Source organism: Strix aluco, chromosome 3, assembly GCF_031877795.1.
Source record: "Strix aluco isolate bStrAlu1 chromosome 3, bStrAlu1.hap1, whole genome shotgun sequence".
Taxonomy (NCBI): Eukaryota; Metazoa; Chordata; class Aves; order Strigiformes; family Strigidae; genus Strix; species Strix aluco.
The window spans coordinates 13,466,622-13,536,394 of NC_133933.1; positions in this window are offsets into that span (position 1 = coordinate 13,466,622).

Consider the following 69,773-nt stretch of genomic DNA (forward strand, 5'->3'; position numbering starts at 1 on the left):
CTGTGCCTGGGAAACAGAAGTGTTCTCATTGCTTCGCAAGAATCGCTTTTGTGCAGAAAACAGTAACACTTGTTCAGAACGAAAGAAAGCACAGAGCCCCAGATTTTATGTTGTCCTGGAGAGCTTGCAGAGCACTGGGGAAAGGCAGGCAGAGAATTCCCTGCTAGCACCTTCTCTGTGCCTGGGAAGCAGAAGTGTTCCCATTGCTTCGCAGAATCGCTTTTGTGCAGAAAACAGTAACACTTGTTCAGAACGAAAGAAAGCACAGAGCCCCAGATTTACTGTTGTCCTGGAGAGCTTGCAGAGCACTGGGGAAATGCAGGTAGAGAATTCCCTGCTAGCACCTTCTCTGTGCCTGGGAAGCAGAAGTGTTCCCATTGCTTCGCAGAATCGCTTTTGTGCAGAAAACAATAACACTTGTTCAGAACGAAAGAAAGCACAGAGCCCCACATTTTATGTTGTCCTGCAGAGCTTGCAGAGCACTGGGGAAATGCAGGTAGAGAATTCCCTGCTAGCACCTTCTCTGTGCCGGGGAAGCAGAAGTGTTCCCATTGCGTCGCAGAATCGCTTTTGTGCAGAAAACAGTAACACTTGTTCAGAACGAAAGAAAGCACAGAGCCCCACATTTTATGTTGTCCTGGAGAGCTTGCAGAGCACTGGGGAAATGCAGGTAGAGAATTCCCTGCTAGCACCTTCTCTGTGCCTGGGAAGCAGAAGTGTTCTCATTGCTTCGCAGAATCGCTTTTGTGCAGAAAACAGTAACACTTGTTCAGAACGAAAGAAAGCACAGAGCCCCACATTTTATGTTGTCCTGGAGAGCTTGCAGAGCACTGGGAAAAGGCAGGCAGAGAATTCCTCCTAGCACCTTCTCTGTGCCTGGGAAACAGAAGTGTTCCCATTGCTTCGCAGAATCGCTTTTGTGCAGAAAACAGTAACACTTGTTCAGAACGAAAGAAAGCACAGAGCCCCAGATTTGCTGTTTTCCTGGAGAGCTTGCAGAGCACTGGGGAAAGGCAGGCAGAGATTTCCTCCTAGCACCTTCTCTGTGCCTGGGAAGCAGAAGTGTTCCCATTGCTTCGCAGAATCGCTTTTGTGCAGAAAACTGTAACACTTGTTCAGAACGAAAGAAAGCACAGAGCCCCACATTTTATGTTGTCCTGGAGAGCTTGCAGAGCACTGGGGAAAGGCAGGCAGAGAATTCCTCCTAGCACCTTCTCTGTGCCTGGGAAACAGAAGTGTTCCCATTGCTTCGCAGAATCGCTTTTGTGCAGAAAACAGTAACACTTGTTCAGAACGAAAGAAAGCACAGAGCCCCAGATTTGCTGTTGTCCTGGAGAGCTTGCAGAGCACTGGGGAAAGGCAGGCAGAGAATTCCCTGCTATCACCTTCTCTGTGCCTGGGAAGCAGAAGTGTTCTCACACTGCTTCGCAGAATCGCTTTTGTGCAGAAAACAGTAATATTTGTCAGAACGAAAGAAAGCACAGAGCCCCACATTTTATGTTGTCCTGGAGAGCTTGCAGAGCACTGGGGAAAGGCTGGCAGAGAGTTCCCTGCTAGCACCTTCTCTGTGCCTGGGAAGCAGAAGTGTTATCATTGCTTCGCAGAATCGCTTTTGTGCAGAAAACTGTAACACTTGTTCAGAACGAAAGAAAGCACAGAGCCCCACATTTTATGTTGTCCTGGAGAGCTTGCAGAGCACTGTGAAAAGGCAGGCAGAGAATTCCTCCTAGCACCTTCTCTGTGCCTGGGAAACAGAAGTGTTGCCATTGCTTCGCAGAATCGCTTTTGTGCAGAAAACAGTAACACTTGTTCAGAACGAAAGAAAGCACAGAGCCCCACATTTTATGTTGTCCTGGAGAGCTTGCAGAGCACTGGGGAAATGCAGGTAGAGAATTCCCTGCTAGCACCTTCTCTGTGCCTGGGAAACAGAAGTGTTCCCATTGCTTCGCAGAATCGCTTTTGTGCAGAAAACAGTAACACTTGTTCAGAACGAAAGAAAGCACAGAGCCCCACATTTTATGTTGTCCTGGAGAGCTTGCAGAGCACTGGCGAAAGGTAGGCAGAGAATTCCCTGCTAGCACCTTCTCTGTGCCTGGGAAGCAGAAGTGTTCCCATTGCTTCGCAGAATCGCTTTTGTGCAGAAAACAGTAACACTTGTTCAGAACGAAAGAAAGCACAGAGCCCCACATTTTATGCTGTCCTGGAGAGCTTGCAGAGCACTGGGGAAATGCAGGTAGAGATTTCCCTGCTAGCACCTTCTCTGTGCCTGGGAAGCAGAAGTGTTCCCATTGCTTCGCAGAACCGCTTTTGTGCAGAAAACTGTAACACTTGTTCAGAACGAAAGAAAGCACAGAGCCCCAGATTTTATGTTGTCCTGGAGAGCTTGCAGAGCACTGGGGAAATGCAGGTAGAGATTTCCCTGCTAGCACCTTCTCTGTGCCTGGGAAGCAGAAGTGTTCCCATTGCTTCGCAGAATCGCTTTTGTGCAGAAAACAGTAACACTTGTTCAGAACGAAAGAAAGCACAGAGCCCCACATTTTATGTTGTCCTGGAGAGCTTGCGGAGCACTTGGGAAAGGCAGGCAGAGAATTCCCTGCTAGCACCTTCTCTGTGCCTGGGAAACAGAAGTGTTCCCATTGCTTCGCAGAATCGCTTTTGTGCAGAAAACAGTAACACTTGTTCAGAACGAAAGAAAGCACAGAGCCCCAGATTTGCTGTTGTCCTGGAGAGCTTGCAGAGCACTGGGGAAAGGCAGGTAGAGAATTCCCTGCTAGCACCTTCTCTGTGCCTGGGAAACAGAAGTGTTCCCATTGCTTCGCAGAACCGCTTTTGTGCAGAAAACTCTAACACTTGTTCAGAACGAAAGAAAGCACAGAGCCCCAGATTTTATGTTGTCCTGGAGAGCTTGCAGAGCACTGGGGAAATGCAGGTAGAGAATTCCCTGCTAGCACCTTCTCTGTGCCTGGGAAGCAGAAGTGTTCCCATTGCTTCGCAGAATCGCTTTTGTGCAGAAAACAGTAACACTTGTTCAGAACGAAAGAAAGCACAGAGCCCCACATTTTATGTTGTCCTGGAGAGCTTGCAGAGCACTGGGGAAAGGCAGGCAGAGAATTCCCTGCTAGCACCTTCTCTGTGCCTGGGAAACAGAAGTGTTCCAATTGCTTCGCAGAATCGCTTTTGTGCAGAAAACAGTAACACTTGTTCAGAACGAAAGAAAGCACAGAGCCCCAGATTTGCTCTTGTCCTGGAGAGCTTGCAGAGCACTGGGGAAAGGCAGGTAGAGAATTCCCTGCTAGCACCTTCTCTGTGCCTGGGAAACAGAAGTGTTCCCATTGCTTCGCAGAATCGCTTTTGTGCAGAAAACAGTAACACTTGTTCAGAACGAAAGAAAGCACAGAGCCCCACATTTTATGTTGTCCTGGAGAGCTTGCAGAGCACTGGCGAAAGGCAGGTAGAGAGTTCCCTGCTAGCACCTTCTCTGTGCCTGGGAAACAGAAGTGTTCTCATTGCTTCGCAGAATCGCTTTTGTGCAGAAAACAGTAACACTTGTTCAGAACGAAAGAAAGCACAGAGCCCCAGATTTTATGTTGTCCTGGAGAGCTTGCAGAGCACTGGGGAAATGCAGGTAGAGAATTCCCTGCTAGCACCTTCTCTGTGCCTGGGAAACAGAAGTGTTCCCATTGCTTCGCAGAATCGCTTTTGTACAGAAAACAGTAATATTTGTCAGAACGAAAGAAAGCACAGAGCCCCACATTTTATGTTGTCCTGGAGAGCTTGCAGAGCACTGGGGAAAGGCAGGCAGAGAGTTCCCTGCTAGCACCTTCTCTGTGCCTGGGAAGCAGAAGTGTTCTCATTGCTTCGCAGAATCGCTTTTGTGCAGAAAACTGTAACACTTGTTCAGAACGAAAGAAAGCACAGAGCCCCACATTTTATGTTGTCCTGGAGAGCTTGCAGAGCACTGGGAAAAGGCAGGCAGAGAATTCCTCCTAGCACCTTCTCTGTGCCTGGGAAACAGAAGTGTTGCCATTGCTTCGCAGAATCGCTTTTGTGCAGAAAACAGTAACACTTGTTCAGAACGAAAGAAAGCACAGAGCCCCACATTTTATGTTGTCCTGGAGAGCTTGCAGAGCACTGGGGAAATGCAGGTAGAGAATTCCCTGCTAGCACCTTCTCTGTGCCTGGGAAGCAGAAGTGTTCCCATTGCTTCGCAGAATCGCTTTTGTGCAGAAAACAGTAACACTTGTTCAGAACGAAAGAAAGCACAGAGCCCCACATTTTATGTTGTCCTGGAGAGCTTGCAGAGCACTGGGGAAAGGCAGGCAGAGAATTCCCTGCTACCACCTTCTCTGTGCCTGGGAAACAGAAGTGTTCCCATTGCTTCGCAGAATCGCTTTTGTGCAGAAAACAGTAACACTTGTTCAGAACGAAAGAAAGCACAGAGCCCCACATTTTATGTTGTCCTGGAGAGCTTGCAGAGCACTGGGGAAAGGCAGGCAGAGAATTCCCTGCTAGCACCTTCTCTGTGCCTGGGAAACAGAAGTGTTCCCATTGCTTCGCAGAATCGCTTTTGTGCAGAAAACAGTAACACTTGTTCAGAACGAAATAAAGCACAGAGCCCCACATTTTATGTTGTCCTGGAGAGCTTGCAGAGCACTGGGGAAAGGCAGGCAGAGAGTTCCCTGCTAGCACCTTCTCTGTGCCTGGGAAGCAGAAGTGTTCCCATTGCTTCGCAGAACCGCTTTTGTGCAGAAAACTGTAACACTTGTTCAGAACGAAAGAAAGCACAGAGCCCCACATTTTATGTTGTCCTGGAGAGCTTGCGGAGCACTTGGGAAAGGCAGGCAGAGAATTCCCTGCTAGCACCTTCTCTGTGCCTGGGAAACAGAAGTGTTCCCATTGCTTCGCAGAATCGCTTTTGTGCAGAAAACAGTAACACTTGTTCAGAACGAAAGAAAGCACAGAGCCCCAAATTTGCTGTTGTCCTGGAGAGCTTGCAGAGCACTGGGGAAATGCAGGTAGAGAATTCCCTGCTAGCACCTTCTCTGTGCCTGGGAAACAGAAGTGTTCCAATTGCTTCGCAGAATCGCTTTTGTGCAGAAAACAGTAACACTTGTTCAGAACGAAAGAAAGCACAGAGCCCCAGATTTGCTCTTGTCCTGGAGAGCTTGCAGAGCACTGGGGAAAGGCAGGTAGAGAATTCCCTGCTAGCACCTTCTCTGTGCCTGGGAAACAGAAGTGTTCCCATTGCTTCGCAGAATCGCTTTTGTGCAGAAAACAGTAACACTTGTTCAGAACGAAAGAAAGCACAGAGCCCCACATTTTATGTTGTCCTGGAGAGCTTGCAGAGCAGTGGCGAAAGGCAGGTAGAGAATTCCCTGCTAGCACCTTCTCTGTGCCTGGGAAACAGAAGTGTTCCCATTGCTTCGCAGAATCGCTTTTGTGCAGAAAACAGTAATATTTGTCAGAACGAAAGAAAGCACAGAGCCCCAGATTTGCTGTTGTCCTGGAGAGCTTGCAGAGCACTGGGGAAAGGCAGGCAGAGAGTTCCCTGCTAGCACCTTCTCTGTGCCTGGGAAGCAGAAGTGTTCTCATTGCTTCGCAGAATCGCTTTTGTGCAGAAAACTGTAACACTTGTTCAGAACGAAAGAAAGCACAGAGCCCCACATTTTATGTTGTCCTGGAGAGCTTGCAGAGCACTGGGAAAAGGCAGGCAGAGAATTCCTCCTAGCACCTTCTCTGTGCCTGGGAAACAGAAGTGTTGCCATTGCTTCGCAGAATCGCTTTTGTGCAGAAAACAGTAACACTTGTTCAGAACGAAAGAAAGCACAGAGCCCCACATTTTATGTTGTCCTGGAGAGCTTGCAGAGCACTGGGGAAATGCAGGTAGAGAATTCCCTGCTAGCACCTTCTCTGTGCCTGGGAAGCAGAAGTGTTCCCATTGCTTCGCAGAATCGCTTTTGTGCAGAAAACAGTAACACTTGTTCAGAACGAAAGAAAGCACAGAGCCCCACATTTTATGTTGTCCTGGAGAGCTTGCAGAGCACTGGGGAAAGGCAGGCAGAGAATTCCCTGCTAGCACCTTCTCTGTGCCTGGGAAACAGAAGTGTTCCCATTGCTTCGCAGAATCGCTTTTGTGCAGAAAACAGTAACACTTGTTCAGAACGAAATAAAGCACAGAGCCCCACATTTTATGTTGTCCTGGAGAGCTTGCAGAGCACTGGGGAAAGTCAGGCAGAGAATTCCCTGCTAGCACCTTCTCTGTGCCTGGGAAACAGAAGTGTTCCCATTGCTTCGCAGAATCGCTTTTGTGCAGAAAACAGTAACACTTGTTCAGAACGAAAGAAAGCACAGAGCCCCAGATTTTATGTTGTCCTGGAGAGCTTGCAGAGCACTGGGGAAAGGCAGGCAGAGAGTTCCCTGCTAGCACCTTCTCTGTGCCTGGGAAGCAGAAGTGTTCCCATTGCTTCGCAGAACCGCTTTTGTGCAGAAAACTGTAACACTTGTTCAGAACGAAAGAAAGCACAGAGCCCCAGATTTTATGTTGTCCTCAAGAGCTTGCAGAGCACTGGGGAAAGGCAGGTAGAGAATTCCCTGCTAGCACCTTCTCTGTGCCTGGGAAGCAGAAGTGTTCCCATTGCTTCGCAGAATCGCTTTTGTGCAGAAAACAGTAACACTTGTTCAGAACGAAAGAAAGCACAGAGCCCCACATTTTATGTTGTCCTGGAGAGCTTGCGGAGCACTTGGGAAAGGCAGGCAGAGAATTCCCTGCTAGCACCTTCTCTGTGCCTGGGAAACAGAAGTGTTCCCATTGCTTCGCAGAATTGCTTTTGTGCAGAAAACAGTAACACTTGTTCAGAACGAAAGAAAGTACAGAGCCCCAGATTTGCTGTTGTCCTGGAGAGCTTGCAGAACACTGGGGAAAGGCAGGTAGAGAATTCCCTGCTATCACCTACTCTGTGCCTGGGAAACAGAAGTGTTCCCATTGCTTCGCAGAATCGCTTTTGTGCAGAAAACAGTAACACTTGTTCAGAACGAAAGAAAGCACAGAGCCCCACATTTTATGTTGTCCTGGAGAGCTTGCAGAGCACTGGCGAAATGCAGGTAGAGAATTCCCTGCTAGCACCTTCTCTGTGCCTGGGAAACAGAAGTGTTCTCATTGCTTCGCAAGAATCGCTTTTGTGCAGAAAACAGTAACACTTGTTCAGAACGAAAGAAAGCACAGAGCCCCAGATTTTATGTTGTCCTGGAGAGCTTGCAGAGCACTGGGGAAAGGCAGGCAGAGAATTCCCTGCTAGCACCTTCTCTGTGCCTGGGAAGCAGAAGTGTTCCCACTGCTTCGCAGAATCGCTTTTGTGCAGAAAACAGTAACACTTGTTCAGAACGAAAGAAAGCACAGAGCCCCAGATTTACTGTTGTCCTGGAGAGCTTGCAGAGCACTGGGGAAATGCAGGTAGAGAATTCCCTGCTAGCACCTTCTCTGTGCCTGGGAAGCAGAAGTGTTCCCATTGCTTCGCAGAATCGCTTTTGTGCAGAAAACAGTAACACTTGTTCAGAACGAAAGAAAGCACAGAGCCCCACATTTTATGTTGTCCTGGAGAGCTTGCAGAGCACTGGGGAAATGCAGGTAGAGAATTCCCTGCTAGCACCTTCTCTGTGCCTGGGAAGCAGAAGTGTTCCCATTGCTTCGCAGAACCGCTTTTGTGCAGAAAACTGTAACACTTGTTCAGAACGAAAGAAAGCACAGAGCCCCACATTTTATGTTGTCCTGGAGAGCTTGCAGAGCACTGGGGAAATGCAGGTAGAGAATTCCCTGCTAGCACCTTCTCTGTGCCTGGGAAACAGAAGTGTTCCCATTGCTTCGCAGAATCGCTTTTGTGCAGAAAACAGTAATATTTGTCAGAACGAAAGAAAGCACAGAGCCCCACATTTTATGTTGTCCTGGAGAGCTTGCAGAGCACTGGGGAAAGGCAGGCAGAGAGTTCCCTGCTAGCACCTTCTCTGTGCCTGGGAAGCAGAAGTGTTCTCATTGCTTCGCAGAATCGCTTTTGTGCAGAAAACAGTAACACTTGTTCAGAACGAAAGAAAGCACAGAGCCCCACATTTTATGTTGTCCTGGAGAGCTTGCAGAGCACTGGGAAAAGGCAGGCAGAGAATTCCTCCTAGCACCTTCTCTGTGCCTGGGAAACAGAAGTGTTCCCATTGCTTCGCAGAATCGCTTTTGTGCAGAAAACAGTAACACTTGTTCAGAACGAAAGAAAGCACAGAGCCCCAGATTTGCTGTTTTCCTGGAGAGCTTGCAGAGCACTGGGGAAAGGCAGGCAGAGATTTCCTCCTAGCACCTTCTCTGTGCCTGGGAAGCAGAAGTGTTCCCATTCCTTCGCAGAATCGCTTTTGTGCAGAAAACTGTAACACTTGTTCAGAACGAAAGAAAGCACAGAGCCCCACATTTTATGTTGTCCTGGAGAGCTTGCAGAGCACTGGGGAAAGGCAGGCAGAGAATTCCTCCTAGCACCTTCTCTGTGCCTGGGAAACAGAAGTGTTCACACTGCTTCGCAGAATCGCTTTTGTGCAGAAAACAGTAACACTTGTTCAGAACGAAAGAAAGCACAGAGCCCCACAATTTATGTTGTCCTGGAGAGCTTGCAGAGCACTGGGGAAAGGCAGGCAGAGAGTTCCCTGCTAGCACCTTCTCTGTGCCTGGGAAGCAGAAGTGTTCCCATTGCTTCGCAGAACCGCTTTTGTGCAGAAAACTGTAACACTTGTTCAGAACGAAAGAAAGCACAGAGCCCCACATTTTATGTTGTCCTGGAGAGCTTGCAGAGCACTGGGGAAATGCAGGTAGAGAATTCCCTGCTAGCACCTTCTCTGTGCCTGGGAAGCAGAAGTGTTCCCATTGCTTCGCAGAATCGCTTTTGTGCAGAAAACAGTAACACTTGTTCAGAACGAAAGAAAGCACAGAGCCCCACATTTTATGTTGTCCTGGAGAGCTTGCGGAGCACTTGGGAAAGGCAGGCAGAGAATTCCTCCTAGCACCTTCTCTGTGCCTAGGAAGCAGAAGTGTTGCCATTGCTTCGCAGAATCGCTTTTGTGCAGAAAACAGTAACACTTGTTCAGAACGAAAGAAAGCACAGAGCCCCACATTTTATGTTGTCCTGGAGAGCTTGCAGAGCACTGGGGAAAGGCAGGTAGAGAATTCCCTGCTAGCACCTTCTCTGTGCCTGGGAAACAGAAGTGTTCCCATTGCTTCGCAGAATCGCTTTTGTGCAGAAAACAGTAACACTTGTTCAGAACGAAAGAAAGCACAGAGCCCCACATTTTATGTTGTCCTGGAGAGCTTGCAGAGCACTGGCGAAATGCAGGTAGAGAATTCCCTGCTAGCACCTTCTCTGTGCCTGGGAAACAGAAGTGTTCTCATTGCTTCGCAAGAATCGCTTTTGTGCAGAAAACAGTAACACTTGTTCAGAACGAAAGAAAGCACAGAGCCCCAGATTTTATGTTGTCCTGGAGAGCTTGCAGAGCACTGGGGAAAGGCAGGCAGAGAATTCCCTGCTAGCACCTTCTCTGTGCCTGGGAAGCAGAAGTGTTCCCATTGCTTCGCAGAATCGCTTTTGTGCAGAAAACAGTAACACTTGTTCAGAACGAAAGAAAGCACAGAGCCCCAGATTTACTGTTGTCCTGGAGAGCTTGCAGAGCACTGCGGAAATGCAGGTAGAGAATTCCCTGCTAGCACCTTCTCTGTGCCTGGGAAGCAGAAGTGTTCCCATTGCTTCGCAGAATCGCTTTTGTGCAGAAAACAGTAACACTTGTTCAGAACGAAAGAAAGCACAGAGCCCCACATTTTATGTTGTCCTGCAGAGCTTGCAGAGCACTGGGGAAATGCAGGTAGAGAATTCCCTGCTAGCACCTTCTCTGTGCCTGGGAAGCAGAAGTGTTCCCATTGCTTCGCAGAATCGCTTTTGTGCAGAAAACAGTAACACTTGTTCAGAACGAAAGAAAGCACAGAGCCCCACATTTTATGTTGTCCTGGAGAGCTTGCAGAGCACTGGGGAAATGCAGGTAGAGAATTCCCTGCTAGCACCTTCTCTGTGCCTGGGAAACAGAAGTATTCCCATTGCTTCGCAGAATCGCTTTTGTGCAGAAAACAGTAATATTTGTCAGAACAAAAGAAAGCACAGAGCCCCACATTTTATGTTGTCCTGGAGAGCTTGCAGAGCACTGGGGAAAGGCAGGCAGAGAGTTCCCTGCTAGCACCTTCTCTGTGCCTGGGAAGCAGAAGTGTTCTCATTGCTTCGCAGAATCGCTTTTGTGCAGAAAACAGTAACACTTGTTCAGAACGAAAGAAAGCACAGAGCCCCACATTTTATGTTGTCCTGGAGAGCTTGCAGAGCACTGGGAAAAGGCAGGCAGAGAATTCCTCCTAGCACCTTCTCTGTGCCTGGGAAACAGAAGTGTTCCCATTGCTTCGCAGAATCGCTTTTGTGCAGAAAACAGTAACACTTGTTCAGAACGAAAGAAAGCACAGAGCCCCAGATTTGCTGTTGTCCTGGAGAGCTTGCAGAGCACTGGGGAAAGGCAGGTAGAGAATTCCCTGCTAGCACCTTCTCTGTGCCTGGGAAACAGAAGTGTTCCCATTGCTTCGCAGAACCGCTTTTGTGCAGAAAACTCTAACACTTGTTCAGAACGAAAGAAAGCACAGAGCCCCAGATTTTATGTTGTCCTGGAGAGCTTGCAGAGCACTGGGGAAATGCAGGTAGAGAATTCCCTGCTAGCACCTTCTCTGTGCCTGGGAAGCAGAAGTGTTCCCATTGCTTCGCAGAATCGCTTTTGTGCAGAAAACAGTAACACTTGTTCAGAACGAAAGAAAGCACAGAGCCCCACATTTTATGTTGTCCTGGAGAGCTTGCAGAGCACTGGGGAAAGGCAGGCAGAGAATTCCCTGCTAGCACCTTCTCTGTGCCTGGGAAACAGAAGTGTTCCAATTGCTTCGCAGAATCGCTTTTGTGCAGAAAACAGTAACACTTGTTCAGAACGAAAGAAAGCACAGAGCCCCAGATTTGCTCTTGTCCTGGAGAGCTTGCAGAGCACTGGGGAAAGGCAGGTAGAGAATTCCCTGCTAGCACCTTCTCTGTGCCTGGGAAACAGAAGTGTTCCCATTGCTTCGCAGAATCGCTTTTGTGCAGAAAACAGTAACACTTGTTCAGAACGAAAGAAAGCACAGAGCCCCACATTTTATGTTGTCCTGGAGAGCTTGCAGAGCACTGGCGAAAGGCAGGTAGAGAATTCCCTGCTAGCACCTTCTCTGTGCCTGGGAAACAGAAGTGTTCTCATTGCTTCGCAGAATCGCTTTTGTGCAGAAAACAGTAACACTTGTTCAGAACGAAAGAAAGCACAGAGCCCCAGATTTTATGTTGTCCTGGAGAGCTTGCAGAGCACTGGGGAAATGCAGGTAGAGAATTCCCTGCTAGCACCTTCTCTGTGCCTGGGAAACAGAAGTGTTCCCATTGCTTCGCAGAATCGCTTTTGTACAGAAAACAGTAATATTTGTCAGAACGAAAGAAAGCACAGAGCCCCACATTTTATGTTGTCCTGGAGAGCTTGCAGAGCACTGGGGAAAGGCAGGCAGAGAGTTCCCTGCTAGCACCTTCTCTGTGCCTGGGAAGCAGAAGTGTTCTCATTGCTTCGCAGAATCGCTTTTGTGCAGAAAACTGTAACACTTGTTCAGAACGAAAGAAAGCACAGAGCCCCACATTTTATGTTGTCCTGGAGAGCTTGCAGAGCACTGGGAAAAGGCAGGCAGAGAATTCCTCCTAGCACCTTCTCTGTGCCTGGGAAACAGAAGTGTTGCCATTGCTTCGCAGAATCGCTTTTGTGCAGAAAACAGTAACACTTGTTCAGAACGAAAGAAAGCACAGAGCCCCACATTTTATGTTGTCCTGGAGAGCTTGCAGAGCACTGGGGAAATGCAGGTAGAGAATTCCCTGCTAGCACCTTCTCTGTGCCTGGGAAGCAGAAGTGTTCCCATTGCTTCGCAGAATCGCTTTTGTGCAGAAAACAGTAACACTTGTTCAGAACGAAAGAAAGCACAGAGCCCCACATTTTATGTTGTCCTGGAGAGCTTGCAGAGCACTGGGGAAAGGCAGGCAGAGAATTCCCTGCTACCACCTTCTCTGTGCCTGGGAAACAGAAGTGTTCCCATTGCTTCGCAGAATCGCTTTTGTGCAGAAAACAGTAACACTTGTTCAGAACGAAAGAAAGCACAGAGCCCCACATTTTATGTTGTCCTGGAGAGCTTGCAGAGCACTGGGGAAAGGCAGGCAGAGAATTCCCTGCTAGCACCTTCTCTGTGCCTGGGAAACAGAAGTGTTCCCATTGCTTCGCAGAATCGCTTTTGTGCAGAAAACAGTAACACTTGTTCAGAACGAAATAAAGCACAGAGCCCCACATTTTATGTTGTCCTGGAGAGCTTGCAGAGCACTGGGGAAAGGCAGGCAGAGAGTTCCCTGCTAGCACCTTCTCTGTGCCTGGGAAGCAGAAGTGTTCCCATTGCTTCGCAGAACCGCTTTTGTGCAGAAAACTGTAACACTTGTTCAGAACGAAAGAAAGCACAGAGCCCCACATTTTATGTTGTCCTGGAGAGCTTGCGGAGCACTTGGGAAAGGCAGGCAGAGAATTCCCTGCTAGCACCTTCTCTGTGCCTGGGAAACAGAAGTGTTCCCATTGCTTCGCAGAATCGCTTTTGTGCAGAAAACAGTAACACTTGTTCAGAACGAAAGAAAGCACAGAGCCCCAAATTTGCTGTTGTCCTGGAGAGCTTGCAGAGCACTGGGGAAATGCAGGTAGAGAATTCCCTGCTAGCACCTTCTCTGTGCCTGGGAAACAGAAGTGTTCCAATTGCTTCGCAGAATCGCTTTTGTGCAGAAAACAGTAACACTTGTTCAGAACGAAAGAAAGCACAGAGCCCCAGATTTGCTCTTGTCCTGGAGAGCTTGCAGAGCACTGGGGAAAGGCAGGTAGAGAATTCCCTGCTAGCACCTTCTCTGTGCCTGGGAAACAGAAGTGTTCCCATTGCTTCGCAGAATCGCTTTTGTGCAGAAAACAGTAACACTTGTTCAGAACGAAAGAAAGCACAGAGCCCCACATTTTATGTTGTCCTGGAGAGCTTGCAGAGCAGTGGCGAAAGGCAGGTAGAGAATTCCCTGCTAGCACCTTCTCTGTGCCTGGGAAACAGAAGTGTTCCCATTGCTTCGCAGAATCGCTTTTGTGCAGAAAACAGTAATATTTGTCAGAACGAAAGAAAGCACAGAGCCCCAGATTTTATGTTGTCCTGGAGAGCTTGCAGAGCACTGGGGAAAGGCAGGCAGAGAGTTCCCTGCTAGCACCTTCTCTGTGCCTGGGAAGCAGAAGTGTTCTCATTGCTTCGCAGAATCGCTTTTGTGCAGAAAACAGTAACACTTGTTCAGAACGAAAGAAAGCACAGAGCCCCACATTTTATGTTGTCCTGGAGAGCTTGCAGAGCACTGGGGAAATGCAGGTAGAGAATTCCCTGCTAGCACCTTCTCTGTGCCTGGGAAGCAGAAGTGTTCCCATTGCTTCGCAGAATCGCTTTTGTGCAGAAAACAGTAACACTTGTTCAGAACGAAAGAAAGCACAGAGCCCCACATTTTATGTTGTCCTGGAGAGCTTGCAGAGCACTGGGGAAAGGCAGGCAGAGAATTCCCTGCTAGCACCTTCTCTGTGCCTGGGAAACAGAAGTGTTCCCATTGCTTCGCAGAATCGCTTTTGTGCAGAAAACAGTAACACTTGTTCAGAACGAAATAAAGCACAGAGCCCCACATTTTATGTTGTCCTGGAGAGCTTGCAGAGCACTGGGGAAAGTCAGGCAGAGAATTCCCTGCTAGCACCTTCTCTGTGCCTGGGAAACAGAAGTGTTCCCATTGCTTCGCAGAATCGCTTTTGTGCAGAAAACAGTAACACTTGTTCAGAACGAAAGAAAGCACAGAGCCCCACATTTTATGTTGTCCTGGAGAGCTTGCAGAGCACTGGGGAAAGGCAGGCAGAGAGTTCCCTGCTAGCACCTTCTCTGTGCCTGGGAAGCAGAAGTGTTCCCATTGCTTCGCAGAACCGCTTTTGTGCAGAAAACTGTAACACTTGTTCAGAACAAAAGAAAGCACAGAGCCCCAGATTTTATGTTGTCCTCAAGAGCTTGCAGAGCACTGGGGAAAGGCAGGTAGAGAATTCCCTGCTAGCACCTTCTCTGTGCCTGGGAAGCAGAAGTGTTCCCATTGCTTCGCAGAATCGCTTTTGTGCAGAAAACAGTAACACTTGTTCAGAACGAAAGAAAGCACAGAGCCCCACATTTTATGTTGTCCTGGAGAGCTTGCGGAGCACTTGGGAAAGGCAGGCAGAGAATTCCCTGCTAGCACCTTCTCTGTGCCTGGGAAACAGAAGTGTTCCCATTGCTTCGCAGAATCGCTTTTGTGCAGAAAACAGTAACACTTGTTCAGAACGAAAGAAAGTACAGAGCCCCAGATTTGCTGTTGTCCTGGAGAGCTTGCAGAGCACTGGGGAAAGGCAGGTAGAGAATTCCCTGCTAGCACCTTCTCTGTGCCTGGGAAACAGAAGTGTTCCCATTGCTTCGCAGAATCGCTTTTGTGCAGAAAACAGTAACACTTGTTCAGAACGAAAGAAAGCACAGAGCCCCACATTTTATGTTGTCCTGGAGAGCTTGCAGAGCACTGGCGAAATGCAGGTAGAGAATTCCCTGCTAGCACCTTCTCTGTGCCTGGGAAACAGAAGTGTTCTCATTGCTTCGCAAGAATCGCTTTTGTGCAGAAAACAGTAACACTTGTTCAGAACGAAAGAAAGCACAGAGCCCCAGATTTTATGTTGTCCTGGAGAGCTTGCAGAGCACTGGGGAAAGGCAGGCAGAGAATTCCCTGCTAGCACCTTCTCTGTGCCTGGGAAGCAGAAGTGTTCCCACTGCTTCGCAGAATCGCTTTTGTGCAGAAAACAGTAACACTTGTTCAGAACGAAAGAAAGCACAGAGCCCCAGATTTACTGTTGTCCTGGAGAGCTTGCAGAGCACTGGGGAAATGCAGGTAGAGAATTCCCTGCTAGCACCTTCTCTGTGCCTGGGAAGCAGAAGTGTTCCCATTGCTTCGCAGAATCGCTTTTGTGCAGAAAACAGTAACACTTGTTCAGAACGAAAGAAAGCACAGAGCCCCACATTTTATGTTGTCCTGGAGAGCTTGCAGAGCACTGGGGAAATGCAGGTAGAGAATTCCCTGCTAGCACCTTCTCTGTGCCTGGGAAGCAGAAGTGTTCCCATTGCTTCGCAGAACCGCTTTTGTGCAGAAAACTGTAACACTTGTTCAGAACGAAAGAAAGCACAGAGCCCCACATTTTATGTTGTCCTGGAGAGCTTGCAGAGCACTGGGGAAATGCAGGTAGAGAATTCCCTGCTAGCACCTTCTCTGTGCCTGGGAAACAGAAGTGTTCCCATTGCTTCGCAGAATCGCTTTTGTGCAGAAAACAGTAATATTTGTCAGAACGAAAGAAAGCACAGAGCCCCACATTTTATGTTGTCCTGGAGAGCTTGCAGAGCACTGGGGAAAGGCAGGCAGAGAGTTCCCTGCTAGCACCTTCTCTGTGCCTGGGAAGCAGAAGTGTTCTCATTGCTTCGCAGAATCGCTTTTGTGCAGAAAACAGTAACACTTGTTCAGAACGAAAGAAAGCACAGAGCCCCACATTTTATGTTGTCCTGGAGAGCTTGCAGAGCACTGGGAAAAGGCAGGCAGAGAATTCCTCCTAGCACCTTCTCTGTGCCTGGGAAACAGAAGTGTTCCCATTGCTTCGCAGAATCGCTTTTGTGCAGAAAACAGTAACACTTGTTCAGAACGAAAGAAAGCACAGAGCCCCAGATTTGCTGTTTTCCTGGAGAGCTTGCAGAGCACTGGGGAAAGGCAGGCAGAGATTTCCTCCTAGCACCTTCTCTGTGCCTGGGAAGCAGAAGTGTTCCCATTCCTTCGCAGAATCGCTTTTGTGCAGAAAACTGTAACACTTGTTCAGAACGAAAGAAAGCACAGAGCCCCACATTTTATGTTGTCCTGGAGAGCTTGCAGAGCACTGGGGAAAGGCAGGCAGAGAATTCCTCCTAGCACCTTCTCTGTGCCTGGGAAACAGAAGTGTTCCCATTGCTTCGCAGAATCGCTTTTGTGCAGAAAACAGTAACACTTGTTCAGAACGAAAGAAAGCACAGAGCCCCAGATTTGCTGTTGTCCTGGAGAGCTTGCAGAGCACTGGGGAAAGGCAGGCAGAGCATTCCCTGCTATCACCTTCTCTGTGCCTGGGAAGCAGAAGTGTTCACACTGCTTCGCAGAATCGCTTTTGTGCAGAAAACAGTAACACTTGTTCAGAACGAAAGAAAGCACAGAGCCCCACAATTTATGTTGTCCTGGAGAGCTTGCAGAGCACTGGGGAAAGGCAGGCAGAGAGTTCCCTGCTAGCACCTTCTCTGTGCCTGGGAAGCAGAAGTGTTCCCATTGCTTCGCAGAACCGCTTTTGTGCAGAAAACTGTAACACTTGTTCAGAACGAAAGAAAGCACAGAGCCCCACATTTTATGTTGTCCTGGAGAGCTTGCAGAGCACTGGGGAAATGCAGGTAGAGAATTCCCTGCTAGCACCTTCTCTGTGCCTGGGAAGCAGAAGTGTTCCCATTGCTTCGCAGAATCGCTTTTGTGCAGAAAACAGTAACACTTGTTCAGAACGAAAGAAAGCACAGAGCCCCACATTTTATGTTGTCCTGGAGAGCTTGCGGAGCACTTGGGAAAGGCAGGCAGAGAATTCCTCCTAGCACCTTCTCTGTGCCTAGGAAGCAGAAGTGTTGCCATTGCTTCGCAGAATCGCTTTTGTGCAGAAAACAGTAACACTTGTTCAGAACGAAAGAAAGCACAGAGCCCCACATTTTATGTTGTCCTGGAGAGCTTGCAGAGCACTGGGGAAAGGCAGGTAGAGAATTCCCTGCTAGCACCTTCTCTGTGCCTGGGAAACAGAAGTGTTCCCATTGCTTCGCAGAATCGCTTTTGTGCAGAAAACAGTAACACTTGTTCAGAACGAAAGAAAGCACAGAGCCCCACATTTTATGTTGTCCTGGAGAGCTTGCAGAGCACTGGCGAAATGCAGGTAGAGAATTCCCTGCTAGCACCTTCTCTGTGCCTGGGAAACAGAAGTGTTCTCATTGCTTCGCAAGAATCGCTTTTGTGCAGAAAACAGTAACACTTGTTCAGAACGAAAGAAAGCACAGAGCCCCAGATTTTATGTTGTCCTGGAGAGCTTGCAGAGCACTGGGGAAAGGCAGGCAGAGAATTCCCTGCTAGCACCTTCTCTGTGCCTGGGAAGCAGAAGTGTTCCCATTGCTTCGCAGAATCGCTTTTGTGCAGAAAACAGTAACACTTGTTCAGAACGAAAGAAAGCACAGAGCCCCAGATTTACTGTTGTCCTGGAGAGCTTGCAGAGCACTGCGGAAATGCAGGTAGAGAATTCCCTGCTAGCACCTTCTCTGTGCCTGGGAAACAGAAGTATTCCCATTGCTTCGCAGAATCGCTTTTGTGCAGAAAACAGTAATATTTGTCAGAACGAAAGAAAGCACAGAGCCCCACATTTTATGTTGTCCTGGAGAGCTTGCAGAGCACTGGGGAAAGGCAGGCAGAGAGTTCCCTGCTAGCACCTTCTCTGTGCCTGGGAAGCAGAAGTGTTCTCATTGCTTCGCAGAATCGCTTTTGTGCAGAAAACAGTAACACTTGTTCAGAACGAAAGAAAGCACAGAGCCCCACATTTTATGTTGTCCTGGAGAGCTTGCAGAGCACTGGGAAAAGGCAGGCAGAGAATTCCTCCTAGCACCTTCTCTGTGCCTGGGAAACAGAAGTGTTCCCATTGCTTCGCAGAATCGCTTTTGTGCAGAAAACAGTAACACTTGTTCAGAACGAAAGAAAGCACAGAGCCCCAGATTTGCTGTTTTCCTGGAGAGCTTGCAGAGCACTGGGGAAAGGCAGGCAGAGATTTCCTCCTAGCACCTTCTCTGTGCCTGGGAAGCAGAAGTGTTCCCATTCCTTCGCAGAATCGCTTTTGTGCAGAAAACTGTAACACTTGTTCAGAACGAAAGAAAGCACAGAGCCCCACATTTTATGTTGTCCTGGAGAGCTTGCAGAGCACTGGGGAAAGGCAGGCAGAGAATTCCTCCTAGCACCTTCTCTGTGCCTGGGAAACAGAAGTGTTCCCATTGCTTCGCAGAATCGCTTTTGTGCAGAAAACAGTAACACTTGTTCAGAACGAAAGAAAGCACAGAGCCCCAGATTTGCTGTTGTCCTGGAGAGCTTGCAGAGCACTGGGGAAAGGCAGGCAGAGCATTCCCTGCTATCACCTTCTCTGTGCCTGGGAAGCAGAAGTGTTCACACTGCTTCGCAGAATCGCTTTTGTGCAGAAAACAGTAACACTTGTTCAGAACGAAAGAAAGCACAGAGCCCCACAATTTATGTTGTCCTGGAGAGCTTGCAGAGCACTGGGGAAAGGCAGGCAGAGAGTTCCCTGCTAGCACCTTCTCTGTGCCTGGGAAGCAGAAGTGTTCCCATTGCTTCGCAGAACCGCTTTTGTGCAGAAAACTGTAACACTTGTTCAGAACGAAAGAAAGCACAGAGCCCCAGATTTTATGTTGTCCTGGAGAGCTTGCAGAGCACTGGGGAAATGCAGGTAGAGAATTCCCTGCTAGCACCTTCTCTGTGCCTGGGAAACAGAAGTGTTCCCATTGCTTCGCAGAATCGCTTTTGTGCAGAAAACAGTAACACTTGTTCAGAACGAAAGAAAGCACAGAGCCCCACATTTTATGTTGTCCTGGAGAGCTTGCGGAGCACTTGGGAAAGGCAGGCAGAGAATTCCTCCTAGCACCTTCTCTGTGCCTAGGAAGCAGAAGTGTTGCCATTGCTTCGCAGAATCGCTTTTGTGCAGAAAACAGTAACACTTGTTCAGAACGAAAGAAAGCACAGAGCCCCACATTTTATGTTGTCCTGGAGAGCTTGCAGAGCACTGGGGAAAGGCAGGTAGAGAATTCCCTGCTAGCACCTTCTCTGTGCCTGGGAAACAGAAGTGTTCCCATTGCTTCGCAGAATCGCTTTTGTGCAGAAAACAGTAACACTTGTTCAGAACGAAAGAAAGCACAGAGCCCCACATTTTATGTTGTCCTGGAGAGCTTGCAGAGCACTGGCGAAATGCAGGTAGAGAATTCCCTGCTAGCACCTTCTCTGTGCCTGGGAAACAGAAGTGTTCTCATTGCTTCGCAAGAATCGCTTTTGTGCAGAAAACAGTAACACTTGTTCAGAACGAAAGAAAGCACAGAGCCCCAGATTTTATGTTGTCCTGGAGAGCTTGCAGAGCACTGGGGAAAGGCAGGCAGAGAATTCCCTGCTAGCACCTTCTCTGTGCCTGGGAAGCAGAAGTGTTCCCATTGCTTCGCAGAATCGCTTTTGTGCAGAAAACAGTAACACTTGTTCAGAACGAAAGAAAGCACAGAGCCCCAGATTTACTGTTGTCCTGGAGAGCTTGCAGAGCACTGGGGAAATGCAGGTAGAGAATTCCCTGCTAGCACCTTCTCTGTGCCTGGGAAGCAGAAGTGTTCCCATTGCTTCGCAGAATCGCTTTTGTGCAGAAAACAGTAACACTTGTTCAGAACGAAAGAAAGCACAGAGCCCCACATTTTATGTTGTCCTGCAGAGCTTGCAGAGCACTGGGGAAATGCAGGTAGAGAATTCCCTGCTAGCACCTTCTCTGTGCCTGGGAAGCAGAAGTGTTCCCATTGCGTCGCAGAATCGCTTTTGTGCAGAAAACAGTAACACTTGTTCAGAACGAAAGAAAGCACAGAGCCCCACATTTTATGTTGTCCTGGAGAGCTTGCAGAGCACTGGGGAAATGCAGGTAGAGAATTCCCTGCTAGCACCTTCTCTGTGCCTGGGAAACAGAAGTATTCCCATTGCTTCGCAGAATCGCTTTTGTGCAGAAAACAGTAATATTTGTCAGAACGAAAGAAAGCACAGAGCCCCACATTTTATGTTGTCCTGGAGAGCTTGCAGAGCACTGGGGAAAGGCAGGCAGAGAGTTCCCTGCTAGCACCTTCTCTGTGCCTGGGAAGCAGAAGTGTTCTCATTGCTTCGCAGAATCGCTTTTGTGCAGAAAACAGTAACACTTGTTCAGAACGAAAGAAAGCACAGAGCCCCACATTTTATGTTGTCCTGGAGAGCTTGCAGAGCACTGGGAAAAGGCAGGCAGAGAATTCCTCCTAGCACCTTCTCTGTGCCTGGGAAACAGAAGTGTTCCCATTGCTTCGCAGAATCGCTTTTGTGCAGAAAACAGTAACACTTGTTCAGAACGAAGAAAGCACAGAGCCCCAGATTTGCTGTTTTCCTGGAGAGCTTGCAGAGCACTGGGGAAAGGCAGGCAGAGATTTCCTCCTAGCACCTTCTCTGTGCCTGGGAAGCAGAAGTGTTCCCATTCCTTCGCAGAATCGCTTTTGTGCAGAAAACTGTAACACTTGTTCAGAACGAAAGAAAGCACAGAGCCCCACATTTTATGTTGTCCTGGAGAGCTTGCAGAGCACTGGGGAAAGGCAGGCAGAGAATTCCTCCTAGCACCTTCTCTGTGCCTGGGAAACAGAAGTGTTCCCATTGCTTCGCAGAATCGCTTTTGTGCAGAAAACAGTAACACTTGTTCAGAACGAAAGAAAGCACAGAGCCCCAGATTTGCTGTTGTCCTGGAGAGCTTGCAGAGCACTGGGGAAAGGCAGGCAGAGCATTCCCTGCTATCACCTTCTCTGTGCCTGGGAAGCAGAAGTGTTCACACTGCTTCGCAGAATCGCTTTTGTGCAGAAAACAGTAACACTTGTTCAGAACGAAAGAAAGCACAGAGCCCCACAATTTATGTTGTCCTGGAGAGCTTGCAGAGCACTGGGGAAAGGCAGGCAGAGAGTTCCCTGCTAGCACCTTCTCTGTGCCTGGGAAGCAGAAGTGTTCCCATTGCTTCGCAGAACCGCTTTTGTGCAGAAAACTGTAACACTTGTTCAGAACGAAAGAAAGCACAGAGCCCCACATTTTATGTTGTCCTGGAGAGCTTGCAGAGCACTGGGGAAATGCAGGTAGAGAATTCCCTGCTAGCACCTTCTCTGTGCCTGGGAAGCAGAAGTGTTCCCATTGCTTCGCAGAATCGCTTTTGTGCAGAAAACAGTAACACTTGTTCAGAACGAAAGAAAGCACAGAGCCCCACATTTTATGTTGTCCTGGAGAGCTTGCGGAGCACTTGGGAAAGGCAGGCAGAGAATTCCTCCTAGCACCTTCTCTGTGCCTAGGAAGCAGAAGTGTTGCCATTGCTTCGCAGAATCGCTTTTGTGCAGAAAACAGTAACACTTGTTCAGAACGAAAGAAAGCACAGAGCCCCACATTTTATGTTGTCCTGGAGAGCTTGCAGAGCACTGGGGAAAGGCAGGTAGAGAATTCCCTGCTAGCACCTTCTCTGTGCCTGGGAAACAGAAGTGTTCCCATTGCTTCGCAGAATCGCTTTTGTGCAGAAAACAGTAACACTTGTTCAGAACGAAAGAAAGCACAGAGCCCCACATTTTATGTTGTCCTGGAGAGCTTGCAGAGCACTGGCGAAATGCAGGTAGAGAATTCCCTGCTAGCACCTTCTCTGTGCCTGGGAAACAGAAGTGTTCTCATTGCTTCGCAAGAATCGCTTTTGTGCAGAAAACAGTAACACTTGTTCAGAACGAAAGAAAGCACAGAGCCCCAGATTTTATGTTGTCCTGGAGAGCTTGCAGAGCACTGGGGAAAGGCAGGTAGAGAATTCCCTGCTAGCACCTTCTCTGTGCCTGGGAAGCAGAAGTGTTCCCATTGCTTCGCAGAATCGCTTTTGTGCAGAAAACAGTAACACTTGTTCAGAACGAAAGAAAGCACAGAGCCCCAGATTTACTGTTGTCCTGGAGAGCTTGCAGAGCACTGGGGAAATGCAGGTAGAGAATTCCCTGCTAGCACCTTCTCTGTGCCTGGGAAGCAGAAGTGTTCCCATTGCTTCGCAGAATCGCTTTTGTGCAGAAAACAGTAACACTTGTTCAGAACGAAAGAAAGCACAGAGCCCCACATTTTATGTTGTCCTGCAGAGCTTGCAGAGCACTGGGGAAATGCAGGTAGAGAATTCCCTGCTAGCACCTTCTCTGTGCCTGGGAAGCAGAAGTGTTCCCATTGCTTCGCAGAATCGCTTTTGTGCAGAAAACAGTAACACTTGTTCAGAACGAAAGAAAGCACAGAGCCCCACATTTTATGTTGTCCTGGAGAGCTTGCAGAGCACTGGGGAAATGCAGGTAGAGAATTCCCTGCTAGCACCTTCTCTGTGCCTGGGAAACAGAAGTGTTCCCATTGCTTCGCAGAATCGCTTTTGTGCAGAAAACAGTAATATTTGTCAGAACGAAAGAAAGCACAGAGCCCCACATTTTATGTTGTCCTGGAGAGCTTGCAGAGCACTGGGGAAAGGCAGGCAGAGAGTTCCCTGCTAGCACCTTCTCTGTGCCTGGGAAGCAGAAGTGTTCCCATTGCTTCGCAGAACCGCTTTTGTGCAGAAAACAGTAACACTTGTTCAGAACGAAAGAAAGCACAGAGCCCCAGATTTGCTGTTGTCCTGGAGAGCTTGCAGAGCACTGGGGAAATGCAGGTAGAGAATTCCCTGCTAGCACCTTCTCTGTGCCTGGGAAACAGAAGTGTTCCAATTGCTTCGCAGAATCGCTTTTGTGCAGAAAACAGTAACACTTGTTCAGAACGAAAGAAAGCACAGAGCCCCAGATTTGCTCTTGTCCTGGAGAGCTTGCAGAGCACTGGGGAAAGGCAGGTAGAGAATTCCCTGCTAGCACCTTCTCTGTGCCTGGGAAACAGAAGTGTTCCCATTGCTTCGCAGAATCGCTTTTGTGCAGAAAACAGTAACACTTGTTCAGAACGAAAGAAAGCACAGAGCCGCACATTTTATGTTGTCCTGGAGAGCTTGCAGAGCAGTGGCGAAAGGCAGGTAGAGAATTCCCTGCTAGCACCTTCTCTGTGCCTGGGAAACAGAAGTGTTCCCATTGCTTCGCAGAATCGCTTTTGTGCAGAAAACAGTAATATTTGTCAGAACGAAAGAAAGCACAGAGCCCCAGATTTGCTGTTGTCCTGGAGAGCTTGCAGAGCACTGGGGAAAGGCAGGCAGAGAGTTCCCTGCTAGCACCTTCTCTGTGCCTGGGAAGCAGAAGTGTTCTCATTGCTTCGCAGAATCGCTTTTGTGCAGAAAACTGTAACACTTGTTCAGAACGAAAGAAAGCACAGAGCCCCACATTTTATGTTGTCCTGGAGAGCTTGCAGAGCACTGGGAAAAGGCAGGCAGAGAATTCCTCCTAGCACCTTCTCTGTGCCTGGGAAACAGAAGTGTTGCCATTGCTTCGCAGAATCGCTTTTGTGCAGAAAACAGTAACACTTGTTCAGAACGAAAGAAAGCACAGAGCCCCACATTTTATGTTGTCCTGGAGAGCTTGCAGAGCACTGGGGAAATGCAGGTAGAGAATTCCCTGCTAGCACCTTCTCTGTGCCTGGGAAGCAGAAGTGTTCCCATTGCTTCGCAGAATCGCTTTTGTGCAGAAAACAGTAACACTTGTTCAGAACGAAAGAAAGCACAGAGCCCCACATTTTATGTTGTCCTGGAGAGCTTGCAGAGCACTGGGGAAAGGCAGGCAGAGAGTTCCCTGCTAGCACCTTCTCTGTGCCTGGGAAACAGAAGTGTTCCCATTGCTTCGCAGAATCGCTTTTGTGCAGAAAACAGTAACACTTGTTCAGAACGAAATAAAGCACAGAGCCCCACATTTTATGTTGTCCTGGAGAGCTTGCAGAGCACTGGGGAAAGGCAGGCAGAGAATTCCCTGCTAGCACCTTCTCTGTGCCTGGGAAACAGAAGTGTTCCCATTGCTTCGCAGAATCGCTTTTGTGCAGAAAACAGTAACACTTGTTCAGAACGAAAGAAAGCACAGAGCCCCAGATTTTATGTTGTCCTGGAGAGCTTGCAGAGCACTGGGGAAAGGCAGGCAGAGAGTTCCCTGCTAGCACCTTCTCTGTGCCTGGGAAGCAGAATTGTTCCCATTGCTTCGCAGAACCGCTTTTGTGCAGAAAACAGTAACACTTGTTCAGAACGAAAGAAAGCACAGAGCCCCACATTTTATGTTGTCCTGCAGAGCTTGCAGAGCACTGGGGAAATGCAGGTAGAGAATTCCCTGCTAGCACCTTCTCTGTGCCTGGGAAGCAGAAGTGTTCCCATTGCTTCGCAGAATCACTTTTGTGCAGAAAACAGTAACACTTGTTCAGAACGAAAGAAAGCACAGAGCCCCACATTTTATGTTGTCCTGGAGAGCTTGCAGAGCACTGGGGAAATGCAGGTAGAGAATTCCCTGCTAGCACCTTCTCTGTGCCTGGGAAACAGAAGTGTTCCCATTGCTTCGCAGAATCGCTTTTGTGCAGAAAACAGTAATATTTGTCAGAACGAAAGAAAGCACAGAGCCCCACATTTTATGTTGTCCTGGAGAGCTTGCAGAGCACTGGGGAAAGGCAGGCAGAGAGTTCCCTGCTAGCACCTTCTCTGTGCCTGGGAAACAGAAGTGTTCCCATTGCTTCGCAGAATCGCTTTTGTGCAGAAAACAGTAACACTTGTTCAGAACGAAAGAAAGCACAGAGCCCCAGATTTGCTGTTTTCCTGGAGAGCTTGCAGAGCACTGGGGAAAGGCAGGCAGAGATTTCCTCCTAGCACCTTCTCTGTGCCTGGGAAGCAGAAGTGTTCCCATTCCTTCGCAGAATCGCTTTTGTGCAGAAAACTGTAACACTTGTTCAGAACGAAAGAAAGCACAGAGCCCCACATTTTATGTTGTCCTGGAGAGCTTGCAGAGCACTGGGGAAAGGCAGGCAGAGAATTCCTCCTAGCACCTTCTCTGTGCCTGGGAAACAGAAGTGTTCCCATTGCTTCGCAGAATCGCTTTTGTGCAGAAAACAGTAACACTTGTTCAGAACGAAAGAAAGCACAGAGCCCCAGATTTGCTGTTGTCCTGGAGAGCTTGCAGAGCACTGGGGAAAGGCAGGCAGAGCATTCCCTGCTATCACCTTCTCTGTGCCTGGGAAGCAGAAGTGTTCACACTGCTTCGCAGAATCGCTTTTGTGCAGAAAACAGTAACACTTGTTCAGAACGAAAGAAAGCACAGAGCCCCACAATTTATGTTGTCCTGGAGAGCTTGCAGAGCACTGGGGAAAGGCAGGCAGAGAGTTCCCTGCTAGCACCTTCTCTGTGCCTGGGAAGCAGAAGTGTTCCCATTGCTTCGCAGAACCGCTTTTGTGCAGAAAACTGTAACACTTGTTCAGAACGAAAGAAAGCACAGAGCCCCAGATTTTATGTTGTCCTGGAGAGCTTGCAGAGCACTGGGGAAATGCAGGTAGAGAATTCCCTGCTAGCACCTTCTCTGTGCCTGGGAAGCAGAAGTGTTCCCATTGCTTCGCAGAATCGCTTTTGTGCAGAAAACAGTAACACTTGTTCAGAACGAAAGAAAGCACAGAGCCCCACATTTTATGTTGTCCTGGAGAGCTTGCGGAGCACTTGGGAAAGGCAGGCAGAGAATTCCTCCTAGCACCTTCTCTGTGCCTAGGAAGCAGAAGTGTTGCCATTGCTTCGCAGAATCGCTTTTGTGCAGAAAACAGTAACACTTGTTCAGAACGAAAGAAAGCACAGAGCCCCACATTTTATGTTGTCCTGGAGAGCTTGCAGAGCACTGGGGAAAGGCAGGTAGAGAATTCCCTGCTAGCACCTTCTCTGTGCCTGGGAAGGAGAAGTGTTCCCATTGCTTCGCAGAATCGCTTTTGTGCAGAAAACAGTAACACTTGTTCAGAACGAAAGAAAGCACAGAGCCCCACATTTTATGTTGTCCTGGAGAGCTTGCAGAGCACTGGCGAAATGCAGGTAGAGAATTCCCTGCTAGCACCTTCTCTGTGCCTGGGAAACAGAAGTGTTCTCATTGCTTCGCAAGAATCGCTTTTGTGCAGAAAACAGTAACACTTGTTCAGAACGAAAGAAAGCACAGAGCCCCACATTTTATGTTGTCCTGGAGAGCTTGCAGAGCACTGGGGAAAGGCAGGCAGAGAATTCCCTGCTAGCACCTTCTCTGTGCCTGGGAAGCAGAAGTGTTCCCATTGCTTCGCAGAATCGCTTTTGTGCAGAAAACAGTAACACTTGTTCAGAACGAAAGAAAGCACAGAGCCCCAGATTTACTGTTGTCCTGGAGAGCTTGCAGAGCACTGGGGAAATGCAGGTAGAGAATTCCCTGCTAGCACCTTCTCTGTGCCTGGGAAGCAGAAGTGTTCCCATTGCTTCGCAGAATCGCTTTTGTGCAGAAAACAGTAACACTTGTTCAGAACGAAAGAAAGCACAGAGCCCCACATTTTATGTTGTCCTGCAGAGCTTGCAGAGCACTGGGGAAATGCAGGTAGAGAATTCCCTGCTAGCACCTTCTCTGTGCCTGGGAAGCAGAAGTGTTCCCATTGCTTCGCAGAATCGCTTTTGTGCAGAAAACAGTAACACTTGTTCAGAACGAAAGAAAGCACAGAGCCCCACATTTTATGTTGTCCTGGAGAGCTTGCAGAGCACTGGGGAAAGGCAGGCAGAGAATTCCCTGCTAGCACCTTCTCTGTGCCTGGGAAGCAGAAGTGTTCCCATTGCTTCGCAGAACCGCTTTTGTGCAGAAAACAGTAACACTTGTTCAGAACGAAAGAAAGCACAGAGCCCCAGATTTGCTGTTGTCCTGGAGAGCTTGCAGAGCACTGGGGAAATGCAGGTAGAGAATTCCCTGCTAGCACCTTCTCTGTGCCTGGGAAACAGAAGTGTTCCAATTGCTTCGCAGAATCGCTTTTGTGCAGAAAACAGTAACACTTGTTCAGAACGAAAGAAAGCACAGAGCCCCAGATTTGCTCTTGTCCTGGAGAGCTTGCAGAGCACTGGGGAAAGGCAGGTAGAGAATTCCCTGCTAGCACCTTCTCTGTGCCTGGGAAACAGAAGTGTTCCCATTGCTTCGCAGAATCGCTTTTGTGCAGAAAACAGTAACACTTGTTCAGAACGAAAGAAAGCACAGAGCCCCACATTTTATGTTGTCCTGGAGAGCTTGCAGAGCAGTGGCGAAAGGCAGGTAGAGAATTCCCTGCTAGCACCTTCTCTGTGCCTGGGAAACAGAAGTGTTCCCATTGCTTCGCAGAATCGCTTTTGTGCAGAAAACAGTAATATTTGTCAGAACGAAAGAAAGCACAGAGCCCCAGATTTGCTGTTGTCCTGGAGAGCTTGCAGAGCACTGGGGAAAGGCAGGCAGAGAGTTCCCTGCTAGCACCTTCTCTGTGCCTGGGAAGCAGAAGTGTTCTCATTGCTTCGCAGAATCGCTTTTGTGCAGAAAACTGTAACACTTGTTCAGAACGAAAGAAAGCACAGAGCCCCACATTTTATGTTGTCCTGGAGAGCTTGCAGAGCACTGGGAAAAGGCAGGCAGAGAATTCCTCCTAGCACCTTCTCTGTGCCTGGGAAACAGAAGTGTTGCCATTGCTTCGCAGAATCGCTTTTGTGCAGAAAACAGTAACACTTGTTCAGAACGAAAGAAAGCACAGAGCCCCACATTTTATGTTGTCCTGGAGAGCTTGCAGAGCACTGGGGAAATGCAGGTAGAGAATTCCCTGCTAGCACCTTCTCTGTGCCTGGGAAGCAGAAGTGTTCCCATTGCTTCGCAGAATCGCTTTTGTGCAGAAAACAGTAACACTTGTTCAGAACGAAAGAAAGCACAGAGCCCCACATTTTATGTTGTCCTGGAGAGCTTGCAGAGCACTGGGGAAAGGCAGGCAGAGAGTTCCCTGCTAGCACCTTCTCTGTGCCTGGGAAACAGAAGTGTTCCCATTGCTTCGCAGAATCGCTTTTGTGCAGAAAACAGTAACACTTGTTCAGAACGAAATAAAGCACAGAGCCCCACATTTTATGTTGTCCTGGAGAGCTTGCAGAGCACTGGGGAAAGGCAGGCAGAGAATTCCCTGCTAGCACCTTCTCTGTGCCTGGGAAACAGAAGTGTTCCCATTGCTTCGCAGAATCGCTTTTGTGCAGAAAACAGTAACACTTGTTCAGAACGAAAGAAAGCACAGAGCCCCAGATTTTATGTTGTCCTGGAGAGCTTGCAGAGCACTGGGGAAAGGCAGGCAGAGAGTTCCCTGCTAGCACCTTCTCTGTGCCTGGGAAGCAGAATTGTTCCCATTGCTTCGCAGAACCGCTTTTGTGCAGAAAACTGTAACACTTGTTCAGAACAAAAGAAAGCACAGAGCCCCAGATTTTATGTTGTCCTGGAGAGCTTGCAGAGCACTGGGGAAATGCAGGTAGAGAATTCCCTGCTAGCACCTTCTCTGTGCCTGGGAAGCAGAAGTGTTCCCATTGCTTCGCAGAATCGCTTTTGTGCAGAAAACAGTAACACTTGTTCAGAACGAAAGAAAGCACAGAGCCCCACATTTTATGTTGTCCTGGAGAGCTTGCGGAGCACTTGGGAAAGGCAGGCAGAGAATTCCCTGCTAGCACCTTCTCTGTGCCTGGGAAACAGAAGTGTTCCCATTGCTTCGCAGAATCGCTTTTGTGCAGAAAACAGTAACACTTGTTCAGAACGAAAGAAAGTACAGAGCCCCAGATTTGCTGTTGTCCTGGAGAGCTTGCAGAGCACTGGGGAAAGGCAGGTAGAGAATTCCCTGCTAGCACCTTCTCTGTGCCTGGGAAACAGAAGTGTTCCCATTGCTTCGCAGAATCGCTTTTGTGCAGAAAACAGTAACACTTGTTCAGAACGAAAGAAAGCACAGAGCCCCACATTTTATGTTGTCCTGGAGAGCTTGCAGAGCACTGGCGAAATGCAGGTAGAGAATTCCCTGCTAGCACCTTCTCTGTGCCTGGGAAACAGAAGTGTTCTCATTGCTTCGCAAGAATCGCTTTTGTGCAGAAAACAGTAACACTTGTTCAGAACGAAAGAAAGCACAGAGCCCCAGATTTTATGTTGTCCTGGAGAGCTTGCAGAGCACTGGGGAAAGGCAGGCAGAGAATTCCCTGCTAGCACCTTCTCTGTGCCTGGGAAGCAGAAGTGTTCCCACTGCTTCGCAGAATCGCTTTTGTGCAGAAAACAGTAACACTTGTTCAGAACGAAAGAAAGCACAGAGCCCCAGATTTACTGTTGTCCTGGAGAGCTTGCAGAGCACTGGGGAAATGCAGGTAGAGAATTCCCTGCTAGCACCTTCTCTGTGCCTGGGAAGCAGAAGTGTTCCCATTGCTTTCGCAGAATCGCTTTTGTGCAGAAAACAGTAACACTTGTTCAGAACGAAAGAAAGCACAGAGCCCCACATTTTATGTTGTCCTGCAGAGCTTGCAGAGCACTGGGGAAATGCAGGTAGAGAATTCCCTGCTAGCACCTTCTCTGTGCCTGGGAAGCAGAAGTGTTCCCATTGCTTCGCAGAATCGCTTTTGTGCTGAAAACAGTAACACTTGTTCAGAACGAAAGAAAGCACAGAGCCCCACATTTTATGTTGTCCTGCAGAGCTTGCAGAGCACTGGGGAAATGCAGGTAGAGAATTCCCTGCTAGCACCTTCTCTGTGCCTGGGAAACAGAAGTGTTCCCATTGCTTCGCAGAATCGCTTTTGTGCAGAAAACAGTAATATTTGTCAGAACGAAAGAAAGCACAGAGCCCCACATTTTATGTTGTCCTGGAGAGCTTGCAGAGCACTGGGGAAAGGCAGGCAGAGAGTTCCCTGCTAGCACCTTCTCTGTGCCTGGGAAGCAGAAGTGTTCTCATTGCTTCGCAGAATCGCTTTTGTGCAGAAAACAGTAACACTTGTTCAGAACGAAAGAAAGCACAGAGCCCCACATTTTATGTTGTCCTGGAGAGCTTGCAGAGCACTGGGAAAAGGCAGGCAGAGAATTCCTCCTAGCACCTTCTCTGTGCCTGGGAAACAGAAGTGTTCCCATTGCTTCGCAGAATCGCTTTTGTGCAGAAAACAGTAACACTTGTTCAGAACGAAAGAAAGCACAGAGCCCCAGATTTGCTGTTTTCCTGGAGAGCTTGCAGAGCACTGGGGAAAGGCAGGCAGAGATTTCCTCCTAGCACCTTCTCTGTGCCTGGGAAGCAGAAGTGTTCCCATTCCTTCGCAGAATCGCTTTTGTGCAGAAAACTGTAACACTTGTTCAGAACGAAAGAAAGCACAGAGCCCCACATTTTATGTTGTCCTGGAGAGCTTGCAGAGCACTGGGGAAAGGCAGGCAGAGAATTCCTCCTAGCACCTTCTCTGTGCCTGGGAAACAGAAGTGTTCCCATTGCTTCGCAGAATCGCTTTTGTGCAGAAAACAGTAACACTTGTTCAGAACGAAAGAAAGCACAGAGCCCCAGATTTGCTGTTGTCCTGGAGAGCTTGCAGAGCACTGGGGAAAGGCAGGTAGAGAATTCCCTGCTAGCACCTTCTCTGTGCCTGGGAAGCAGAAGTGTTTCCATTGCTTCGCAGAATCGCTTTTGTGCAGAAAACAGTAACACTTGTTCAGAACGAAAGAAAGCACAGAGCCCCACAATTTATGTTGTCCTGGAGAGCTTGCAGAGCACTGGGGAAAGGCAGGCAGAGAGTTCCCTGCTAGCACCTTCTCTGTGCCTGGGAAGCAGAAGTGTTCCCATTGCTTCGCAGAACCGCTTTTGTGCAGAAAACTGTAACACTTGTTCAGAACGAAAGAAAGCACAGAGCCCCAGATTTTATGTTGTCCTGGAGAGCTTGCAGAGCACTGGGAAAATGCAGGTAGAGAATTCCCTGCTAGCACCTTCTCTGTGCCTGGGAAGCAGAAGTGTTCCCATTGCTTCGCAGAATCGCTTTTGTGCAGAAAACAGTAACACTTGTTCAGAACGAAAGAAAGCACAGAGCCCCACATTTTATGTTGTCCTGGAGAGCTTGCGGAGCACTTGGGAAAGGCAGGCAGAGAATTCCTCCTAGCACCTTCTCTGTGCCTAGGAAGCAGAAGTGTTGCCATTGCTTCGCAGAATCGCTTTTGTGCAGAAAACAGTAACACTTGTTCAGAACGAAAGAAAGCACAGAGCCCCACATTTTATGTTGTCCTGGAGAGCTTGCAGAGCACTGGGGAAATGCAGGTAGAGAATTCCCTGCTAGCACCTTCTCTGTGCCTGGGAAGCAGAAGTGTTCCCATTGCTTCGCAGAATCGCTTTTGTGCAGAAAACAGTAACACTTGTTCAGAACGAAAGAAAGCACAGAGCCCCACATTTTATGTTGTCCTGGAGAGCTTGCAGAGCACTGGGAAAAGGCAGGCAGAGAATTCCTCCTAGCACCTTCTCTGTGCCTGGGAAACACAAGTGTTGCCATTGCTTCGCAGAATCGCTTTTGTGCAGAAAACAGTAACACTTGTTCAGAACGAAAGAAAGCACAGAGCCCCACATTTTATGTTGTCCTGGAGAGCTTGCAGAGTACTGGGGAAATGCAGGTAGAGAATTCCCTGCTAGCACCTTCTCTGTGCCTGGGAAGCAGAAGTGTTCCCATTGCTTCGCAGAATCGCTTTTGTGCAGAAAACAGTAACACTTGTTCAGAACGAAAGAAAGCACAGAGCCCCACATTTTATGTTGTCCTGGAGAGCTTGCAGAGCACTGGGGAAAGGCAGGCAGAGAGTTCCCTGCTAGCACCTTCTCTGTGCCTGGGAAACAGAAGTGTTCCCATTGCTTCGCAGAATCGCTTTTGTGCAGAAAACAGTAACACTTGTTCAGAACGAAATAAAGCACAGAGCCCCACATTTTATGTTGTCCTGGAGAGCTTGCAGAGCACTGGGGAAAGGCAGGCAGAGAATTCCCTGCTAGCACCTTCTCTGTGCCTGGGAAACAGAAGTGTTCCCATTGCTTCGCAGAATCGCTTTTGTGCAGAAAACAGTAACACTTGTTCAGAACGAAAGAAAGCACAGAGCCCCAGATTTTATGTTGTCCTGGAGAGCTTGCAGAGCACTGGGGAAAGGCAGGCAGAGAGTTCCCTGCTAGCACCTTCTCTGTGCCTGGGAAGCAGAAGTGTTCCCATTGCTTCGCAGAACCGCTTTTGTGCAGAAAACTGTAACACTTGTTCAGAACGAAAGAAAGCACAGAGCCCCACATTTTATGTTGTCCTGGAGAGCTTGCAGAGCACTGGGGAAAGGCAGGTAGAGAATTCCCTGCTAGCACCTTCTCTGTGCCTGGGAAGCAGAAGTGTTCCCATTGCTTCGCAGAATCGCTTTTGTGCAGAAAACAGTAACACTTGTTCAGAACGAAATAAAGCACAGAGCCCCACATTTTATGTTGTCCTGGAGAGCTTGCAGAGCACTGGGAAAAGGCAGGCAGAGAATTCCTCCTAGCACCTTCTCTGTGCCTGGGAAACAGAAGTGTTGCCATTGCTTCGCAGAATCGCTTTTGTGCAGAAAACAGTAACACTTGTTCAGAACGAAAGAAAGCACAGAGCCCCACATTTTATGTTGTCCTGGAGAGCTTGCAGAGCACTGGGGAAATGCAGGTAGAGAATTCCCTGCTAGCACCTTCTCTGTGCCTGGGAAGCAGAAGTGTTCCCATTGCTTCGCAGAATCGCTTTTGTGCAGAAAACAGTAACACTTGTTCAGAACGAAAGAAAGCACAGAGCCCCACATTTTATGTTGTCCTGGAGAGCTTGCAGAGCACTGGGGAAAGGCAGGCAGAGAGTTCCCTGCTAGCACCTTCTCTGTGCCTGGGAAACAGAAGTGTTCCCATTGCTTCGCAGAATCGCTTTTGTGCAGAAAACAGTAACACTTGTTCAGAACGAAATAAAGCACAGAGCCCCACATTTTATGTTGTCCTGGAGAGCTTGCAGAGCACTGGGGAAATGCAGGTAGAGAATTCCCTGCTAGCACCTTCTCTGTGCCTGGGAAGCAGAAGTGTTCCCATTGCTTCGCAGAATCGCTTTTGTGCAGAAAACAGTAACACTTGTTCAGAACGAAAGAAAGCACAGAGCCCCACATTTTATGTTGTCCTGGAGAGCTTGCAGAGCACTGGGGAAAGGCAGGCAGAGAGTTCCCTGCTAGCGCCTTCTCTGTGCCTGGGAAACAGAAGTGTTCCCATTGCTTCGCAGAATCGCTTTTGTGCAGAAAACAGTAACACTTGTTCAGAACGAAATAAAGCACAGAGCCCCACATTTTATGTTGTCCTGGAGAGCTTGCAGAGCACTGGGGAAAGGCAGGCAGAGAATTCCCTGCTAGCACCTTCTCTGTGCCTGGGAAACAGAAGTGTTCCCATTGCTTCGCAGAATCGCTTTTGTGCAGAAAACAGTAACACTTGTTCAGAACGAAAGAAAGCACAGAGCCCCAGATTTGCTGTTGTCCTGGAGAGCTTGCAGAGCACTGGGGAAAGGCAGGCAGAGAGTTCCCTGCTAGCACCTTCTCTGTGCCTGGGAAGCAGAAGTGTTCTCATTGCTTCGCAGAATCGCTTTTGTGCAGAAAACTGTAACACTTGTTCAGAACGAAAGAAAGCACAGAGCCCCACATTTTATGTTGTCCTGGAGAGCTTGCAGAGCACTGGGAAAAGGCAGGCAGAGAATTCCTCCTAGCACCTTCTCTGTGCCTGGGAAACAGAAGTGTTGCCATTGCTTCGCAGAATCGCTTTTGTGCAGAAAACAGTAACACTTGTTCAGAACGAAAGAAAGCACAGAGCCCCACATTTTATGTTGTCCTGGAGAGCTTGCAGAGCACTGGGGAAATGCAGGTAGAGAATTCCCTGCTAGCACCTTCTCTGTGCCTGGGAAGCAGAAGTGTTCCCATTGCTTCGCAGAATCGCTTTTGTGCAGAAAACAGTAACACTTGTTCAGAACGAAAGAAAGCACAGAGCCCCACATTTTATGTTGTCCTGGAGAGCTTGCAGAGCACTGGGGAAAGGCAGGCAGAGAGTTCCCTGCTAGCACCTTCTCTGTGCCTGGGAAACAGAAGTGTTCCCATTGCTTCGCAGAATCGCTTTTGTGCAGAAAACAGTAACACTTGTTCAGAACGAAATAAAGCACAGAGCCCCACATTTTATGTTGTCCTGGAGAGCTTGCAGAGCACTGGGGAAAGGCAGGCAGAGAATTCCCTGCTAGCACCTTCTCTGTGCCTGGGAAACAGAAGTGTTCCCATTGCTTCGCAGAATCGCTTTTGTGCAGAAAACAGTAACACTTGTTCAGAACGAAAGAAAGCACAGAGCCCCAGATTTTATGTTGTCCTGGAGAGCTTGCAGAGCACTGGGGAAAGGCAGGCAGAGAGTTCCCTGCTAGCACCTTCTCTGTGCCTGGGAAGCAGAATTGTTCCCATTGCTTCGCAGAACCGCTTTTGTGCAGAAAACAGTAACACTTGTTCAGAACGAAAGAAAGCACAGAGCCCCACATTTTATGTTGTCCTGCAGAGCTTGCAGAGCACTGGGGAAATGCAGGTAGAGAATTCCCTGCTAGCACCTTCTCTGTGCCTGGGAAGCAGAAGTGTTCCCATTGCTTCGCAGAATCACTTTTGTGCAGAAAACAGTAACACTTGTTCAGAACGAAAGAAAGCACAGAGCCCCACATTTTATGTTGTCCTGGAGAGCTTGCAGAGCACTGGGGAAATGCAGGTAGAGAATTCCCTGCTAGCACCTTCTCTGTGCCTGGGAAACAGAAGTGTTCCCATTGCTTCGCAGAATCGCTTTTGTGCAGAAAACAGTAATATTTGTCAGAACGAAAGAAAGCACAGAGCCCCACATTTTATGTTGTCCTGGAGAGCTTGCAGAGCACTGGGGAAAGGCAGGCAGAGAGTTCCCTGCTAGCACCTTCTCTGTGCCTGGGAAACAGAAGTGTTCCCATTGCTTCGCAGAATCGCTTTTGTGCAGAAAACAGTAACACTTGTTCAGAACGAAAGAAAGCACAGAGCCCCAGATTTGCTGTTTTCCTGGAGAGCTTGCAGAGCACTGGGGAAAGGCAGGCAGAGATTTCCTCCTAGCACCTTCTCTGTGCCTGGGAAGCAGAAGTGTTCCCATTCCTTCGCAGAATCGCTTTTGTGCAGAAAACTGTAACACTTGTTCAGAACGAAAGAAAGCACAGAGCCCCACATTTTATGTTGTCCTGGAGAGCTTGCAGAGCACTGGGGAAAGGCAGGCAGAGAATTCCTCCTAGCACCTTCTCTGTGCCTGGGAAACAGAAGTGTTCCCATTGCTTCGCAGAATCGCTTTTGTGCAGAAAACAGTAACACTTGTTCAGAACGAAAGAAAGCACAGAGCCCCAGATTTGCTGTTGTCCTGGAGAGCTTGCAGAGCACTGGGGAAAGGCAGGCAGAGCATTCCCTGCTATCACCTTCTCTGTGCCTGGGAAGCAGAAGTGTTCACACTGCTTCGCAGAATCGCTTTTGTGCAGAAAACAGTAACACTTGTTCAGAACGAAAGAAAGCACAGAGCCCCACAATTTATGTTGTCCTGGAGAGCTTGCAGAGCACTGGGGAAAGGCAGGCAGAGAGTTCCCTGCTAGCACCTTCTCTGTGCCTGGGAAGCAGAAGTGTTCCCATTGCTTCGCAGAACCGCTTTTGTGCAGAAAACTGTAACACTTGTTCAGAACGAAAGAAAGCACAGAGCCCCAGATTTTATGTTGTCCTGGAGAGCTTGCAGAGCACTGGGGAAATGCAGGTAGAGAATTCCCTGCTAGCACCTTCTCTGTGCCTGGGAAGCAGAAGTGTTCCCATTGCTTCGCAGAATCGCTTTTGTGCAGAAAACAGTAACACTTGTTCAGAACGAAAGAAAGCACAGAGCCCCACATTTTATGTTGTCCTGGAGAGCTTGCGGAGCACTTGGGAAAGGCAGGCAGAGAATTCCTCCTAGCACCTTCTCTGTGCCTAGGAAGCAGAAGTGTTGCCATTGCTTCGCAGAATCGCTTTTGTGCAGAAAACAGTAACACTTGTTCAGAACGAAAGAAAGCACAGAGCCCCACATTTTATGTTGTCCTGGAGAGCTTGCAGAGCACTGGGGAAAGGCAGGTAGAGAATTCCCTGCTAGCACCTTCTCTGTGCCTGGGAAGGAGAAGTGTTCCCATTGCTTCGCAGAATCGCTTTTGTGCAGAAAACAGTAACACTTGTTCAGAACGAAAGAAAGCACAGAGCCCCACATTTTATGTTGTCCTGGAGAGCTTGCAGAGCACTGGCGAAATGCAGGTAGAGAATTCCCTGCTAGCACCTTCTCTGTGCCTGGGAAACAGAAGTGTTCTCATTGCTTCGCAAGAATCGCTTTTGTGCAGAAAACAGTAACACTTGTTCAGAACGAAAGAAAGCACAGAGCCCCACATTTTATGTTGTCCTGGAGAGCTTGCAGAGCACTGGGGAAAGGCAGGCAGAGAATTCCCTGCTAGCACCTTCTCTGTGCCTGGGAAGCAGAAGTGTTCCCATTGCTTCGCAGAATCGCTTTTGTGCAGAAAACAGTAACACTTGTTCAGAACGAAAGAAAGCACAGAGCCCCAGATTTACTGTTGTCCTGGAGAGCTTGCAGAGCACTGGGGAAATGCAGGTAGAGAATTCCCTGCTAGCACCTTCTCTGTGCCTGGGAAGCAGAAGTGTTCCCATTGCTTCGCAGAATCGCTTTTGTGCAGAAAACAGTAACACTTGTTCAGAACGAAAGAAAGCACAGAGCCCCACATTTTATGTTGTCCTGCAGAGCTTGCAGAGCACTGGGGAAATGCAGGTAGAGAATTCCCTGCTAGCACCTTCTCTGTGCCTGGGAAGCAGAAGTGTTCCCATTGCTTCGCAGAATCGCTTTTGTGCAGAAAACAGTAACACTTGTTCAGAACGAAAGAAAGCACAGAGCCCCACATTTTATGTTGTCCTGGAGAGCTTGCAGAGCACTGGGGAAAGGCAGGCAGAGAATTCCCTGCTAGCACCTTCTCTGTGCCTGGGAAGCAGAAGTGTTCCCATTGCTTCGCAGAACCGCTTTTGTGCAGAAAACAGTAACACTTGTTCAGAACGAAAGAAAGCACAGAGCCCCACATTTTATGTTGTCCTGGAGAGCTTGCAGAGCACTGGGGAAATGCAGGTAGAGAATTCCCTGCTAGCACCTTCTCTGTGCCTGGGAAACAGAAGTGTTCCAATTGCTTCGCAGAATCGCTTTTGTGCAGAAAACAGTAACACTTGTTCAGAACGAAAGAAAGCACAGAGCCCCAGATTTGCTCTTGTCCTGGAGAGCTTGCAGAGCACTGGGGAAAGGCAGGTAGAGAATTCCCTGCTAGCACCTTCTCTGTGCCTGGGAAACAGAAGTGTTCCCATTGCTTCGCAGAATCGCTTTTGTGCAGAAAACAGTAACACTTGTTCAGAACGAAAGAAAGCACAGAGCCCCACATTTTATGTTGTCCTGGAGAGCTTGCAGAGCAGTGGCGAAAGGCAGGTAGAGAATTCCCTGCTAGCACCTTCTCTGTGCCTGGGAAACAGAAGTGTTCCCATTGCTTCGCAGAATCGCTTTTGTGCAGAAAACAGTAATATTTGTCAGAACGAAAGAAAGCACAGAGCCCCAGATTTGCTGTTGTCCTGGAGAGCTTGCAGAGCACTGGGGAAAGGCAGGCAGAGAGTTCCCTGCTAGCACCTTCTCTGTGCCTGGGAAGCAGAAGTGTTCTCATTGCTTCGCAGAATCGCTTTTGTGCAGAAAACTGTAACACTTGTTCAGAACGAAAGAAAGCACAGAGCCCCACATTTTATGTTGTCCTGGAGAGCTTGCAGAGCACTGGGAAAAGGCAGGCAGAGAATTCCTCCTAGCACCTTCTCTGTGCCTGGGAAACAGAAGTGTTGCCATTGCTTCGCAGAATCGCTTTTGTGCAGAAAACAGTAACACTTGTTCAGAACGAAAGAAAGCACAGAGCCCCACATTTTATGTTGTCCTGGAGAGCTTGCAGAGCACTGGGGAAATGCAGGTAGAGAATTCCCTGCTAGCACCTTCTCTGTGCCTGGGAAGCAGAAGTGTTCCCATTGCTTCGCAGAATCGCTTTTGTGCAGAAAACAGTAACACTTGTTCAGAACGAAAGAAAGCACAGAGCCCCACATTTTATGTTGTCCTGGAGAGCTTGCAGAGCACTGGGGAAAGGCAGGCAGAGAGTTCCCTGCTAGCACCTTCTCTGTGCCTGGGAAACAGAAGTGTTCCCATTGCTTCGCAGAATCGCTTTTGTGCAGAAAACAGTAACACTTGTTCAGAACGAAATAAAGCACAGAGCCCCACATTTTATGTTGTCCTGGAGAGCTTGCAGAGCACTGGGGAAAGGCAGGCAGAGAATTCCCTGCTAGCACCTTCTCTGTGCCTGGGAAACAGAAGTGTTCCCATTGCTTCGCAGAATCGCTTTTGTGCAGAAAACAGTAACACTTGTTCAGAACGAAAGAAAGCACAGAGCCCCAGATTTTATGTTGTCCTGGAGAGCTTGCAGAGCACTGGGGAAAGGCAGGCAGAGAGTTCCCTGCTAGCACCTTCTCTGTGCCTGGGAAGCAGAATTGTTCCCATTGCTTCGCAGAACCGCTTTTGTGCAGAAAACTGTAACACTTGTTCAGAACAAAAGAAAGCACAGAGCCCCAGATTTTATGTTGTCCTGGAGAGCTTGCAGAGCACTGGGGAAATGCAGGTAGAGAATTCCCTGCTAGCACCTTCTCTGTGCCTGGGAAGCAGAAGTGTTCCCATTGCTTCGCAGAATCGCTTTTGTGCAGAAAACAGTAACACTTGTTCAGAACGAAAGAAAGCACAGAGCCCCACATTTTATGTTGTCCTGGAGAGCTTGCGGAGCACTTGGGAAAGGCAGGCAGAGAATTCCCTGCTAGCACCTTCTCTGTGCCTGGGAAACAGAAGTGTTCCCATTGCTTCGCAGAATCGCTTTTGTGCAGAAAACAGTAACACTTGTTCAGAACGAAAGAAAGTACAGAGCCCCAGATTTGCTGTTGTCCTGGAGAGCTTGCAGAGCACTGGGGAAAGGCAGGTAGAGAATTCCCTGCTAGCACCTTCTCTGTGCCTGGGAAACAGAAGTGTTCCCATTGCTTCGCAGAATCGCTTTTGTGCAGAAAACAGTAACACTTGTTCAGAACGAAAGAAAGCACAGAGCCCCACATTTTATGTTGTCCTGGAGAGCTTGCAGAGCACTGGCGAAATGCAGGTAGAGAATTCCCTGCTAGCACCTTCTCTGTGCCTGGGAAACAGAAGTGTTCTCATTGCTTCGCAAGAATCGCTTTTGTGCAGAAAACAGTAACACTTGTTCAGAACGAAAGAAAGCACAGAGCCCCAGATTTTATGTTGTCCTGGAGAGCTTGCAGAGCACTGGGGAAAGGCAGGCAGAGAATTCCCTGCTAGCACCTTCTCTGTGCCTGGGAAGCAGAAGTGTTCCCACTGCTTCGCAGAATCGCTTTTGTGCAGAAAACAGTAACACTTGTTCAGAACGAAAGAAAGCACAGAGCCCCAGATTTACTGTTGTCCTGGAGAGCTTGCAGAGCACTGGGGAAATGCAGGTAGAGAATTCCCTGCTAGCACCTTCTCTGTGCCTGGGAAGCAGAAGTGTTCCCATTGCTTTCGCAGAATCGCTTTTGTGCAGAAAACAGTAACACTTGTTCAGAACGAAAGAAAGCACAGAGCCCCACATTTTATGTTGTCCTGCAGAGCTTGCAGAGCACTGGGGAAATGCAGGTAGAGAATTCCCTGCTAGCACCTTCTCTGTGCCTGGGAAGCAGAAGTGTTCCCATTGCTTCGCAGAATCGCTTTTGTGCTGAAAACAGTAACACTTGTTCAGAACGAAAGAAAGCACAGAGCCCCACATTTTATGTTGTCCTGCAGAGCTTGCAGAGCACTGGGGAAATGCAGGTAGAGAATTCCCTGCTAGCACCTTCTCTGTGCCTGGGAAACAGAAGTGTTCCCATTGCTTCGCAGAATCGCTTTTGTGCAGAAAACAGTAATATTTGTCAGAACGAAAGAAAGCACAGAGCCCCACATTTTATGTTGTCCTGGAGAGCTTGCAGAGCACTGGGGAAAGGCAGGCAGAGAGTTCCCTGCTAGCACCTTCTCTGTGCCTGGGAAGCAGAAGTGTTCTCATTGCTTCGCAGAATCGCTTTTGTGCAGAAAACAGTAACACTTGTTCAGAACGAAAGAAAGCACAGAGCCCCACATTTTATGTTGTCCTGGAGAGCTTGCAGAGCACTGGGAAAAGGCAGGCAGAGAATTCCTCCTAGCACCTTCTCTGTGCCTGGGAAACAGAAGTGTTCCCATTGCTTCGCAGAATCGCTTTTGTGCAGAAAACAGTAACACTTGTTCAGAACGAAAGAAAGCACAGAGCCCCAGATTTGCTGTTTTCCTGGAGAGCTTGCAGAGCACTGGGGAAAGGCAGGCAGAGATTTCCTCCTAGCACCTTCTCTGTGCCTGGGAAGCAGAAGTGTTCCCATTCCTTCGCAGAATCGCTTTTGTGCAGAAAACTGTAACACTTGTTCAGAACGAAAGAAAGCACAGAGCCCCACATTTTATGTTGTCCTGGAGAGCTTGCAGAGCACTGGGGAAAGGCAGGCAGAGAATTCCTCCTAGCACCTTCTCTGTGCCTGGGAAACAGAAGTGTTCCCATTGCTTCGCAGAATCGCTTTTGTGCAGAAAACAGTAACACTTGTTCAGAACGAAAGAAAGCACAGAGCCCCAGATTTGCTGTTGTCCTGGAGAGCTTGCAGAGCACTGGGGAAAGGCAGGTAGAGAATTCCCTGCTAGCACCTTCTCTGTGCCTGGGAAGCAGAAGTGTTTCCATTGCTTCGCAGAATCGCTTTTGTGCAGAAAACAGTAACACTTGTTCAGAACGAAAGAAAGCACAGAGCCCCACAATTTATGTTGTCCTGGAGAGCTTGCAGAGCACTGGGGAAAGGCAGGCAGAGAGTTCCCTGCTAGCACCTTCTCTGTGCCTGGGAAGCAGAAGTGTTCCCATTGCTTCGCAGAACCGCTTTTGTGCAGAAAACTGTAACACTTGTTCAGAACGAAAGAAAGCACAGAGCCCCAGATTTTATGTTGTCCTGGAGAGCTTGCAGAGCACTGGGAAAATGCAGGTAGAGAATTCCCTGCTAGCACCTTCTCTGTGCCTGGGAAGCAGAAGTGTTCCCATTGCTTCGCAGAATCGCTTTTGTGCAGAAAACAGTAACACTTGTTCAGAACGAAAGAAAGCACAGAGCCCCACATTTTATGTTGTCCTGGAGAGCTTGCGGAGCACTTGGGAAAGGCAGGCAGAGAATTCCTCCTAGCACCTTCTCTGTGCCTAGGAAGCAGAAGTGTTGCCATTGCTTCGCAGAATCGCTTTTGTGCAGAAAACAGTAACACTTGTTCAGAACGAAAGAAAGCACAGAGCCCCACATTTTATGTTGTCCTGGAGAGCTTGCAGAGCACTGGGGAAATGCAGGTAGAGAATTCCCTGCTAGCACCTTCTCTGTGCCTGGGAAGCAGAAGTGTTCCCATTGCTTCGCAGAATCGCTTTTGTGCAGAAAACAGTAACACTTGTTCAGAACGAAAGAAAGCACAGAGCCCCACATTTTATGTTGTCCTGGAGAGCTTGCAGAGCACTGGGAAAAGGCAGGCAGAGAATTCCTCCTAGCACCTTCTCTGTGCCTGGGAAACACAAGTGTTGCCATTGCTTCGCAGAATCGCTTTTGTGCAGAAAACAGTAACACTTGTTCAGAACGAAAGAAAGCACAGAGCCCCACATTTTATGTTGTCCTGGAGAGCTTGCAGAGTACTGGGGAAATGCAGGTAGAGAATTCCCTGCTAGCACCTTCTCTGTGCCTGGGAAGCAGAAGTGTTCCCATTGCTTCGCAGAATCGCTTTTGTGCAGAAAACAGTAACACTTGTTCAGAACGAAAGAAAGCACAGAGCCCCACATTTTATGTTGTCCTGGAGAGCTTGCAGAGCACTGGGGAAAGGCAGGCAGAGAGTTCCCTGCTAGCACCTTCTCTGTGCCTGGGAAACAGAAGTGTTCCCATTGCTTCGCAGAATCGCTTTTGTGCAGAAAACAGTAACACTTGTTCAGAACGAAATAAAGCACAGAGCCCCACATTTTATGTTGTCCTGGAGAGCTTGCAGAGCACTGGGGAAAGGCAGGCAGAGAATTCCCTGCTAGCACCTTCTCTGTGCCTGGGAAACAGAAGTGTTCCCATTGCTTCGCAGAATCGCTTTTGTGCAGAAAACAGTAACACTTGTTCAGAACGAAAGAAAGCACAGAGCCCCAGATTTTATGTTGTCCTGGAGAGCTTGCAGAGCACTGGGGAAAGGCAGGCAGAGAGTTCCCTGCTAGCACCTTCTCTGTGCCTGGGAAGCAGAAGTGTTCCCATTGCTTCGCAGAACCGCTTTTGTGCAGAAAACTGTAACACTTGTTCAGAACGAAAGAAAGCACAGAGCCCCACATTTTATGTTGTCCTGGAGAGCTTGCAGAGCACTGGGGAAAGGCAGGTAGAGAATTCCCTGCTAGCACCTTCTCTGTGCCTGGGAAGCAGAAGTGTTCCCATTGCTTCGCAGAATCGCTTTTGTGCAGAAAACAGTAACACTTGTTCAGAACGAAATAAAGCACAGAGCCCCACATTTTATGTTGTCCTGGAGAGCTTGCAGAGCACTGGGAAAAGGCAGGCAGAGAATTCCTCCTAGCACCTTCTCTGTGCCTGGGAAACAGAAGTGTTGCCATTGCTTCGCAGAATCGCTTTTGTGCAGAAAACAGTAACACTTGTTCAGAACGAAAGAAAGCACAGAGCCCCACATTTTATGTTGTCCTGGAGAGCTTGCAGAGCACTGGGGAAATGCAGGTAGAGAATTCCCTGCTAGCACCTTCTCTGTGCCTGGGAAGCAGAAGTGTTCCCATTGCTTCGCAGAATCGCTTTTGTGCAGAAAACAGTAACACTTGTTCAGAACGAAAGAAAGCACAGAGCCCCACATTTTATGTTGTCCTGGAGAGCTTGCAGAGCACTGGGGAAAGGCAGGCAGAGAGTTCCCTGCTAGCACCTTCTCTGTGCCTGGGAAACAGAAGTGTTCCCATTGCTTCGCAGAATCGCTTTTGTGCAGAAAACAGTAACACTTGTTCAGAACGAAATAAAGCACAGAGCCCCACATTTTATGTTGTCCTGGAGAGCTTGCAGAGCACTGGGGAAATGCAGGTAGAGAATTCCCTGCTAGCACCTTCTCTGTGCCTGGGAAGCAGAAGTGTTCCCATTGCTTCGCAGAATCGCTTTTGTGCAGAAAACAGTAACACTTGTTCAGAACGAAAGAAAGCACAGAGCCCCACATTTTATGTTGTCCTGGAGAGCTTGCAGAGCACTGGGGAAAGGCAGGCAGAGAGTTCCCTGCTAGCGCCTTCTCTGTGCCTGGGAAACAGAAGTGTTCCCATTGCTTCGCAGAATCGCTTTTGTGCAGAAAACAGTAACACTTGTTCAGAACGAAATAAAGCACAGAGCCCCACATTTTATGTTGTCCTGGAGAGCTTGCAGAGCACTGGGGAAAGGCAGGCAGAGAATTCCCTGCTAGCACCTTCTCTGTGCCTGGGAAACAGAAGTGTTCCCATTGCTTCGCAGAATCGCTTTTGTGCAGAAAACAGTAACACTTGTTCAGAACGAAAGAAAGCACAGAGCCCCAGATTTTATGTTGTCCTGGAGAGCTTGCAGAGCACTGGGGAAAGGCAGGCAGAGAGTTCCCTGCTAGCACCTTCTCTGTGCCTGGGAAGCAGAAGTGTTCCCATTGCTTCGCAGAACCGCTTTTGTGCAGAAAACTGTAACACTTGTTCAGAACAAAAGAAAGCACAGAGCCCCAGATTTTATGTTGTCCTGGAGAGCTTGCAGAGCACTGGGGAAATGCAGGTAGAGAATTCCCTGCTAGCACCTTCTCTGTGCCTGGGAAGCAGAAGTGTTCCCATTGCTTCGCAGAATCGCTTTTGTGCAGAAAACAGTAACACTTGTTCAGAACGAAAGAAAGCACAGAGCCCCACATTTTATGTTGTCCTGGAGAGCTTGCGGAGCACTTGGGAAAGGCAGGCAGAGAATTCCCTGCTAGCACCTTCTCTGTGCCTGGGAAACAGAAGTGTTCCCATTGCTTCGCAGAATCGCTTTTGTGCAGAAAACAGTAACACTTGTTCAGAACGAAAGAAAGTACAGAGCCCCAGATTTGCTGTTGTCCTGGAGAGCTTGCAGAGCACTGGGGAAAGGCAGGTAGAGAATTCCCTGCTAGCACCTTCTCTGTGCCTGGGAAACAGAAGTGTTCCCATTGCTTCGCAGAATCGCTTTTGTGCAGAAAACAGTAACACTTGTTCAGAACGAAAGAAAGCACAGAGCCCCACATTTTATGTTGTCCTGGAGAGCTTGCAGAGCACTGACGAAATGCAGGTAGAGAATTCCCTGCTAGCACCTTCTCTGTGCCTGGGAAACAGAAGTGTTCTCATTGCTTCGCAGAATCGCTTTTGTGCAGAAAACAGTAACACTTGTTCAGAACGAAAGAAAGCACAGAGCCCCAGATTTTATGTTGTCCTGGAGAGCTTGCAGAGCACTGGGGAAAGGCAGGCAGAGAATTCCCTGCTAGCACCTTCTCTGTGCCTGGGAAGCAGAAGTGTTCCCATTGCTTCGCAGAATCGCTTTTGTGCAGAAAACAGTAACACTTGTTCAGAACGAAAGAAAGCACAGAGCCCCACATTTTATGTTGTCCTGCAGAGCTTGCAGAGCACTGGGGAAATGCAGGTAGAGAATTCCCTGCTAGCACCTTCTCTGTGCCTGGGAAGCAGAAGTGTTCCCATTGCTTCGCAGAATCGCTTTTGTGCAGAAAACAGTAACACTTGTTCAGAACGAAAGAAAGCACAGAGCCCCACATTTTATGTTGTCCTGGAGAGCTTGCAGAGCACTGGGGAAATGCAGGTAGAGAATTCCCTGCTAGCACCTTCTCTGTGCCTGGGAAACAGAAGTGTTCCCATTGCTTCGCAGAATCGCTTTTGTGCAGAAAACAGTAATATTTGTCAGAACGAAAGAAAGCACAGAGCCCCACATTTTATGTTGTCCTGGAGAGCTTGCAGAGCACTGGGGAAAGGCAGGCAGAGAGTTCCCTGCTAGCACCTTCTCTGTGCCTGGGAAGCAGAAGTGTTCTCATTGCTTCGCAGAATCGCTTTTGTGCAGAAAACAGTAACACTTGTTCAGAACGAAAGAAAGCACAGAGCCCCACATTTTATGTTGTCCTGGAGAGCTTGCAGAGCACTGGGAAAAGGCAGGCAGAGAATTCCTCCTAGCACCTTCTCTGTGCCTGGGAAACAGAAGTGTTCCCATTGCTTCGCAGAATCGCTTTTGTGCAGAAAACAGTAACACTTGTTCAGAACGAAAGAAAGCACAGAGCCCCAGATTTGCTGTTTTCCTGGAGAGCTTGCAGAGCACTGGGGAAAGGCAGGCAGAGATTTCCTCCTAGCACCTTCTCTGTGCCTGGGAAGCAGAAGTGTTCCCATTCCTTCGCAGAATCGCTTTTGTGCAGAAAACTGTAACACTTGTTCAGAACGAAAGAAAGCACAGAGCCCCACATTTTATGTTGTCCTGGAGAGCTTGCAGAGCACTGGGGAAAGGCAGGCAGAGAATTCCTCCTAGCACCTTCTCTGTGCCTGGGAAACAGAAGTGTTCCCATTGCTTCGCAGAATCGCTTTTGTGCAGAAAACAGTAACACTTGTTCAGAACGAAAGAAAGCACAGAGCCCCACATTTGCTGTTGTCCTGGAGAGCTTGCAGAGCACTGGGGAAAGGCAGGTAGAGAATTCCCTGCTAGCACCTTCTCTGTGCCTGGGAAGCAGAAGTGTTTCCATTGCTTCGCAGAATCGCTTTTGTGCAGAAAACAGTAACACTTGTTCAGAACGAAAGAAAGCACAGAGCCCCACAATTTATGTTGTCCTGGAGAGCTTGCAGAGCACTGGGGAAAGGCAGGCAGAGAGTTCCCTGCTAGCACCTTCTCTGTGCCTGGGAAGCAGAAGTGTTCCCATTGCTTCGCAGAACCGCTTTTGTGCAGAAAACTGTAACACTTGTTCAGAACGAAAGAAAGCACAGAGCCCCACATTTTATGTTGTCCTGGAGAGCTTGCAGAGCACTGGGGAAATGCAGGTAGAGAATTCCCTGCTAGCACCTTCTCTGTGCCTGGGAAGCAGAAGTGTTCCCATTGCTTCGCAGAATCGCTTTTGTGCAGAAAACAGTAACACTTGTTCAGAACGAAAGAAAGCACAGAGCCCCACATTTTATGTTGTCCTGGAGAGCTTGCGGAGCACTTGGGAAAGGCAGGCAGAGAATTCCTCCTAGCACCTTCTCTGTGCCTAGGAAGCAGAAGTGTTGCCATTGCTTCGCAGAATCGCTTTTGTGCAGAAAACAGTAACACTTGTTCAGAACGAAAGAAAGCACAGAGCCCCACATTTTATGTTGTCCTGGAGAGCTTGCAGAGCACTGGGGAAATGCAGGTAGAGAATTCCCTGCTAGCACCTTCTCTGTGCCTGGGAAGCAGAAGTGTTCCCATTGCTTCGCAGAATCGCTTTTGTGCAGAAAACAGTAACACTTGTTCAGAACGAAAGAAAGCACAGAGCCCCACATTTTATGTTGTCCTGGAGAGCTTGCAGAGCACTGGGAAAAGGCAGGCAGAGAATTCCTCCTAGCACCTTCTCTGTGCCTGGGAAACAGAAGTGTTGCCATTGCTTCGCAGAATCGCTTTTGTGCAGAAAACAGTAACACTTGTTCAGAACGAAAGAAAGCACAGAGCCCCACATTTTATGTTGTCCTGGAGAGCTTGCAGAGTACTGGGGAAATGCAGGTAGAGAATTCCCTGCTAGCACCTTCTCTGTGCCTGGGAAGCAGAAGTGTTCCCATTGCTTCGCAGAATCGCTTTTGTGCAGAAAACAGTAACACTTGTTCAGAACGAAAGAAAGCACAGAGCCCCACATTTTATGTTGTCCTGGAGAGCTTGCAGAGCACTGGGGAAAGGCAGGCAGAGAGTTCCCTGCTAGCACCTTCTCTGTGCCTGGGAAACAGAAGTGTTCCCATTGCTTCGCAGAATCGCTTTTGTGCAGAAAACAGTAACACTTGTTCAGAACGAAATAAAGCACAGAGCCCCACATTTTATGTTGTCCTGGAGAGCTTGCAGAGCACTGGGGAAAGGCAGGCAGAGAATTCCCTGCTAGCACCTTCTCTGTGCCTGGGAAACAGAAGTGTTCCCATTGCTTCGCAGAATCGCTTTTGTGCAGAAAACAGTAACACTTGTTCAGAACGAAAGAAAGCACAGAGCCCCAGATTTTATGTTGTCCTGGAGAGCTTGCAGAGCACTGGGGAAAGGCAGGCAGAGAGTTCCCTGCTAGCACCTTCTCTGTGCCTGGGAAGCAGAAGTGTTCCCATTGCTTCGCAGAACCGCTTTTGTGCAGAAAACTGTAACACTTGTTCAGAACAAAAGAAAGCACAGAGCCCCAGATTTTATGTTGTCCTGGAGAGCTTGCAGAGCACTGGGGAAATGCAGGTAGAGAATTCCCTGCTAGCACCTTCTCTGTGCCTGGGAAGCAGAAGTGTTCCCATTGCTTCGCAGAATCGCTTTTGTGCAGAAAACAGTAACACTTGTTCAGAACGAAAGAAAGCACAGAGCCCCACATTTTATGTTGTCCTGGAGAGCTTGCGGAGCACTTGGGAAAGGCAGGCAGAGAGTTCCCTGCTAGCACCTTCTCTGTGCCTGGGAAACAGAAGTGTTCCCATTGCTTCGCAGAATCGCTTTTGTGCAGAAAACAGTAACACTTGTTCAGAACGAAAGAAAGTACAGAGCCCCAGATTTGCTGTTGTCCTGGAGAGCTTGCAGAGCACTGGGGAAAGGCAGGTAGAGAATTCCCTGCTAGCACCTTCTCTGTGCCTGGGAAACAGAAGTGTTCCCATTGCTTCGCAGAATCGCTTTTGTGCAGAAAACAGTAACACTTGTTCAGAACGAAAGAAAGCACAGAGCCCCACATTTTATGTTGTCCTGGAGAGCTTGCAGAGCACTGACGAAATGCAGGTAGAGAATTCCCTGCTAGCACCTTCTCTGTGCCTGGGAAACAGAAGTGTTCTCATTGCTTCGCAAGAATCGCTTTTGTGCAGAAAACAGTAACACTTGTTCAGAACGAAAGAAAGCACAGAGCCCCAGATTTTATGTTGTCCTGGAGAGCTTGCAGAGCACTGGGGAAAGGCAGGCAGAGAATTCCCTGCTAGCACCTTCTCTGTGCCTGGGAAGCAGAAGTGTTCCCACTGCTTCGCAGAATCGCTTTTGTGCAGAAAACAGTAACACTTGTTCAGAACGAAAGAAAGCACAGAGCCCCAGATTTACTGTTGTCCTGGAGAGCTTGCAGAGCACTGGGGAAATGCAGGTAGAGAATTCCCTGCTAGCACCTTCTCTGTGCCTGGGAAGCAGAAGTGTTCCCATTGCTTCGCAGAATCGCTTTTGTGCAGAAAACAGTAACACTTGTTCAGAACGAAAGAAAGCACAGAGCCCCACATTTTATGTTGTCCTGCAGAGCTTGCAGAGCACTGGGGAAATGCAGGTAGAGAATTCCCTGCTAGCACCTTCTCTGTGCCTGGGAAGCAGAAGTGTTCCCATTGCTTCGCAGAATCGCTTTTGTGCAGAAAACAGTAACACTTGTTCAGAACGAAAGAAAGCACAGAGCCCCACATTTTATGTTGTCCTGGAGAGCTTGCAGAGCACTGGGGAAATGCAGGTAGAGAATTCCCTGCTAGCACCTTCTCTGTGCCTGGGAAACAGAAGTGTTCCCATTGCTTCGCAGAATCGCTTTTGTGCAGAAAACAGTAATATTTGTCAGAACGAAAGAAAGCACAGAGCCCCACATTTTATGTTGTCCTGGAGAGCTTGCAGAGCACTGGGGAAAGGCAGGCAGAGAGTTCCCTGCTAGCACCTTCTCTGTGCCTGGGAAGCAGAAGTGTTCTCATTGCTTCGCAGAATCGCTTTTGTGCAGAAAACAGTAACACTTGTTCAGAACGAAAGAAAGCACAGAGCCCCACATTTTATGTTGTCCTGGAGAGCTTGCAGAGCACTGGGAAAAGGCAGGCAGAGAATTCCTCCTAGCACCTTCTCTGTGCCTGGGAAACAGAAGTGTTCCCATTGCTTCGCAGAATCGCTTTTGTGCAGAAAACAGTAACACTTGTTCAGAACGAAAGAAAGCACAGAGCCCCAGATTTGCTGTTTTCCTGGAGAGCTTGCAGAGCACTGGGGAAAGGCAGGCAGAGATTTCCTCCTAGCACCTTCTCTGTGCCTGGGAAGCAGAAGTGTTCCCATTCCTTCGCAGAATCGCTTTTGTGCAGAAAACTGTAACACTTGTTCAGAACGAAAGAAAGCACAGAGCCCCACATTTTATGTTGTCCTGGAGAGCTTGCAGAGCACTGGGGAAAGGCAGGCAGAGAGTTCCCTGCTAGCACCTTCTCTGTGCCTGGGAAACAGAAGTGTTCCCATTGCTTCGCAGAATCGCTTTTGTGCAGAAAACAGTAACACTTGTTCAGAACGAAAGAAAGCACAGAGCCCCACATTTGCTGTTGTCCTGGAGAGCTTGCAGAGCACTGGGGAAAGGCAGGTAGAGAATTCCCTGCTAGCACCTTCTCTGTGCCTGGGAAGCAGAAGTGTTCCCATTGCTTCGCAGAATCGCTTTTGTGCAGAAAACAGTAACACTTGTTCAGAACGAAAGAAAGCACAGAGCCCCACAATTTATGTTGTCCTGGAGAGCTTGCAGAGCACTGGGGAAAGGCAGGCAGAGAGTTCCCTGCTAGCACCTTCTCTGTGCCTGGGAAGCAGAAGTGTTCCCATTGCTTCGCAGAACCGCTTTTGTGCAGAAAACAGTAACACTTGTTCAGAACGAAAGAAAGCACAGAGCCCCACATTTTATGTTGTCCTGGAGAGCTTGCGGAGCACTTGGGAAAGGCAGGCAGAGAATTCCTCCTAGCACCTTCTCTGTGCCTAGGAAGCAGAAGTGTTGCCATTGCTTCGCAGAATCGCTTTTGTGCAGAAAACAGTAACACTTGTTCAGAACGAAAGAAAGCACAGAGCCCCACATTTTATGTTGTCCTGGAGAGCTTGCAGAGCACTGGGGAAATGCAGGTAGAGAATTCCCTGCTAGCACCTTCTCTGTGCCTGGGAAGCAGAAGTGTTCCCATTGCTTCGCAGAATCGCTTTTGTGCAGAAAACAGTAACACTTGTTCAGAACGAAAGAAAGCACAGAGCCCCACATTTTATGTTGTCCTGGAGAGCTTGCAGAGCACTGGGAAAAGGCAGGCAGAGAATTCCTCCTAGCACCTTCTCTGTGCCTGGGAAACAGAAGTGTTGCCATTGCTTCGCAGAATCGCTTTTGTGCAGAAAACAGTAACACTTGTTCAGAACGAAAGAAAGCACAGAGCCCCACATTTTATGTTGTCCTGGAGAGCTTGCAGAGTACTGGGGAAATGCAGGTAGAGAATTCCCTGCTAGCACCTTCTCTGTGCCTGGGAAGCAGAAGTGTTCCCATTGCTTCGCAGAATCGCTTTTGTGCAGAAAACAGTAACACTTGTTCAGAACGAAAGAAAGCACAGAGCCCCACATTTTATGTTGTCCTGGAGAGCTTGCAGAGCACTGGGGAAAGGCAGGCAGAGAGTTCCCTGCTAGCACCTTCTCTGTGCCTGGGAAACAGAAGTGTTCCCATTGCTTCGCAGAATCGCTTTTGTGCAGAAAACAGTAACACTTGTTCAGAACGAAATAAAGCACAGAGCCCCACATTTTATGTTGTCCTGGAGAGCTTGCAGAGCACTGGGGAAAGGCAGGCAGAGAATTCCCTGCTAGCACCTTCTCTGTGCCTGGGAAACAGAAGTGTTCCCATTGCTTCGCAGAATCGCTTTTGTAAAGAAAACAGTAACACTTGTTCAGAACGAAAGAAAGCACAGAGCCCCAGATTTTATGTTGTCCTGGAGAGCTTGCAGAGCACTGGGGAAAGGCAGGCAGAGAGTTCCCTGCTAGCACCTTCTCTGTGCCTGGGAAGCAGAAGTGTTCCCATTGCTTCGCAGAACCGCTTTTGTGCAGAAAACTGTAACACTTGTTCAGAACGAAAGAAAGCACAGAGCCCCACATTTTATGTTGTCCTGGAGAGCTTGCAGAGCACTGGGGAAATGCAGGTAGAGAATTCCCTGCTAGCACCTTCTCTGTGCCTGGGAAGCAGAAGTGTTCCCATTGCTTCGCAGAATCGCTTTTGTGCAGAAAACAGTAACACTTGTTCAGAACGAAAGAAAGCACAGAGCCCCACATTTTATGTTGTCCTGGAGAGCTTGCAGAGCACTGGGAAAAGGCAGGCAGAGAATTCCTCCTAGCACCTTCTCTGTGCCTGGGAAACAGAAGTGTTGCCATTGCTTCGCAGAATCGCTTTTGTGCAGAAAACAGTAACACTTGTTCAGAACGAAAGAAAGCACAGAGCCCCACATTTTATGTTGTCCTGGAGAGCTTGCAGAGCACTGGGGAAATGCAGGTAGAGAATTCCCTGCTAGCACCTTCTCTGTGCCTGGGAAGCAGAAGTGTTCCCATTGCTTCGCAGAATCGCTTTTGTGCAGAAAACAGTAACACTTGTTCAGAACGAAAGAAAGCACAGAGCCCCACATTTTATGTTGTCCTGGAGAGCTTGCGGAGCACTTGGGAAAGGCAGGCAGAGAATTCCTCCTAGCACCTTCTCTGTGCCTAGGAAGCAGAAGTGTTGCCATTGCTTCGCAGAATCGCTTTTGTGCAGAAAACAGTAACACTTGTTCAGAACGAAAGAAAGCACAGAGCCCCACATTTTATGTTGTCCTGGAGAGCTTGCAGAGCACTGGGGAAATGCAGGTAGAGAATTCCCTGCTAGCACCTTCTCTGTGCCTGGGAAGCAGAAGTGTTCCCATTGCTTCGCAGAATCGCTTTTGTGCAGAAAACAGTAACACTTGTTCAGAACGAAAGAAAGCACAGAGCCCCACATTTTATGTTGTCCTGGAGAGCTTGCAGAGCACTGGGAAAAGGCAGGCAGAGAATTCCTCCTAGCACCTTCTCTGTGCCTGGGAAACAGAAGTGTTGCCATTGCTTCGCAGAATCGCTTTTGTGCAGAAAACAGTAACACTTGTTCAGAACGAAAGAAAGCACAGAGCCCCACATTTTATGTTGTCCTGGAGAGCTTGCAGAGTACTGGGGAAATGCAGGTAGAGAATTCCCTGCTAGCACCTTCTCTGTGCCTGGGAAGCAGAAGTGTTCCCATTGCTTCGCAGAATCGCTTTTGTGCAGAAAACAGTAACACTTGTTCAGAACGAAAGAAAGCACAGAGCCCCACATTTTATGTTGTCCTGGAGAGCTTGCAGAGCACTGGGGAAAGGCAGGCAGAGAGTTCCCTGCTAGCACCTTCTCTGTGCCTGGGAAACAGAAGTGTTCCCATTGCTTCGCAGAATCGCTTTTGTGCAGAAAACAGTAACACTTGTTCAGAACGAAATAAAGCACAGAGCCCCACATTTTATGTTGTCCTGGAGAGCTTGCAGAGCACTGGGGAAAGGCAGGCAGAGAATTCCCTGCTAGCACCTTCTCTGTGCCTGGGAAACAGAAGTGTTCCCATTGCTTCGCAGAATCGCTTTTGTGCAGAAAACAGTAACACTTGTTCAGAACGAAAGAAAGCACAGAGCCCCAGATTTTATGTTGTCCTGGAGAGCTTGCAGAGCACTGGGGAAAGGCAGGCAGAGAGTTCCCTGCTAGCACCTTCTCTGTGCCTGGGAAGCAGAAGTGTTCCCATTGCTTCGCAGAACCGCTTTTGTGCAGAAAACTGTAACACTTGTTCAGAACAAAAGAAAGCACAGAGCCCCAGATTTTATGTTGTCCTGGAGAGCTTGCAGAGCACTGGGGAAATGCAGGTAGAGAATTCCCTGCTAGCACCTTCTCTGTGCCTGGGAAGCAGAAGTGTTCCCATTGCTTCGCAGAATCGCTTTTGTGCAGAAAACAGTAACACTTGTTCAGAACGAAAGAAAGCACAGAGCCCCACATTTTATGTTGTCCTGGAGAGCTTGCGGAGCACTTGGGAAAGGCAGGCAGAGAGTTCCCTGCTAGCACCTTCTCTGTGCCTGGGAAACAGAAGTGTTCCCATTGCTTCGCAGAATCGCTTTTGTGCAGAAAACAGTAACACTTGTTCAGAACGAAAGAAAGTACAGAGCCCCAGATTTGCTGTTGTCCTGGAGAGCTTGCAGAGCACTGGGGAAAGGCAGGTAGAGAATTCCCTGCTAGCACCTTCTCTGTGCCTGGGAAACAGAAGTGTTCCCATTGCTTCGCAGAATCGCTTTTGTGCAGAAAACAGTAACACTTGTTCAGAACGAAAGAAAGCACAGAGCCCCACATTTTATGTTGTCCTGGAGAGCTTGCAGAGCACTGACGAAATGCAGGTAGAGAATTCCCTGCTAGCACCTTCTCTGTGCCTGGGAAACAGAAGTGTTCTCATTGCTTCGCAAGAATCGCTTTTGTGCAGAAAACAGTAACACTTGTTCAGAACGAAAGAAAGCACAGAGCCCCAGATTTTATGTTGTCCTGGAGAGCTTGCAGAGCACTGGGGAAAGGCAGGCAGAGAATTCCCTGCTAGCACCTTCTCTGTGCCTGGGAAGCAGAAGTGTTCCCACTGCTTCGCAGAATCGCTTTTGTGCAGAAAACAGTAACACTTGTTCAGAACGAAAGAAAGCACAGAGCCCCAGATTTACTGTTGTCCTGGAGAGCTTGCAGAGCACTGGGGAAATGCAGGTAGAGAATTCCCTGCTAGCACCTTCTCTGTGCCTGGGAAGCAGAAGTGTTCCCATTGCTTCGCAGAATCGCTTTTGTGCAGAAAACAGTAACACTTGTTCAGAACGAAAGAAAGCACAGAGCCCCACATTTTATGTTGTCCTGCAGAGCTTGCAGAGCACTGGGGAAATGCAGGTAGAGAATTCCCTGCTAGCACCTTCTCTGTGCCTGGGAAGCAGAAGTGTTCCCATTGCTTCGCAGAATCGCTTTTGTGCAGAAAACAGTAACACTTGTTCAGAACGAAAGAAAGCACAGAGCCCCACATTTTATGTTGTCCTGGAGAGCTTGCAGAGCACTGGGGAAATGCAGGTAGAGAATTCCCTGCTAGCACCTTCTCTGTGCCTGGGAAACAGAAGTGTTCCCATTGCTTCGCAGAATCGCTTTTGTGCAGAAAACAGTAATATTTGTCAGAACGAAAGAAAGCACAGAGCCCCACATTTTATGTTGTCCTGGAGAGCTTGCAGAGCACTGGGGAAAGGCAGGCAGAGAGTTCCCTGCTAGCACCTTCTCTGTGCCTGGGAAGCAGAAGTGTTCTCATTGCTTCGCAGAATCGCTTTTGTGCAGAAAACAGTAACACTTGTTCAGAACGAAAGAAAGCACAGAGCCCCACATTTTATGTTGTCCTGGAGAGCTTGCAGAGCACTGGGAAAAGGCAGGCAGAGAATTCCTCCTAGCACCTTCTCTGTGCCTGGGAAACAGAAGTGTTCCCATTGCTTCGCAGAATCGCTTTTGTGCAGAAAACAGTAACACTTGTTCAGAACGAAAGAAAGCACAGAGCCCCAGATTTGCTGTTTTCCTGGAGAGCTTGCAGAGCACTGGGGAAAGGCAGGCAGAGATTTCCTCCTAGCACCTTCTCTGTGCCTGGGAAGCAGAAGTGTTCCCATTCCTTCGCAGAATCGCTTTTGTGCAGAAAACTGTAACACTTGTTCAGAACGAAAGAAAGCACAGAGCCCCACATTTTATGTTGTCCTGGAGAGCTTGCAGAGCACTGGGGAAAGGCAGGCAGAGAGTTCCCTGCTAGCACCTTCTCTGTGCCTGGGAAACAGAAGTGTTCCCATTGCTTCGCAGAATCTCTTTTGTGCAGAAAACAGTAACACTTGTTCAGAACGAAAGAAAGCACAGAGCCCCACATTTGCTGTTGTCCTGGAGAGCTTGCAGAGCACTGGGGAAAGGCAGGTAGAGAATTCCCTGCTAGCACCTTCTCTGTGCCTGGGAAGCAGAAGTGTTCCCATTGCTTCGCAGAATCGCTTTTGTGCAGAAAACAGTAACACTTGTTCAGAACGAAAGAAAGCACAGAGCCCCACAATTTATGTTGTCCTGGAGAGCTTGCAGAGCACTGGGGAAAGGCAGGCAGAGAGTTCCCTGCTAGCACCTTCTCTGTGCCTGGGAAGCAGAAGTGTTCCCATTGCTTCGCAGAACCGCTTTTGTGCAGAAAACAGTAACACTTGTTCAGAACGAAAGAAAGCACAGAGCCCCACATTTTATGTTGTCCTGGAGAGCTTGCGGAGCACTTGGGAAAGGCAGGCAGAGAATTCCTCCTAGCACCTTCTCTGTGCCTAGGAAGCAGAAGTGTTGCCATTGCTTCGCAGAATCGCTTTTGTGCAGAAAACAGTAACACTTGTTCAGAACGAAAGAAAGCACAGAGCCCCACATTTTATGTTGTCCTGGAGAGCTTGCAGAGCACTGGGGAAATGCAGGTAGAGAATTCCCTGCTAGCACCTTCTCTGTGCCTGGGAAGCAGAAGTGTTCCCATTGCTTCGCAGAATCGCTTTTGTGCAGAAAACAGTAACACTTGTTCAGAACGAAAGAAAGCACAGAGCCCCACATTTTATGTTGTCCTGGAGAGCTTGCAGAGCACTGGGAAAAGGCAGGCAGAGAATTCCTCCTAGCACCTTCTCTGTGCCTGGGAAACAGAAGTGTTGCCATTGCTTCGCAGAATCGCTTTTGTGCAGAAAACAGTAACACTTGTTCAGAACGAAAGAAAGCACAGAGCCCCACATTTTATGTTGTCCTGGAGAGCTTGCAGAGTACTGGGGAAATGCAGGTAGAGAATTCCCTGCTAGCACCTTCTCTGTGCCTGGGAAGCAGAAGTGTTCCCATTGCTTCGCAGAATCGCTTTTGTGCAGAAAACAGTAACACTTGTTCAGAACGAAAGAAAGCACAGAGCCCCACATTTTATGTTGTCCTGGAGAGCTTGCAGAGCACTGGGGAAAGGCAGGCAGAGAGTTCCCTGCTAGCACCTTCTCTGTGCCTGGGAAACAGAAGTGTTCCCATTGCTTCGCAGAATCGCTTTTGTGCAGAAAACAGTAACACTTGTTCAGAACGAAATAAAGCACAGAGCCCCACATTTTATGTTGTCCTGGAGAGCTTGCAGAGCACTGGGGAAAGGCAGGCAGAGAATTCCCTGCTAGCACCTTCTCTGTGCCTGGGAAACAGAAGTGTTCCCATTGCTTCGCAGAATCGCTTTTGTAAAGAAAACAGTAACACTTGTTCAGAACGAAAGAAAGCACAGAGCCCCAGATTTTATGTTGTCCTGGAGAGCTTGCAGAGCACTGGGGAAAGGCAGGCAGAGAGTTCCCTGCTAGCACCTTCTCTGTGCCTGGGAAGCAGAAGTGTTCCCATTGCTTCGCAGAACCGCTTTTGTGCAGAAAACTGTAACACTTGTTCAGAACGAAAGAAAGCACAGAGCCCCACATTTTATGTTGTCCTGGAGAGCTTGCAGAGCACTGGGGAAATGCAGGTAGAGAATTCCCTGCTAGCACCTTCTCTGTGCCTGGGAAGCAGAAGTGTTCCCATTGCTTCGCAGAATCGCTTTTGTGCAGAAAACAGTAACACTTGTTCAGAACGAAAGAAAGCACAGAGCCCCACATTTTATGTTGTCCTGGAGAGCTTGCAGAGCACTGGGAAAAGGCAGGCAGAGAATTCCTCCTAGCACCTTCTCTGTGCCTGGGAAACAGAAGTGTTGCCATTGCTTCGCAGAATCGCTTTTGTGCAGAAAACAGTAACACTTGTTCAGAACGAAAGAAAGCACAGAGCCCCACATTTTATGTTGTCCTGGAGAGCTTGCAGAGCACTGGGGAAATGCAGGTAGAGAATTCCCTGCTAGCACCTTCTCTGTGCCTGGGAAGCAGAAGTGTTCCCATTGCTTCGCAGAATCGCTTTTGTGCAGAAAACAGTAACACTTGTTCAGAACGAAAGAAAGCACAGAGCCCCACATTTTATGTTGTCCTGGAGAGCTTGCAGAGCACTGGGGAAAGGCAGGCAGAGAGTTCCCTGCTAGCACCTTCTCTGTGCCTGGGAAACAGAAGTGTTCCCATTGCTTCGCAGAATCGCTTTTGTGCAGAAAACAGTAACACTTGTTCAGAACGAAATAAAGCACAGAGCCCCACATTTTATGTTGTCCTGGAGAGCTTGCAGAGCACTGGGGAAATGCAGGTAGAGAATTCCCTGCTAGCACCTTCTCTGTGCCTGGGAAACAGAAGTGTTCCCATTGCTTCGCAGAATCGCTTTTGTGCAGAAAACAGTAACACTTGTTCAGAACGAAAGAAAGCACAGAGCCCCACATTTTATGTTGTCCTGGAGAGCTTGCAGAGCAGTGGCGAAAGGCAGGTAGAGAATTCCCTGCTAGCACCTTCTCTGTGCCTGGGAAACAGAAGTGTTCCCATTGCTTCGCAGAATCGCTTTTGTGCAGAAAACAGTAATATTTGTCAGAACGAAAGAAAGCACAGAGCCCCAGATTTGCTGTTGTCCTGGAGAGCTTGCAGAGCACTGGGGAAAGGCAGGCAGAGAGTTCCCTGCTAGCACCTTCTCTGTGCCTGGGAAGCAGAAGTGTTCTCATTGCTTCGCAGAATCGCTTTTGTGCAGAAAACTGTAACACTTGTTCAGAACGAAAGAAAGCACAGAGCCCCACATTTTATGTTGTCCTGGAGAGCTTGCAGAGCACTGGGAAAAGGCAGGCAGAGAATTCCTCCTAGCACCTTCTCTGTGCCTGGGAAACAGAAGTGTTGCCATTGCTTCGCAGAATCGCTTTTGTGCAGAAAACAGTAACACTTGTTCAGAACGAAAGAAAGCACAGAGCCCCACATTTTATGTTGTCCTGGAGAGCTTGCAGAGCACTGGGGAAATGCAGGTAGAGAATTCCCTGCTAGCACCTTCTCTGTGCCTGGGAAGCAGAAGTGTTCCCATTGCTTCGCAGAATCGCTTTTGTGCAGAAAACAGTAACACTTGTTCAGAACGAAAGAAAGCACAGAGCCCCACATTTTATGTTGTCCTGGAGAGCTTGCAGAGCACTGGGGAAAGGCAGGCAGAGAATTCCCTGCTAGCACCTTCTCTGTGCCTGGGAAACAGAAGTGTTCCCATTGCTTCGCAGAATCGCTTTTGTGCAGAAAACAGTAACACTTGTTCAGAACGAAATAAAGCACAGAGCCCCACATTTTATGTTGTCCTGGAGAGCTTGCAGAGCACTGGGGAAAGTCAGGCAGAGAATTCCCTGCTAGCACCTTCTCTGTGCCTGGGAAACAGAAGTGTTCCCATTGCTTCGCAGAATCGCTTTTGTGCAGAAAACAGTAACACTTGTTCAGAACGAAAGAAAGCACAGAGCCCCACATTTTATGTTGTCCTGGAGAGCTTGCGGAGCACTGGGGAAAGGCAGGCAGAGAGTTCCCTGCTAGCACCTTCTCTGTGCCTGGGAAGCAGAAGTGTTCCCATTGCTTCGCAGAACCGCTTTTGTGCAGAAAACTGTAACACTTGTTCAGAACAAAAGAAAGCACAGAGCCCCAGATTTTATGTTGTCCTCAAGAGCTTGCAGAGCACTGGGGAAAGGCAGGTAGAGAATTCCCTGCTAGCACCTTCTCTGTGCCTGGGAAGCAGAAGTGTTCCCATTGCTTCGCAGAATCGCTTTTGTGCAGAAAACAGTAACACTTGTTCAGAACGAAAGAAAGCACAGAGCCCCACATTTTATGTTGTCCTGGAGAGCTTGCAGAGCACTTGGGAAAGGCAGGCAGAGAATTCCCTGCTAGCACCTTCTCTGTGCCTGGGAAACAGAAGTGTTCCCATTGCTTCGCAGAATCGCTTTTGTGCAGAAAACAGTAACACTTGTTCAGAACGAAAGAAAGTACAGAGCCCCAGATTTGCTGTTGTCCTGGAGAGCTTGCAGAGCACTGGGGAAAGGCAGGTAGAGAATTCCCTGCTAGCACCTTCTCTGTGCCTGGGAAACAGAAGTGTTCCCATTGCTTCGCAGAATCGCTTTTGTGCAGAAAACAGTAACACTTGTTCAGAACGAAAGAAAGCACAGAGCCCCACATTTTATGTTGTCCTGGAGAGCTTGCAGAGCACTGGCGAAATGCAGGTAGAGAATTCCCTGCTAGCACCTTCTCTGTGCCTGGGAAACAGAAGTGTTCTCATTGCTTCGCAAGAATCGCTTTTGTGCAGAAAACAGTAACACTTGTTCAGAACGAAAGAAAGCACAGAGCCCCAGATTTTATGTTGTCCTGGAGAGCTTGCAGAGCACTGGGGAAAGGCAGGCAGAGAATTCCCTGCTAGCACCTTCTCTGTGCCTGGGAAGCAGAAGTGTTCCCACTGCTTCGCAGAATCGCTTTTGTGCAGAAAACAGTAACACTTGTTCAGAACGAAAGAAAGCACAGAGCCCCACATTTTATGTTGTCCTGGAGAGCTTGCAGAGCACTGGGGAAAGGCAGGTAGAGAATTCCCTGCTAGCACCTTCTCTGTGCCTGGGAAACAGAAGTGTTCTCATTGCTTCGTAGAATCGCTTTTGTGCAGAAAACAGTAACACTTGTTCAGAACGAAAGAAAGCACAGAGCCCCACATTTTATGTTGTCCTGGAGAGCTTGCAGAGCACTGGGAAAAGGCAGGCAGAGAATTCCTCCTAGCACCTTCTCTGTGCCTGGGAAACAGAAGTGTTGCCATTGCTTCGCAGAATCGCTTTTGTGCAGAAAACAGTAACACTTGTTCAGAACGAAAGAAAGCACAGAGCCCCACATTTTATGTTGTCCTGGAGAGCTTGCAGAGTACTGGGGAAATGCAGGTAGAGAATTCCCTGCTAGCACCTTCTCTGTGCCTGGGAAGCAGAAGTGTTCCCATTGCTTCGCAGAATCGCTTTTGTGCAGAAAACAGTAACACTTGTTCAGAACGAAAGAAAGCACAGAGCCCCAGATTTTATGTTGTCCTGGAGAGCTTGCAGAGCACTGGGGAAAGGCAGGCAGAGAGTTCCCTGCTAGCACCTTCTCTGTGCCTGGGAAGCAGAAGTGTTCCCATTGCTTCGCAGAACCGCTTTTGTGCAGAAAACTGTAACACTTGTTCAGAACAAAAGAAAGCACAGAGCCCCAGATTTTATGTTGTCCTGGAGAGCTTGCAGAGCACTGGGGAAATGCAGGTAGAGAATTCCCTGCTAGCACCTTCTCTGTGCCTGGGAAGCAGAAGTGTTCCCATTGCTTCGCAGAATCGCTTTTGTGCAGAAAACAGTAACACTTGTTCAGAACGAAAGAAAGCACAGAGCCCCACATTTTATGTTGTCCTGGAGAGCTTGCGGAGCACTTGGGAAAGGCAGGCAGAGAGTTCCCTGCTAGCACCTTCTCTGTGCCTGGGAAACAGAAGTGTTCCCATTGCTTCGCAGAATCGCTTTTGTGCAGAAAACAGTAACACTTGTTCAGAACGAAAGAAAGTACAGAGCCCCAGATTTGCTGTTGTCCTGGAGAGCTTGCAGAGCACTGGGGAAAGGCAGGTAGAGAATTCCCTGCTAGCACCTTCTCTGTGCCTGGGAAACAGAAGTGTTCCCATTGCTTCGCAGAATCGCTTTTGTGCAGAAAACAGTAACACTTGTTCAGAACGAAAGAAAGCACAGAGCCCCACATTTTATGTTGTCCTGGAGAGCTTGCAGAGCACTGACGAAATGCAGGTAGAGAATTCCCTGCTAGCACCTTCTCTGTGCCTGGGAAACAGAAGTGTTCTCATTGCTTCGCAAGAATCGCTTTTGTGCAGAAAACAGTAACACTTGTTCAGAACGAAAGAAAGCACAGAGCCCCAGATTTTATGTTGTCCTGGAGAGCTTGCAGAGCACTGGGGAAAGGCAGGCAGAGAATTCCCTGCTAGCACCTTCTCTGTGCCTGGGAAGCAGAAGTGTTCCCACTGCTTCGCAGAATCGCTTTTGTGCAGAAAACAGTAACACTTGTTCAGAACGAAAGAAAGCACAGAGCCCCAGATTTACTGTTGTCCTGGAGAGCTTGCAGAGCACTGGGGAAATGCAGGTAGAGAATTCCCTGCTAGCACCTTCTCTGTGCCTGGGAAGCAGAAGTGTTCCCATTGCTTCGCAGAATCGCTTTTGTGCAGAAAACAGTAACACTTGTTCAGAACGAAAGAAAGCACAGAGCCCCACATTTTATGTTGTCCTGCAGAGCTTGCAGAGCACTGGGGAAATGCAGGTAGAGAATTCCCTGCTAGCACCTTCTCTGTGCCTGGGAAGCAGAAGTGTTCCCATTGCTTCGCAGAATCGCTTTTGTGCAGAAAACAGTAACACTTGTTCAGAACGAAAGAAAGCACAGAGCCCCACATTTTATGTTGTCCTGGAGAGCTTGCAGAGCACTGGGGAAATGCAGGTAGAGAATTCCCTGCTAGCACCTTCTCTGTGCCTGGGAAACAGAAGTGTTCCCATTGCTTCGCAGAATCGCTTTTGTGCAGAAAACAGTAATATTTGTCAGAACGAAAGAAAGCACAGAGCCCCACATTTTATGTTGTCCTGGAGAGCTTGCAGAGCACTGGGGAAAGGCAGGCAGAGAGTTCCCTGCTAGCACCTTCTCTGTGCCTGGGAAGCAGAAGTGTTCTCATTGCTTCGCAGAATCGCTTTTGTGCAGAAAACAGTAACACTTGTTCAGAACGAAAGAAAGCACAGAGCCCCACATTTTATGTTGTCCTGGAGAGCTTGCAGAGCACTGGGAAAAGGCAGGCAGAGAATTCCTCCTAGCACCTTCTCTGTGCCTGGGAAACAGAAGTGTTCCCATTGCTTCGCAGAATCGCTTTTGTGCAGAAAACAGTAACACTTGTTCAGAACGAAAGAAAGCACAGAGCCCCAGATTTGCTGTTTTCCTGGAGAGCTTGCAGAGCACTGGGGAAAGGCAGGCAGAGATTTCCTCCTAGCACCTTCTCTGTGCCTGGGAAGCAGAAGTGTTCCCATTCCTTCGCAGAATCGCTTTTGTGCAGAAAACTGTAACACTTGTTCAGAACGAAAGAAAGCACAGAGCCCCACATTTTATGTTGTCCTGGAGAGCTTGCAGAGCACTGGGGAAAGGCAGGCAGAGAATTCCTCCTAGCACCTTCTCTGTGCCTGGGAAACAGAAGTGTTCCCATTGCTTCGCAGAATCGCTTTTGTGCAGAAAACAGTAACACTTGTTCAGAACGAAAGAAAGCACAGAGCCCCACATTTGCTGTTGTCCTGGAGAGCTTGCAGAGCACTGGGGAAAGGCAGGTAGAGAATTCCCTGCTAGCACCTTCTCTGTGCCTGGGAAGCAGAAGTGTTCCCATTGCTTCGCAGAATCGCTTTTGTGCAGAAAACAGTAACACTTGTTCAGAACGAAAGAAAGCACAGAGCCCCACAATTTATGTTGTCCTGGAGAGCTTGCAGAGCACTGGGGAAAGGCAGGCAGAGAGTTCCCTGCTAGCACCTTCTCTGTGCCTGGGAAGCAGAAGTGTTCCCATTGCTTCGCAGAACCGCTTTTGTGCAGAAAACAGTAACACTTGTTCAGAACGAAAGAAAGCACAGAGCCCCACATTTTATGTTGTCCTGGAGAGCTTGCGGAGCACTTGGGAAAGGCAGGCAGAGAATTCCTCCTAGCACCTTCTCTGTGCCTAGGAAGCAGAAGTGTTGCCATTGCATCGCAGAATCGCTTTTGTGCAGAAAACAGTAACACTTGTTCAGAACGAAAGAAAGCACAGAGCCCCACATTTTATGTTGTCCTGGAGAGCTTGCAGAGCACTGGGGAAATGCAGGTAGAGAATTCCCTGCTAGCACCTTCTCTGTGCCTGGGAAGCAGAAGTGTTCCCATTGCTTCGCAGAATCGCTTTTGTGCAGAAAACAGTAACACTTGTTCAGAACGAAAGAAAGCACAGAGCCCCACATTTTATGTTGTCCTGGAGAGCTTGCAGAGCACTGGGAAAAGGCAGGCAGAGAATTCCTCCTAGCACCTTCTCTGTGCCTGGGAAACAGAAGTGTTGCCATTGCTTCGCAGAATCGCTTTTGTGCAGAAAACAGTAACACTTGTTCAGAACGAAAGAAAGCACAGAGCCCCACATTTTATGTTGTCCTGGAGAGCTTGCAGAGTACTGGGGAAATGCAGGTAGAGAATTCCCTGCTAGCACCTTCTCTGTGCCTGGGAAGCAGAAGTGTTCCCATTGCTTCGCAGAATCGCTTTTGTGCAGAAAACAGTAACACTTGTTCAGAACGAAAGAAAGCACAGAGCCCCACATTTTATGTTGTCCTGGAGAGCTTGCAGAGCACTGGGGAAAGGCAGGCAGAGAGTTCCCTGCTAGCACCTTCTCTGTGCCTGGGAAACAGAAGTGTTCCCATTGCTTCGCAGAATCGCTTTTGTGCAGAAAACAGTAACACTTGTTCAGAACGAAATAAAGCACAGAGCCCCACATTTTATGTTGTCCTGGAGAGCTTGCAGAGCACTGGGGAAAGGCAGGCAGAGAATTCCCTGCTAGCACCTTCTCTGTGCCTGGGAAACAGAAGTGTTCCCATTGCTTCGCAGAATCGCTTTTGTAAAGAAAACAGTAACACTTGTTCAGAACGAAAGAAAGCACAGAGCCCCAGATTTTATGTTGTCCTGGAGAGCTTGCAGAGCACTGGGGAAAGGCAGGCAGAGAGTTCCCTGCTAGCACCTTCTCTGTGCCTGGGAAGCAGAAGTGTTCCCATTGCTTCGCAGAACCGCTTTTGTGCAGAAAACAGTAACACTTGTTCAGAACGAAAGAAAGCACAGAGCCCCAGATTTTATGTTGTCCTGGAGAGCTTGCAGAGCACTGGGGAAATGCAGGTAGAGAATTCCCTGCTAGCACCTTCTCTGTGCCTGGGAAGCAGAAGTGTTCCCATTGCTTCGCAGAATCGCTTTTGTGCAGAAAACAGTAACACTTGTTCAGAACGAAAGAAAGCACAGAGCCCCACATTTTATGTTGTCCTGGAGAGCTTGCAGAGCACTGGGAAAAGGCAGGCAGAGAATTCCTCCTAGCACCTTCTCTGTGCCTGGGAAACAGAAGTGTTGCCATTGCTTCGCAGAATCGCTTTTGTGCAGAAAACAGTAACACTTGTTCAGAACGAAAGAAAGCACAGAGCCCCACATTTTATGTTGTCCTGGAGAGCTTGCAGAGCACTGGGGAAATGCAGGTAGAGAATTCCCTGCTAGCACCTTCTCTGTGCCTGGGAAGCAGAAGTGTTCCCATTGCTTCGCAGAATCGCTTTTGTGCAGAAAACAGTAACACTTGTTCAGAACGAAAGAAAGCACAGAGCCCCACATTTTATGTTGTCCTGGAGAGCTTGCAGAGCACTGGGGAAAGGCAGGCAGAGAGTTCCCTGCTAGCACCTTCTCTGTGCCTGGGAAACAGAAGTGTTCCCATTGCTTCGCAGAATCGCTTTTGTGCAGAAAACAGTAACACTTGTTCAGAACGAAAGAAAGCACAGAGCCCCACATTTTATGTTGTCCTGGAGAGCTTGCAGAGCACTGGGGAAATGCAGGTAGAGAATTCCCTGCTAGCACCTTCTCTGTGCCTGGGAAACAGAAGTGTTCCCATTGCTTCGCAGAATCGCTTTTGTGCAGAAAACAGTAACACTTGTTCAGAACGAAAGAAAGCACAGAGCCCCACATTTTATGTTGTCCTGGAGAGCTTGCAGAGCAGTGGCGAAAGGCAGGTAGAGAATTCCCTGCTAGCACCTTCTCTGTGCCTGGGAAACAGAAGTGTTCCCATTGCTTCGCAGAATCGCTTTTGTGCAGAAAACAGTAATATTTGTCAGAACGAAAGAAAGCACAGAGCCCCACATTTTATGTTGTCCTGGAGAGCTTGCAGAGCACTGGGGAAAGGCAGGCAGAGAGTTCCCTGCTAGCACCTTCTCTGTGCCTGGGAAGCAGAAGTGTTCTCATTGCTTCGCAGAATCGCTTTTGTGCAGAAAACTGTAACACTTGTTCAGAACGAAAGAAAGCACAGAGCCCCACATTTTATGTTGTCCTGGAGAGCTTGCAGAGCACTGGGAAAAGGCAGGCAGAGAATTCCTCCTAGCACCTTCTCTGTGCCTGGGAAACAGAAGTGTTGCCATTGCTTCGCAGAATCGCTTTTGTGCAGAAAACAGTAACACTTGTTCAGAACGAAAGAAAGCACAGAGCCCCACATTTTATGTTGTCCTGGAGAGCTTGCAGAGCACTGGGGAAATGCAGGTAGAGAATTCCCTGCTAGCACCTTCTCTGTGCCTGGGAAGCAGAAGTGTTCCCATTGCTTCGCAGAATCGCTTTTGTGCAGAAAACAGTAACACTTGTTCAGAACGAAAGAAAGCACAGAGCCCCACATTTTATGTTGTCCTGGAGAGCTTGCAGAGCACTGGGGAAAGGCAGGCAGAGAATTCCCTGCTAGCACCTTCTCTGTGCCTGGGAAACAGAAGTGTTCCCATTGCTTCGCAGAATCGCTTTTGTGCAGAAAACAGTAACACTTGTTCAGAACGAAATAAAGCACAGAGCCCCACATTTTATGTTGTCCTGGAGAGCTTGCAGAGCACTGGGGAAAGTCAGGCAGAGAATTCCCTGCTAGCACCTTCTCTGTGCCTGGGAAACAGAAGTGTTCCCATTGCTTCGCAGAATCGCTTTTGTGCAGAAAACAGTAACACTTGTTCAGAACGAAAGAAAGCACAGAGCCCCACATTTTATGTTGTCCTGGAGAGCTTGCAGAGCACTGGGGAAAGGCAGGCAGAGAGTTCCCTGCTAGCACCTTCTCTGTGCCTGGGAAGCAGAAGTGTTCCCATTGCTTCGCAGAACCGCTTTTGTGCAGAAAACTGTAACACTTGTTCAGAACAAAAGAAAGCACAGAGCCCCAGATTTTATGTTGTCCTCAAGAGCTTGCAGAGCACTGGGGAAAGGCAGGTAGAGAATTCCCTGCTAGCACCTTCTCTGTGCCTGGGAAGCAGAAGTGTTCCCATTGCTTCGCAGAATCGCTTTTGTGCAGAAAACAGTAACACTTGTTCAGAACGAAAGAAAGCACAGAGCCCCACATTTTATGTTGTCCTGGAGAGCTTGCAGAGCACTTGGGAAAGGCAGGCAGAGAATTCCCTGCTAGCACCTTCTCTGTGCCTGGGAAACAGAAGTGTTCCCATTGCTTCGCAGAATCGCTTTTGTGCAGAAAACAGTAACACTTGTTCAGAACGAAAGAAAGTACAGAGCCCCAGATTTGCTGTTGTCCTGGAGAGCTTGCAGAGCACTGGGGAAAGGCAGGTAGAGAATTCCCTGCTAGCACCTTCTCTGTGCCTGGGAAACAGAAGTGTTCCCATTGCTTCGCAGAATCGCTTTTGTGCAGAAAACAGTAACACTTGTTCAGAACGAAAGAAAGCACAGAGCCCCACATTTTATGTTGTCCTGGAGAGCTTGCAGAGCACTGGCGAAATGCAGGTAGAGAATTCCCTGCTAGCACCTTCTCTGTGCCTGGGAAACAGAAGTGTTCCCATTGCTTCGCAGAATCGCTTTTGTGCAGAAAACAGTAACACTTGTTCAGAACGAAAGAAAGCACAGAGCCCCAGATTTTATGTTGTCCTGGAGAGCTTGCAGAGCACTGGGGAAAGGCAGGCAGAGAATTCCCTGCTAGCACCTTCTCTGTGCCTGGGAAGCAGAAGTGTTCCCACTGCTTCGCAGAATCGCTTTTGTGCAGAAAACAGTAACACTTGTTCAGAACGAAAGAAAGCACAGAGCCCCACATTTTATGTTGTCCTGGAGAGCTTGCAGAGCACTGGGGAAAGGCAGGTAGAGAATTCCCTGCTAGCACCTTCTCTGTGCCTGGGAAACAGAAGTGTTCTCATTGCTTCGTAGAATCGCTTTTGTGCAGAAAACAGTAACACTTGTTCAGAACGAAAGAAAGCACAGAGCCCCACATTTTATGTTGTCCTGGAGAGCTTGCAGAGCACTGGGAAAAGGCAGGCAGAGAATTCCTCCTAGCACCTTCTCTGTGCCTGGGAAACAGAAGTGTTCCCATTGCTTCGCAGAATCGCTTTTGTGCAGAAAACAGTAACACTTGTTCAGAACGAAAGAAAGCACAGAGCCCCAGATTTGCTGTTTTCCTGGAGAGCTTGCAGAGCACTGGGGAAAGGCAGGCAGAGATTTCCTCCTAGCACCTTCTCTGTGCCTGGGAAGCAGAAGTGTTCCCATTCCTTCGCAGAATCGCTTTTGTGCAGAAAACTGTAACACTTGTTCAGAACGAAAGAAAGCACAGAGCCCCACATTTTATGTTGTCCTGGAGAGCTTGCAGAGCACTGGGGAAAGGCAGGCAGAGAATTCCTCCTAGCACCTTCTCTGTGCCTGGGAAACAGAAGTGTTGCCATTGCTTCGCAGAATCGCTTTTGTGCAGAAAACAGTAACACTTGTTCAGAATGAAAGAAAGCACAGAGCCCCAGATTTGCTGTTGTCCTGGAGAGCTTGCAGAGCACTGGGGAAAGGCAGGCAGAGCATTCCCTGCTATCACCTTCTCTGTGCCTGGGAAGCAGAAGTGTTCACACTGCTTCGCAGAATCGCTTTTGTGCAGAAAACAGTAACACTTGTTCAGAACGAAAGAAAGCACAGAGCCCCACAATTTATGTTGTCCTGGAGAGCTTGCAGAGCACTGGGGAAAGGCAGGCAGAGAGTTCCCTGCTAGCACCTTCTCTGTGCCTGGGAAGCAGAAGTGTTCCCATTGCTTCGCAGAACCGCTTTTGTGCAGAAAACTGTAACACTTGTTCAGAACGAAAGAAAGCACAGAGCCCCAGATTTTATGTTGTCCTGGAGAGCTTGCAGAGCACTGGGGAAATGCAGGTAGAGAATTCCCTGCTAGCACCTTCTCTGTGCCTGGGAAGCAGAAGTGTTCCCATTGCTTCGCAGAATCGCTTTTGTGCAGAAAACAGTAACACTTGTTCAGAACGAAAGAAAGCACAGAGCCCCACATTTTATGTTGTCCTGGAGAGCTTGCGGAGCACTTGGGAAAGGCAGGCAGAGAATTCCTCCTAGCACCTTCTCTGTGCCTAGGAAGCAGAAGTGTTGCCATTGCTTCGCAGAATCGCTTTTGTGCAGAAAACAGTAACACTTGTTCAGAACGAAAGAAAGCACAGAGCCCCACATTTTATGTTGTCCTGGAGAGCTTGCAGAGCACTGGGGAAAGGCAGGTAGAGAATTCCCTGCTAGCACCTTCTCTGTGCCTGGGAAACAGAAGTGTTCCCATTGCTTCGCAGAATCGCTTTTGTGCAGAAAACAGTAACACTTGTTCAGAACGAAAGAAAGCACAGAGCCCCACATTTTATGTTGTCCTGGAGAGCTTGCAGAGCACTGGCGAAATGCAGGTAGAGAATTCCCTGCTAGCACCTTCTCTGTGCCTGGGAAACAGAAGTGTTCTCATTGCTTCGCAAGAATCGCTTTTGTGCAGAAAACAGTAACACTTGTTCAGAACGAAAGAAAGCACAGAGCCCCAGATTTTATGTTGTCCTGGAGAGCTTGCAGAGCACTGGGGAAAGGCAGGCAGAGAATTCCCTGCTAGCACCTTCTCTGTGCCTGGGAAGCAGAAGTGTTCCCATTGCTTCGCAGAATCGCTTTTGTGCAGAAAACAGTAACACTTGTTCAGAACGAAAGAAAGCACAGAGCCCCAGATTTACTGTTGTCCTGGAGAGCTTGCAGAGCACTGCGGAAATGCAGGTAGAGAATTCCCTGCTAGCACCTTCTCTGTGCCTGGGAAGCAGAAGTGTTCCCATTGCTTCGCAGAATCGCTTTTGTGCAGAAAACAGTAACACTTGTTCAGAACGAAAGAAAGCACAGAGCCCCACATTTTATGTTGTCCTGCAGAGCTTGCAGAGCACTGGGGAAATGCAGGTAGAGAATTCCCTGCTAGCACCTTCTCTGTGCCTGGGAAGCAGAAGTGTTCCCATTGCTTCGCAGAATCGCTTTTGTGCAGAAAACAGTAACACTTGTTCAGAACGAAAGAAAGCACAGAGCCCCACATTTTATGTTGTCCTGGAGAGCTTGCAGAGCACTGGGGAAATGCAGGTAGAGAATTCCCTGCTAGCACCTTCTCTGTGCCTGGGAAACAGAAGTATTCCCATTGCTTCGCAGAATCGCTTTTGTGCAGAAAACAGTAATATTTGTCAGAACGAAAGAAAGCACAGAGCCCCACATTTTATGTTGTCCTGGAGAGCTTGCAGAGCACTGGGGAAAGGCAGGCAGAGAGTTCCCTGCTAGCACCTTCTCTGTGCCTGGGAAGCAGAAGTGTTCTCATTGCTTCGCAGAATCGCTTTTGTGCAGAAAACAGTAACACTTGTTCAGAACGAAAGAAAGCACAGAGCCCCACATTTTATGTTGTCCTGGAGAGCTTGCAGAGCACTGGGAAAAGGCAGGCAGAGAATTCCTCCTAGCACCTTCTCTGTGCCTGGGAAACAGAAGTGTTCCCATTGCTTCGCAGAATCGCTTTTGTGCAGAAAACAGTAACACTTGTTCAGAACGAAAGAAAGCACAGAGCCCCAGATTTGCTGTTTTCCTGGAGAGCTTGCAGAGCACTGGGGAAAGGCAGGCAGAGATTTCCTCCTAGCACCTTCTCTGTGCCTGGGAAGCAGAAGTGTTCCCATTCCTTCGCAGAATCGCTTTTGTGCAGAAAACTGTAACACTTGTTCAGAACGAAA